Genomic DNA, 72,089 nt, shown 5'->3' with positions numbered 1-72,089 from the left:
GCTACAGTAAGCCAACTTTTTTTATTTTTTATCAAATAATATTTGTTTGCTTATGTAGAAGAAGACGAAAACAAAGAAGTAGACAAAGGTGGTGATGATGGGATGAGGATTGTTATGTTTTTACGCAACACTATAAAAGGTTTCTGTTATATCGGAGTATTAGAGAGGGATTTTAACTACCTATCAATGATTAAAAGAGGACAGTACTTCGTTGTTCCAAGCTTTGCCATTGTTAATAACAAATTTCAAAGACAAACTTTTGCATGTGTGAATATTTTTTTGAGCAATCCAGTATTTTTTCATGAGCAATGGTTTTTGTAAATTGTTTTTTTTTTTCAATCACATTCATTTTTAGTTATTTTGTAAGTTTAGTTTGAATATAACATATGTAACATCAAAAAATTGAGAAAATGAACTATTATTCAAGTTGTGAAATTTAAAAAAAAATAAATCGTTAGAAAACAATTTTACGAAAATAATCAAAAATAATCAATCAAGAAGCGAGATGCAGATTCGTTCTCGAGTAAGCAAATAATCCACGATCTACTGAACGAAGGATTTATCGCAGTTTAGATAATTAAATAAGTTTTAAACCAGCGCTAGCCATCTGCATCGAATTGTTGATAGTGTCATAGTTAACTTTTGTCATTGTTTAACTTCAACTCGATATTCCAAAAAAATTCTCATTTTAGATTAAATACCAACTTTTAATAATTCAAAATGCATTTGAAAGTGGCTAGCCACTACGGGCCAAACCTGTTTGCTTGAATACTAGCAAAGTCTCTTTGTTCATTTTATGGTAAATTTGTTTGCTATGCTATTACACGATGCGAAAAATATGAAACAAATCTAGTTTTTTTCACATTAGCTACATGGGTCGTTCCCAGGGCTCATGTTTAAGCCCCCTTCTTTACAACTTTTATGTAAATGACATCGAAGAATGTCTGGCAAATTCATGCACGATAAGACAACTTGCAGACGACAGTGTAATCTCTGTTACAGGAGCCAAAGCTGCCGATTTGCAAGGACCATTGCAAGATACTTTGGACAATTTGTCTGCTTGGGCTTTACAGCTAGGTATCGAATTCTCTCCGGAGAAGACTGAGATAGTAGTTTTTTCTAGGAAGCATGAACCTGCTCAGCTTCAAACACAATTAATGAGTAAAACGATTTCTCAGGTTTTGGTACACAAATATCTTGGTGTCTGGTTCGACTCTGAAGGCACCTGGGGTTGTCACGTGAGGTATCTGATGAAAAAATGTCAACAAAGAGTGAATTTTCTTCGTACAATAACCGGACAATGGTGGGGAGCCCACCCAGGAGACCTTATAAGGCTTTACCAAACAACGATACTGTCTGTTATTGAGTACGGGTGTTTCTGCTTCCGCTCCGCAGCAAACACACATTTGATCAAACTGGAGCGAATACAATATCGTTGTTTGCGTATCGCCTTAGGTTGCATGCAGTCGACCCATACGATGAGTTTGGAGGTTTTAGCTGGAGTACTACCATTGAAAAACCGCTTCTGGAGCCTGTCTTCTCGTATTCTAATCAAATGTGAGGTCTTGAACCGTCCCGTGATTGAAAATTTTGAAAGGTTAATCGAACTTCATTCTCAAACCCGTTTTATGACATTGTATTTCAATCACATGTCCCAAAATATTAACCCTTCTTCGAATATTCCAAATCGTGTCGACTTATCAAATACTTCTGATTCTACTGTGTTTTTCGATACATCCATGATAGAAGAAACTCGTGGAACCCCGGATCATTTACGCGTGCAGCAGATCCCTAAAAATTTTTCCAATAAATATCGAAACATCAACTGCGACAATATGTACTACACTGACGGATCACTTCTTGATGGGTCCACTGGCTTCGGTATTTTCAATAACAATTTAACCGTCTCCCATAAGCTCGATAATCCTGCTTCTGTTTACGTCGCAGAATTAGCTGCAATTCAGTACACCCTAGGGATTATCGAAAAAATGCCCACGGACCATTATTTCATCTTTACGGACAAACTCAGTTCCATTGAGGCTCTCCGATCGATGAAAAATGTTAAGCACTCTCCGTATTTCCTGGGGAAAATACGGGAACATCTGAGTGCTTTATCCGAAAAATCGTTTCAGATTACCTTAGCGTGGGTCCCTTCTCACTGCTCGATACCGGGCAATGAGAAAGCGGACTCTTTGGCTAAGGTGGGCGCAACAAACGGTGATATTTATGAAAGACCAATTGCCTTTAATGAATTTTTCGCACTTGTACGTCAGAATACGATCATCAGTTGGCAAAATTCTTGGACCAAGGGGGAACTGGGAAGGTGGTTACATTCCATAATCCCCAAGGTGTCGACGAACCCGTGGTTCAAGGGGTTGGATGTAAGCTTCCCTGCAGGCCGAAGGTAGGCAGCCGGCTGTTCCTGTTCGTGATGTCTTGGCGAGCCGTGACCTATCCTACATGTCCCTTATATACGTTTTCCTGAAATCCATCCACGCCCCAGTTTAATCCTATTCCCTTCCGCCTACATCCAACCAAACGACAAGAACACGTTAAGACGCCGGATCCGGAAACAGCAATCAGATCCGCACGATACTCTCAAGGCCCGATGGAAACAACCCAATATGCCAGTCCGTAATATCTTGGCCCAGCAGCGGAACAAATTTAATATGCTGCTGACCTATGGCAATGAAAACCATCAAACAGCAAACCTGTGCTTTTAATGCAAAATATTCTAGCTTTAAGTTAGATTTAGTTTCAGCTCGTAGTCGGCAGCGAGGATAAAAAATTTGCTTTTAGTTATTAAGATACATTAGAAAATAAGCTACCAGATATAATTGGCGCCGTTAAACATTGAATTGTATCTGTGCCGTGTCAAATAAACTATAGATGAAGAAAAAAAAAAATCTAGTCTTCATTCGCAGCATAATAATTCAACTGTCAATCGAAAACATAGTTACTGTGTTTTAGTGGTTTTGGTTCAATAACGGTAGTGTTCGATATTATATATTTTGTTTTAAGTGAGAATGGCTGATTTCGAAAAAGAAGATTCGCTGTTGGTTTGCGTTGAAAATGGTGAGAATCGGAAACGTCGTCGGATGCGCAGTGTGTGGGTGCGTGATTGGTTGAAACGACGAACAGACCGAGGATTCTACAATCAACTTCTTCGAGAGCTCGAGAATGAGGGGTCGTTGTTATACCAGAACTTTCTGTGCATGAACATAGACGATTTTCACACCCTTTTGGAATTGGTATATCTATTAATCAAAAAGCTGGATTTAAATATGTGAGAAGCTATTTCTTCCGGTGAAACGCTAGCTCTCACATTGCGCTCTGTTGTAACAGGTGATAGTTTCATGTCGTTACAATATCTCTTTCGTATCCCACAATCAACAATATTTCCCGAAGTTTGTGACGCAAAATACAAAGGTTTGAAGCCTGATTTTTTAAGGTAAAATTCTCGTAAACATCTTTTAGCTCAACAATTAACGATGTTATTTATGTCATAGTTTCCATGAACTGAAGAAAATTAGCTGAAAATTACAACAATAGATGAAGTTTTTCTCTTTGCATCGGCCTATAGATGGAAAGAACATCGTGATGAAAGCCCCAGCACATTAAGGAAGTGTTTATTATAGATATAAAGGTTAGAAATCATTCCAATACTTTATGAAAATCACAATATTGCTTGTTGCGCTCTCCACAACTAGGTACCTTATGATGCGAAGCAGCGAATCCCAATATTTTGTACATGAAGGGGAAGTTAATTTTCAATATGGTCGTATATAAATAAATTATTAAAATTTCGTGTAATAATTGTTTTGTTTATTAGATAAAATTTATAGAAGGAAAAACATGACTTGTTTATTTCTTAATATTTGTATTATTAATAATTAGTATTTAAAATACAAAAACGACAATAAAACTACCACTTATCTTCAAGTTGAACCGATGTCAAACAAAATTATGTCATTGGTGGAATGGTTTTTGGATTCAATGCAGTCCAATGAACAGCAGCAGTGAATTCGAAATTACAAAATAAACACACGAAGGTTTTTACGTTGCTATCACGGACACAAACCATAGACAATCCCGTAAATTACAGTCTCAAAAATTATTAATTAGTTTTTTTCTGTACATCAACACTATTTATCGTGAATAATTTCTCAAGCATATCATAAAATATCGCACAGGCTAGTCTGCGACGTGGAAAGCTGATTTGAAACATTGATACTCATTTGCTGTAGTTTGCTCATACCCAATTTCAGTATGACCAAAAAAAAAATCAACCAAATATTCGCTCAGTCGTAAATTTACTAGCAAAGAAAGACATTAGACGAAGCAAACCTTTGCTAATATTTTATTTAGCAAATACAACAGCAAATTGTTTTTCGCAAATAATATTTTGATATTACACGGACAAACAAATAATAACTGTCATTTTATGCAAATATTTGATTCGTGTAATAGACGCTTTAGACGTGACTTAACAAAATTTTCTCAATAGCCACCCTATCAATGCTTCGGTAGCATACGCCTCGCACGTCCTTTCCGGTTTTCTTTTGAAGTTGCTGCGCTGCTGAGACAGTGGGCACATATGTTTCACCATCGACCGACGGGAACGACAAACCGTATCTACATCACGCGCCACGCCACCACCATCGTCGTAGCTGCAGCTTGCACTGCCTGCAGCGAATGGTCACATGCCAGCCACAGCAGAATGAGGTAAGTTTATTTGCGCCAAACATGAATTGAGCACAAATTATAGTGGCACATTTTTCTTCCAGCGAAACTATAAATAAAGTGGTAGTTTTACGAATGCACGTTATGGGCAGCAAGGAAGAGCCGCGCGGATGGTTTCGCCAGCTGAACGGTATATTAGTGCGCAGCCAGGAAGGCTAGCAGTTCAAAGGAAAAGCTCTCTAACGAAATATCCAATTAATCCTGGAATTACATTTCAGATTTTGCCGAAGGAGCTAGTTAATTTGTCGATGCATGAGATTTTCTCGTTTTCTCGCCCGGCAAAGTGTCCGTTGTGCAAATATGTATTTAAGTGAACGAAACGTTACTGGGTGTGCAGAGAAATTCGTTGCATATTGTATATGGAACTGGAGTAATTAGATTTTAAATTTATTTCGCTGCTTGGTACAAAAGGTAATGCTTGCCCGTTGTCACGGATGGCTGATTACAGTGGTACATTCGCTTTCTTCCCTAATTGCGGCAGGTCTTCAAAGTGGACCAATGGTAAATTGTAGACTTATGGTACAAAAAAGTAATCTGCGCAGCAAACATTATCAAATTAGGACCGGAAATTCCAGATCAAAAATGACAGCGCTTCTGAAGGGATGAAAAAAGGAGAAAGTATTGCGAGCGAAAAAGCACAGCTAAACCGGGGAGAAAATAATTACGAGAGGCTTCTAATTATTCGAAATGAGTCGTTAATTCAATATTCTACAATTTTCTCGTCAGAAACCACCCATCAACATCGGAGCGGTTGATGCGAACGCACACAAAAACATATACATATATCTACCAGTTAGGAACAAAGAGGCCTTCGGTCTGAAGGGCGCTGGAAATGCAGCACCCGAAGTACTTTTACCTTCGTCGTACAGCTTAATTTTCGTTTAGTGTTACGATCTATCATTATTTTCTGTTTTCTCTTCATCAACGTTGATTAGGAAAATTAAAGACTTTACTACTACAGCAGTAGTGTTACTGTAAGACGAAACCATTGCAGGGAAATCTGACGAGGTAACAGCCACACACAGGAGATAATGAAGGCTCTCCCGCCGGCAGCTGCGAGAGGTGGGTCCGTACGTTGAGTGGGTGAAGATAATTGCGAATGTTCTCCTGGATGTGGTTAATTGGATCAATAAGAACTTGACGCAACAGGATGGGAGTTTTGGTTCAGTAGTGCTAGTGTATCATTTTTCAGAATGATTACGAACTAAGAGGAACACTGGTGCATGGTGAGTTAATTGTATTTGGGGGAAAGTTGTAGTAATATTAGACAAATTTGGTCAATTTGTTAACCTTCAAAAGAAACCTCTAGTGCCGAAAGTGGCAAGTTAAGGAACGAAAAGAATGAACTTCACTAGAATTCATGTAAGTCATAAGGACTATCATCTTTTCATTGTATTTCCAGAAAATTATTCCGAGCAAGTCCTTTGCATAGTCAACGCTCTAAAAAATTTTTGTTTGTCTTCAAATTTCACGAGAACGAGGTTATCATTTGATCGGGACAGTCAATTCAAAAACCGAAATACGTACGTACCTGTGTTCGAGTACGGCACATTCGGTTCGTTGTCCCATCCTATCGTTTCCGATTATCCTATCTGCCGACTAATGGACATGCAGCTCGAACCGGCACCGGTACCTGCTTGCAGATATGCAGAAAAAGTGTCCACAACGGTGAAACCTCTAAGCAGAGGAAGCTAAAAGCTAGCCGGTAGCCGGTGGTGCTCAAAGAAAGCCATTTTAATTAAACCCTTTTGATTGTCTCGTTCCCTCGACTGGATAACACTACTCGCACCATTTCACATCTCGTTACGGGGGTGGTAAAGATGAGACACTTCAATCACTGCTGCACTCTGTAGGAGGGTGGCACCTGCAGAGTCTCTGTTGCTTCTGCAAAAAAAGATCAATGAAACTTAAACCGAGTAAAACTAATTTTTAATTTTCATTATTCCCACTGACAATTGATGTTTCCTGTCACGCATATAGCAATTAGAATCCTTGCTTTTATTACCTTTTTCCTGTCCATTTGATCCGCCATGAAAACCAAGAACACCCTCAGACTGTGTCGGCTGCTGCTGTCCAATAAGGCAGGTGAGAAGCATCAGTAAATGTGTCAGCTCTAGTGCCACGGTCATTAAACGAACACAGGTCGGCTAGATCGGGTTAAGAGAGCAACATCAGATATGAATAAAGTGCAAAACGAGTGTCCGGTGCACGGCACATTGGCACAGGGTTTCATTTCAAATCCCAGGTGGCTGTCATCGTTGACAAGAATAACCTGGCTGCTTCAATAAGGGGCCGATCCAGAAAACGGTCCGTTCTTCGGCTATAGAACTATGACATAATCAAAGATTGATATGACTTTCGAGTGGCACTGATGATGGAGACCTTTCCTTTTACCCAGTAGATTGGGAATCCTTACGCATCGTTCGACATAGTGCGTGGCTTGACTACGGGGTGCGGGTGTGTGCTGGGTTTTTGGGGGTGAAATTGAAAGAAATCCTTCCAGGTACGGAGCGGTCGTGTCATATTAGATTATGAGATGAAGTCCAAGCTCAATGAGTGGGAGACAGGCTCTGTGGAGGGTTTGATCTCTAGCAGATTATGAAATTAGTTTGAATATATAGCGAGTGGGAAAACGTCTTTAATTTCATGATTTTAAATCATTTTGACGTCAAATAAAATGTTAAATGTTTTGTGTGGATTTCTAAAAGATATAATTCTGGTCTCGGCATCCAAATTATAAACAAATTTTGTTCTGGAATATTTGCTACGCATTTTCCAAAATAAATTAATTGTTTCGCATGTATCTAACGCTGATAAAGATTTTTTCGTTTTTTTTTTTATTTCAAGCAGTGAATGTGAAACTATTTGGGGTAATAAATAGTTAATCAGAAATTTTCTAAAAATATATTTAAGTAGGAAGGCCGAGTTATAAGTAATGTAGTGGCAAGCCCCACCTGATTTTAAATAGTTTATTTTATACAGCACGATACGACTTATGTTTAACTGAGCCAAGTACAATTAGAGTTCGGTTTTTCGGACTATGTTTTACGAAAATTTCTAATTAACTTTTTCCCCAGTTAGTACATTTTTCTATCGTCAACCCCATATTTGCTGCTTAAAACCAAAATAAAAACCGCTTGACTTGCATTATAGTCAACAAAAACCAGATAGATTTTTTCTTCACTAATACGTTGATTGTATATTTGAAGATAAAAATCAAATTTACTACAATTGCTGATATCTAGTCTGGAACTAAGAATCTGCTTTAAATAGTAAAGACCGTGAAATTTTTCAAATCGAGTTTAGGACAAGGTTCAACCTACGACAAAATCGTATAGAGTAGTGAGGGGCAAAAGTACGCACTTTATTATTTTTGCAGCCGAACTATTGCAAACAATCGTCATAAAATTCGGTTTTGTTTCCAAGCGGTACATAAATCTTTTGTTTTCAAAATGTAACGCCAGAATTTTTAGAATTTTGTTTGTAGCATGAGAATTTCACTTTTTAGAAAAAAATACTCAAATGCGAACTTTTACCCAGCATTCGGGGCAAAAGTACGCAGTTCACGGGGCAAAAGTTCGCACTGTATGAACAGTGTATTTATTACGCTATCCTTAATAAAGTTAATAGTTTTTCGCTCGTTTTGCACCGATTCTTTTTAGCTGCGTTAGAAAGGTGCCCCGAAACAATTTTCTTATTTCCGGCAACTCGGTTTTCTAAGGATATGTTCCGGATCTTAGAAACTTTATGAATATTTGAACAGAATCTTACAATTATTGGTTCAAAGGCCATAAAACTACCTGCACAGGCCGGGTTCTGGGTGTTTTGGTGACATGTCCCGAAAATGGACCTTTCGGAGTAGATTCCAAAGAGGGTTCTAGAGGCCAAACAAACAAATTAATAAAATTTACTTTCGGAACCGGGATGATGCACAGAGACCCGAAAACGACTCCAGATGCCTTATTAGATTCCAAAATAGCGACTTCCGGTTTCCGGAAAATCAACCTTTAATGGTTGAATACCACCGGAATCGAATTGATGCCCTGAGATCAGAAATCAACTTCCGACGCTTTTTTCAAATTAAATATGGTGACTTCCGGTTAGCGGTAAACAGTAAAAAATAACCGAATACCACCCCATATGAGTTATTTCGGACTGGGAATGATCTCAATAGACCTGAAAACGATCCCAGACGCCATCGTGAATTCCAATATGGTGACTTCCGGTTTTCGGAACATGTAATGTATTATTCGAGCAGTTGAGAAAGAAGATCTGTTAACAACTCAAACAGCCTTACAGACTAGCTATGCTAAAGAATGGACAGTACAAATCATATTGATATTACATAAATTGTGAAAGTGCATCATTTTACTCAGAATATCATAAATTTCAATTGAATCCAACACAAAAAATTAAATTTTTATTATTTCGCTAAATTCACGGTTTCGCCGAATTCACGGTTAACGGTCACGGTTTTTTTGACCGTGATAAAATCGAAAAAGCACTGTATTGGGGGGTACCCGATCAAAAGAGCATGACTGAAAAATTGCAAAATTCTATCATACAAATAACATTTTTTGATAGGATTTTCTATTTTTCCATATGTTTTGGACAACAAAATTGAATCTGAATGAGTTATTAACAAATGCTGAAATAAAGTTGTTCTGAAACAAGTCTCACAAATTTTTCGTCTCTATCAAAAGCTGTTGTTTCTAAGAATGGTTGATATTATCCTGCTCTATATGCTACCTTATTTTGTTAGAAAGCTGATACGTTAGAAACAAAGTTTGATATGGGTTTGATACTAGTAGAATATTGTTATATTTTCTGTTATTTCAACACCTAACGGAATCAAAATAAAAACACAACCTGAAAGTTTTTTCACATAACAAACTAACAGGTTCTATTAGATTTTTGTTTTGTCTTTCTGATTGCCATTTTGGGTTGTTTCCTAAAAACTGGCAGTCGAAATATGGGAATCCAAAATGAAGTCTGGGGTCATTCAATGGTTTTAAAGCATCACCCCGATTCCGAAAATACCCATATTACCTGGTGTTTGCCCACATTTTGTTGTTTTACAGAAACCGGAAGTCGCCTTTTACTATCCAAAATAATGTCCGGGGTCGTTAACAAGTCTCTGGACATCATCTCGATTGCGGAAATACACATATTAAGTGGTATTTTACTATCTTAGGTTGTTTTCTAGAAACCGGAATTCGCCATCTTGAAATTCCAAATGGCGCATCATAACGGTTGCGAAAATAAATATTGGATGGTATTAGACCTTGTTTTTTCATTGTTTCTACCCGATCAGAAGAGCATAACTAAAAAATTACAAAATTCTATCAACGTGAGTTACAAATAACATTATTTGGTACAATTTTGTATTTTTCCATATAATTTTGATAACAAAATTAAATCTGAATGAGTTATAATAACAAAACGTGAAAGGAAGTAGTTCTAAAACAAGTCTAACTAATTTTTAGTTTTTATCAAAACCTGTTGTTTCTAACAATGTTTGTTATTATATTGTTTCATATACTATCATATTTTGTTAGAAAGCTGATAAATTAGTAACAAATTTTGATATTTGTTTGATACTAGTAGAATCATTTCTGTTATTTTAACACCTAACGCAACCAAATTGAAAACACAGCCTGTAAAGTTTTTCCCGTAACAAACTAACAACTTCTGTTACATTTTTGTTTTTTCTTTCTGATCGGGTATGGCTTCTTGAAGCCCCAATCTACTCCGGAAGAACCATTTTGGAAGCATATCAACAAAACCATTAAAATGTTTGTAAGATTCTATAAAAAAAAATCATAAACCATAATATTCCTCAGTTTCGAAGCATATCCGCATATCACTAATTATTCTTCAGTAATTTTTGTATAAAAACATCACTTTTAAACACATTTTTTATGACGGTCAATGGCACTTAGTGCTTACTTTTACTCCACAATAAGTTTTCCAACTGATTTGAGTTTTATGACAAACATCAAAACATTTTCGACAAAACAAATTCACCCTACAAACCTCAATTAAACAAGAGTTTTTGGAGTCTGGTGTTTTCGAGCTTGTGTAGTTTTCGAATAGGTCAATCATGATTCCCAAAACTAAGAAAATTTGTTCGAAACAGCTCAAAAGTTTCCTGATAGCTTCGCACCATATAAACGGAATCTTATGTGTTTTCATGTGTGATTAACTGACTTTATGATATTGCAAATTCATACAATGTCGCCAGTTTATTTTGCTCGTATGTTTCGGAAAGGCCAATGCGTACTTTTACCCCGTGCGTACTTTTGCCTCTCACTACTCTACCTGTATGATGAAAAAAAAACGAGTAGTTGTCTTAAATATCTACGAAGGGGACTAACGCAAAACTAGACAGTGCGACGCATGTGATGGAATGAAGGAGTGTGAAGAAAGGGACGAACTGTGTTGCACACTGTTTTAAGGCGTACAGATGAACGCTTCTGTAGATACTTCTTGAGGTATATCTCCCCATTTAAAACCCGGTAATCAAGTACGGCGCACTATTTTTGCTACATGAGCAGAACTTTGAAATTTTCTGCTTCTTCACTTCCTCCGGAACATCAAATTTCCCACCGTTTTTTGCCATTCGTCACGATTTGGAGCCTCTTGCACTTCGTACATGTACAGTTCCTCCCGGTCCTTGGATCTTTGAACGAAAGACTTGGGCAGATTCAACGTTTTGGCCACATCCCCGTCTCCTGATCCCTAATCCTGATCACTAATAGAACACCCATACACCCATACTCTTCTTCCGTTCGACGTCATACGACTACTTCCACCCAAATTTTCAAGACAAAATACCCAATGGGTAATTGTCTGCAACCTTTTTCCTGTGATGCAATTTGATATCGAATACCCAAAAATTATTGAATTAATTAAATAGAAATGCAACCGGATACAATCAGAAAACGAGAATCATCCCGCGTTTTATGGAAACAGTAATCCTCAATGACCTGAAAATTACCAGACTTGCCACTGTTATAACAAAATCAATGGCATTTCGTGCGGATTGTCATTTTCCGGGATGCTCCTAACGTATGAGGAAAAAAATCCGAACATACTTTCAATTCCAAATTAAAATCTTGCGCAACTTATTTTTTTATACTTGTTTGTTTATTCAAGTAATGTATTAATTTATTTATTCATTCAACATCAACAGACTATATCTGGTCTTAATGATAACATTTTAAAATATTTAAAAAAATACTCCTAACACTAGAGCGAGATAGATGGTAGTCGAAACCGGAAGATATACAATTGAATACGCACTGAAGTCCAATGAGAGCTCCGTTTGCCCCATAATTTGAACCACGAAAAGGAATTCGTAGGAAAAGGTTATTCCGAATGACTCTGGAATTATCGTTTAGATTGATATTGCACAGTCGGTTCTCGCCATCAAGGTATCAGCTACAACCATAGCTCGTGAAAGATCACGTCTTACTTTCAAAGAGTCAAGGTCGATGAGCTGTGCGCGATTTTCATAACTGGGGACCTGGTTTGGATCGTTCCAAGGTAGATGTCGAAGAGCAAAACGTACAAATCTCCGTTGAATTGCTTCGATTCTGTTGGTACCATTAAGGTAATGAGGGTTCCACACTGCCAAGCAGTATTTTAGCGTCGAGCGAACTAATGAGCAATATAGACTTTTTAAGCAGTACACGTTCCTGAAATTCTTGGCCATTCTCATTATCGTTCCTAAATTTCGCGAGGCTTTGGTAATGATATAGCAGATATGCTCCTTAAAAGTGAGTTGACTGTCTATCAGCAGTCCTAAATCATTTACACATGATTCACGCTTAATCGGTACTGCCCCAAGGTGGTAGTCTAACATAACAGGTCGCTTTTTCCTGGTCAGCGAAATCACAGAACATTTTTGCGGATTTAGAGTCATCATATTGATGTCAGACCATTTAGCAAAATTTTCCAACTGATGTTTTAGATAGAGAGCATCCTCTGAGCACCTCACCTAGGCGTAAATTTTCATGTCGTCGGCAAAAAATATTCTGGGGCGACTTAAAATGTAGTTCACATCGTTGAAGTAGAGGATGAAGATTAAAGGTCCGAGGTGACTACCTTGTGCGATTCCGGAAGTAGCATGAAACTCCTGCGATCTGTTATCTCCAATCTTTACCATGATGTGGCAATCCGCAAGACTGAAGCCAGCGTAAAATGTTTCCGCAAAATCTCATTCGGTCGAGTTTTTCAATAGTAATGTTGTGGTTAATCTTGTCGAAGGCTGCTGACAAATCAGTGTATATAGCATCGGTTTGGTGCCCTTCAGACATATTTTTTTCTTTGTTTTTTGTTTCGAAACTTTTACCAATTATTTTGCAAAATCACACGATAAACTAAACATTTATAAAACTAACAGACATCAACTAGTCTTAGATCTCTTTACATGAGGACGTACGTGGCATCGGTTGTGATTCCGCAGTTGTTGTCCTTCATTGCCATCAAAGCATATCCATCATTTCCCCAATAGTTAGACCAGGAGTTTTTGATCAACCAGTAATCCTCCCTGTTGAACTTACCGTAACCTACCGCTAGTACTGCGTGATCCAGCTGTTCCAGTTTATTTTTGCATTCTGGGTCATAGTATACTCCGTTAGCATAATAACTGAAAGTCTTGTAACCAGCGTCGATTGCGATCGACAGCGGTCCATGTTTGAAGAGCGCAACTCATTAACAAACCTCATAGGAAAAACTCAGCTCCACGTCGCGTTGATTTCCTGACTCTCTGGGGTACTTGCTTTATAGCTTCCTGAATTTCGGATGTTTCATTTGTTTTGAGCTCCTTGATTTTCTATCAAACAATCGACGTTTTTTGCTCTGTAACCTTTATTGTAGACCATTCGCTTCAAATTTGCTCAGAAAGTTTCAATAGACTGCAGCTGTGGCACGTTTTGAGGATTACATTCTTTCGGAATAAACCCGATATTGCCTTGCCGCAAATCCGCTGAAGTTGCATTAGCATGGTGTCAAGTGGGACAATGCAAGGTCTGGCTAAAACACTACTTTGTCATTTTTATGGTACTTATATTCTAAATTCTGAACCCATTTCATGCAAATACTTATTCACCGTTTTTCAATCAATCTGATATTTATTGCCCAGCTCACGATATGATTTCGCCGACCGACCAGGCGTTTCCGCCCTCACTTTCGCTCGAACTTTGCTCTCTTGCAAAGTGTGTTTCCGTCCGGAATCAGATTTTCTTTTGAAGGTATTTCCAATCTCGAAGAGTTTGACAATAATGTATATAATTTTTTTTTATTTCCAAGATCTTTAAAATAGTGGAACACTTCACTTTTAGACTTTTCCTTATTTCGCTCACAAAAATTGCAAATCAATTTACGATGGTCTTCTTCCGACAACGCCTTTTTCTCAACAAAGCGTCACTTGACAGAATCGACTGGTCGTGTTACCAGTTATATAAAAATAGATCTTCATTTTGTGGAAAAGGATTTTTCGATTTGTGCAGCACTTCAAAATCGTAGACCAATTTAAAAGTTGTTCGGATTTTTTTCCTCACACGTTAGTTCTTTTATTATTTCTTCACACTGCAAGCTACCAAAAAACACCTATTACAAGCTAACACACGCCACCAGCACACGCACAACTAACTATTAGCCATGCCCAAACGGCTGGAGGCGAACGCGCCAGATCCGGACAGAATTACTAGCATGTACGGCCATTTCGAGCCGTGCTATAAACATGCCAGTATGACCACATATACGGGAGATCCAAACTCTAGCGCTGTGGAAGATCTTATGGTGCGACCGCTATGGAATGTTGCAATCGAATGAGCAAGTGTGGCTGCAAAAACCATGCGAACATAATGTTTGGAATCGCCGCCTGCTGCGCTGCGACATTCCGCAACTCTGCTTGCTGCTGAACAGGGCTGTTATTTGTACGCTCATTTCACTCAGTGTATTAATTTTCTGTCAAGACAAAACGAGAACGGTACCTACACATTTAAACAATCAACAGGCACATAGAGAAAGCACGAAAACGGAATAAGTATGAAAGATATCACCAAGTGAGAAATATTTCAAGAGAGCGAAAACGTGAACAACACTTTGTTCTGCTCTTTGTGATATATTGTGTGAGAATAAAGTGCTACAGTTTGAGCAATTTGTGTTGCGGGTGGGAAAGAACGACAGAAAAAAGAGACAAAGAAATTGATTTGTCCGAACTTTTCAGCCGAAAGAAGTGAATTTCGGAAGATGCTATTGAGAAGGGGAGGGAAATTGACTAATGTATAAGGACCATATACATTTTTCAGACTAATGCCGTGGAAAGAATCATGATCCTTTAGGACATATCACACACGTCTAGACATGTTTTTGTCCCGGTATCTTTGATTTCACTTTTGTCGACCAATGCAATGCAGATACTGGAGAAAAGGTGGCAAACAGTATTATAAAGCAAGGACGGTCAGATCTCACTATTGGTGAAGTTCTGACACCCATAAATTACGTAACGCAAAAAACCCAATTTTCGGAAAATATACGTAACGAAACGTAACACCAACACCAATCCCCCATAGAAATTACATAACGCTTTAGAAGAATTTACTAACTAAAAATGCTCCTTTTTGGAGAGTCTCTCAAGAGATATTTTGTTACGTAACGCTGATATTACCTCCCCACCTCCCTTCTGTATCAAATTGTACCAAAATGAACATAATACGAAGAAAATGGAACAATAGAGCTTTCTACGCCAGATTTCACCAATACAGGCTTAGTCTGTATCCTAATAAAATCGATTTGTTTTCAACCAAAAAATCAGCTGATATTCAAATTCGAAAAATATTGCACTTATGAATCCTAGTTCATTAGTGTTACCTGTTTTAACAAACTTTGTTTTAGTCGAAAACCAGATGAAATAAAACTTAAAATCGGCTTACAACTTGAATAAAAGCTCGGGACAGGAGGAATTTTTTTGTTATTACCAGCGTGTTGATTATTTGCAACCAAAATTAAACTTGTATTAGTGAAATCGACCACTGATACTAGCGCAGATAGGAAGGTCTATTACACCACATGATGTATTAATGTGAATAGAACATTGAAAAAAGTCGCGTTAAAGAATTAACGGGTGACAACTAAAAATCTGGATTTTTTTTGAGGCTTTTCTACTTTACAACAAACACGTTCAGGAATAAATGAAAATATGTATATGACAGCTCTATTTCTTCTCTTTGTGGTAGTATTTTTTGTTTTGTTTATGCATGCTCAGCTCGGTTTAAAATGGCATCCAAACATGGAGCATTCCGCAAGTGAATTGCACAGTTCGCTATGAACTGCAGAACAATTTTGGTAAAAAGTTCATGGTAAACCATTTTGAAAGCGAAAATCTTCCGTTTTTATTGTATCTGGTTTCCTACATACCTTAACTACAACTATAAAGCCACTAGTGCAAGACCGGCCAGAGTAGTGGACAGAAAAGGACTTTTTCCTTTTTGTCAAAATCATGGTTCAAGTCTACTGGTTTGACTATCAATCAAAATATATACCAGAACGAATGTGTGAACAACATTATGATTCCATTTCTTGCAAAACACCATACAGATGAAAAGTATGTATATATTAAGAGATGGATTCGAAAAGCGGACTTGAAGGCCGTACAACGCTCTTGTTTTGGCATTATCAGAAAACTTCGTCGGAAGGCCGCTAACGGACCTCAAATGTTCTCAAATGTTCAATATTTTTTGTGAGTTCACAATGAATGTATCTTCATGAGAAATAAATCAGTTTTTCCTTAAGTTCTTCCACCTTTTTTTGACAGCTGTATTGACAGCTGTAGAAAAAAATTCCAAATTTTTAGTTGTCACCCGTTACAAAAAAAAATCAAAAGAGTGAATAGAGAAAAGAGAACGCACACAAATAATATCGGGAGTAGCACCCACTGTTTAATGACCGATGTGTTGTGTACTGAGGTGAATTTCAGTGCCACTGATTGTCGATCCACTTTCCTGTAAATATTTTTCTTATATCAGTGATCGAATAGATAATGAAGACTAAATTTTTTTGAAGACCAAAATTGTATGAAAGTTAGCAATTTTATGCATGACTACTATACATACTCCCGGTGGGCAAATCGTTTGTATACTTTAGTATCGGCAGTGCTAGGAAAATTTTTGCGTTGCATCATTGCGAGCAATATAGTAGTGTTCGAAATTTGAATCGAAAACATACAATTAACTCATTTTCAAATTGCAAATCACGTCACGTTGCACTATTTCTAAGCAAAAACATGCACTGCACCATAAGTGTTCGTAATTTAATCAGTCCACTAGCAAGTATCCACTATTATTTGCCGAATCCACAGAATGTTTTTTCGCTAGGCTAGCAGATTTTCGAAATCATTAGCCTCTGAAAGCCTTGACAACTTTTTATCCCGCACGTGTGTAATAGACTTAACAAAAAACCAGCAGAAAGCACTAAATGCCAGGTAGGATTCGTGTTCTATGTTTTTGCGCCCGCCGTTTCCGCTTTTGAAGTTTAGAGCAATGTTTGGTACGGTTGACGTCTGCATTGAATGACGCAATGCAAACGTTCCACAGTCTAAGTACGCTAAAGTGCACTTCAAATCCCCTTGAGCAGATCTCAGCGTAGGGCTCTTGACTGGAAACAGTCACAAGCATGAAAAACCACTGTTACCGCTGCAGAATCCCGTTCTCATCACACGATTCCAGGATCACCAGATTCCACGTTGCCTCGCAGAGTCGATTCACACAAGCGGCAGCAGAAGTACTCTTGGTTCCGGTTTCTTGCCACACTTCATCATATTCCTTAAGGGATCAGTGCGGCGGGGACTGGCGGCACTAGGGGTGTGATGGTGAAATAATAATTTTGTGATTCCCTGCTCGCATGGAAGAAAACTGAGCCCCCAGTATGCTCCACATAAACTACCCCATCCCATACCATACCAACTGCTCACAGTTGGGCTCACGAAACGCAGCAAACGTCCAAACAACAGGAACACGAATACGGAATTGCTCTGCGGTTGCGAAGCTGTCCGACTCGATGAGTACGACGAGGACGGTGGCGGATGTTCCTGCGGGATTTTCGAGTGCAGGACGCAAAAGGCATGGCGCAGCAATCAGAGAACCGAGAGCAAAAAAAAACCTGCTCACGAAATGTGTTCTCCATGTTTATGACACGTTTAATGATTTGTAACTCCCATCGGTGACTTTTGACTCGTGCGCAATTTCGTACGCGTAATCCTGCCGCAACAGTACACATACAGCAAGCTGAAGCGGAAAACCGCTGCTTAGTTTTTTTCGTTGTGGTTCGTTGGTCTTTTTCGCCATTATTATTACTTCAGTACGACAATGATAATGGAACATTAATGAGTGAAAAGGAAAAATTAGCCTTCCTGCAGTTTTTCTGCAGTGAAAATTTTTATTTTAGGATGCATTCAAATTCAACCACGCTAAAAATATTTCATTGTTTTCTAAACTCGAGAATTGCATCTCACTTCCAATAAAATCGAATAAATCTTTGAGAAATTTATGACCCATCCCAGTTAGTCGGTGGATGGAATATCCAATTCTTCTAGTGCTGCTTCGAATCCACTGCGATGGTCATCAATTTTGTTACACTGACCAGTCCGGAGGACAAAAAAATGATCCCACGGCAGCTATCAACTCCACCGAGATGGAGCTGGTGAATCCGGCGCTAGGTGCATATGAACGATGCCGATTGTGTCCTGTGGCTCATTCCTTTATGCACAAGTTCGATAGGTACCGGGGAAACAAATGATTGTTGCTACAATATAACGATAGAGAATGAAGGTTTTTTTCACTAGCCCTCTCTCCTTGCACGGTCGATAAATTTCATTTTATCTATTGGCTAGCAAACCGGAAAACGAGCATCGAGAAGCATTATCAGTATGAATTAGAAGCACTTGGAACGGAAGAAATGAACCAATTGAGTGGAACAGTGAAAAGCGGACACATAAATCAGACGGCTGATCCTGCGTATTGCGTGCTGAAAGATAACCAGAGCCATGTGTTGAACATTTCGGTGTGCTTATTTGTATAGAGACGGCCTTAAATCGGTGGAGTCAGGAGGGTTTTTCTCAATCAAGTTGGACAAGTCGTAGGGTGACATCAGAGGCGAGTTATTAGTCAGTACTGTATCTAGTCGAGTATCGGTCAATTTTACCGGTTATCTAACGGATATTATGAATTCTATCATCGATGATCGTCTGAATGCCATTTACACCTGTTTTTTTTCATTTGAAAAAAGGTCTACTTTAATGTTTCTTATTAAAGGCATCTCTTTATTGGCATTTCCTAATAAATTTTTGTTATTGTAGAAATTGATTTATAAATAAGGAAAACATGCAATAAGCATTTTTCAGAATTTTTAATTTTTAATATCTTTTCATAATGTCGTTTTTCGAGAAAAAAATATTTGCTCAACAATAGCGAGCGTTATTCGGAATTACTAAATGCAGTTTTTTCCCACTGTCAACCACAAAACAAAAACGCTTCAAAGCGTACATTCAGTCGAACAGAAATAATTTCGTAGATTACAGACGGCCGTAGATCAAATGTACATAGACTTTCAACACCAAGTATATACTTGCCGCTTTATTCCCCAGAACGCGGAAGAGAATTTTTGCGGTCAAATTCTGCCGGCTTGAAAGAGCGTCTCCCAGCCCAGCAATAGATCATGGGCTGCACAAGTCGCTGTACACTCGGTTATGCTGCATAGTTGTAGTCGGTTTTGGTTTACGCTGCAGAGACATGCACAGTCACTGGCTAAACAATAGACTGCAGTGTCCGTGCTTTGGTATAAGAGGGTATTACTTCTACCAGTGCCATTTGCTAAGCAATGCTGCTGATGTTGGTTTGCGGTTTCAAATCCATGAAACTTTATATTTAATGTTTGCGGCTTACTCATATGACTTTTGCTATTTCTTCGAGGACCTCTGCGTTGGGGAATCCAATTGTGGGAAGAAATCCTTTTCGGGTGCCACAGCACGATTTAAGAGAAACAATGACTGTGGGGCAATGATCACCATTAGCAAAGCAAGGAGTGTAATTTAATTTGAATCTTTCGGATTACACAACCCCGATATAAACTCACAGTCATTGTTTCTGCTTCAATCGTAATCTAGTTCAAAGCGAAGACCAGATTCTTGCCAAGTTCCAACGCCTTCCAGGCGAGAAGGACAAAACTGTGGTTTTTGCTCTGCATGCTGTGTTGAATCGCTCGCCTTGCATAATATCAGGGATTGCTCAAGCTCCCGTTTTCCGGCTGTGGTAATCAAGTCAAATAAATATCATGGTTATTTATGTTTTTAATCAAATTTTCAAGCCTCCTGTTCTGTCCCTTGCTGCCATTGCTCATCCTACTGGCACTCGGGTTGGCCAGTATATATGCAGTGGAACCCAACATCTGAACCGACATGTTCCGGTCCAACACTTGAGTACTGAGAGCTTAGCAGCAAGTCTCGAAGAAAGAAGCCAAAAAACCAATTGGATTGAGTCCGACACAACGGCAAAACAACCGCACACAAATTAGTCCTGCCAGCCGGAAGCTGTGACCTGCTATTAATAGGAAGTGCGGTTTTGGCTCGGAGGCAAAATTGAATCTGTCTCCGGCCGAAAGTGATGGATTGTGTTTTTTCGAAAACTTGACGTCCAGTTCGATTTGTGGTTTCGGAAGGTTGTATGTTGTATGTTCAATTCAACTCGAATGAGTGTTAATAATCCACCTAACTTTTTCGATGATTTCCCATGCCAAACTGTGAAACAGCTTTTGGAAAATACATATAAAATGATCCCATCATTTAAAGTCCACTGTGGCTATGAACTTGAAGCTGTCATACTGTTTGTCACCAAGTTTTTGAAGTAGAATACTTCTCTCAGGAAGTTCGGCTACATAGGGATGTGAAATGAAAATCTAAAACCGAAAAAAGTGAAAAATATGTCCAATTTCAAATGCTAATAAATCGGTTAGTATTCGATGGATTTCCTTCGTTCTTGCAGGAAAAGATTGGAAAATCTTCTAAGATTCTTCCCAAAATAAGATAATTGTAATTTTATTATTCACACTATTGTACTATTGAAAATAGTCAAGCCTTGTCAAAACGAAAAATTCGAGCTCTGATTGGTCGTTATATGCTTGCTTCCCAAGCACGGTCGACAGGATCATATACCTTGCAATTGAAAACATGCTATTTGGCCTATATAAGAGCCTGTTTCAGCCGAAGCGGCTCATAATAGTTCTAGACAGCGACAACAGCAGTCGTCCTTCCTTAGCAGCAGCACTAGCTCTGTGGTTGGTCACCACGTCTCAGGAGCAGCGCGGTTTTTCTCAGCGTGTGTCGCCAGACAGCCATTATTCCCCCCGTGTTGGGGCAGCATGAAGATTGCCATCAGGAAATCCAATTTTGGAAATCAAAACGCCTTTTTGAAGGCAAATAAACAAGTCATTGAAAGTTAATAATTTTTGTCAACGCCAGCAAGTATTCTGTGTTGCATCCTAGCAATTTAAATTTGTCGCATCGTCTAATTTACTGACTGTGAAATAGCTTCCACAGTGCATGTTGTCCGTGTATCTTAATTCCCCCAATGTTAGGGCAGCTCAAAGGTTGTAATTAGCAACCGATTTTGAACAGCAAAATGCTTTTTTGAAGGCAAATAAAAAATAATTGAAGGTTAATAATTTTCTGGCATCAACACAAGCAGACATTCTGTGCGGGATGCAATCAAATTCTGTTGTAGTTGTCTAATTTTTACTTTATTTAGTAAACTCCCCACTGTGGGGCAGCGCAAACGCTGCGATCAGCATAACCGACATTGAATAATTAACTGCCCTGTTAGTACGCATTCACAAAAGCAGTTAGTACGACTATGCAGAGCTAATATGAAGTCGATTCAATCAATCAGCATAAACAGAATTTCGTCGTCTCCCAGCTGCCAAGTTGCAACATGATGCAACACGCAACAGCGAGCAAACGAAATCGCTTGATGTTACAAACCGCAATAAGATACGGGTTAAAACCGTTGCGTGTGTGAGAGCACCATCGGTGTTTATTCGCAGGATACACTATCTACTGTCTACTGAACGCAATAATCTGCTTACATGCGACATGGGGACGGGAACATTTTCTTCAACCAAGCTGCACAACACGACACAAAACATGTTATTTTGTTGCTTCAATGAGAGTGCTATCGGTCCGGCTCGACAGAATGTTCACAAGAAATCATTTTTGTGCATCCGTGCTACGAAACTGAGGAAAAACTTTAGAAACTGAAAAAAGAGGTGGAGCTTATCAAATGATCGCTCTGAACCAGAATGAAGTCACACATATTTTTCAAGTTATATCATTCTACCACGTACGAAAAATAATTCATTCCTATTTTCATCCCTATATAAGAGCCTGTTTTAGTCGAAGCCGCTCATAATAGTTCTGAACAGCGACGACAGCAGTCCTCCCTTAGCAGCAGCGGGAGCGAGCAGTGGGTACCATCGATAGCGGATAGCGGCCACAACTGTGGCATGGCTGCGAATAAGCGTAGCAGTTTCAGCGGATCTCACCATCGATAGCAGGGCCAGCAGATGCAGGTACAGCGGATACCAATGGCGGCCACAACTGTGGCATGGCTACGGATAGTAGGGGTATATCAGCATCGATTGTAGCAGCGTCAGATGATGCAACGACACTCCCTTCACTAAAATGCTGTTTCAGTGTGGTAGCGGGAAGCATTAGCAGCAGGCTTGCATGAAGTGAATACATCAGCCAGCAACTTTCTCTAAGGCCTCTGCCATAGTAGACGCGAAAAGCGGCGCGAACCGATTCGCTCGGCCGTAGGTTGATGTACAGCTCTACTGATGGCTGTACATTAACCTACAGCTGGGAAAGTTGTATCAGTTTGTTCAGAAGAATATTATTGTCGGTAATATTACAGAGATGCGATTGCGTAAATCCGATTTTGAATTAAACAATTGTTCTTTTGAGAACAAATATCACACTTATTTGAAGAGTTAATAGCTTTTGGTACCAATAGCAGTATAGTGACATCCTCAGCGGTAGATGCAGATGCAGCCGGTACTTCCCTGAGGCCGATGTAAAGGTAAATGGGAGCAGCACGGCGAAACAGTTCGGGTTATGCTTAGACGCGCGTCATTTTTCGTTGTTGATATTCCCCACATGGAACGACGCGCTTTCGTATGATAGCGGTGGTATTAACGGTAGATGCATTTGCCAACACTTCCTCCAGTAAAGCCGTTTCTAGTTTTCAATGTGAAAACCCCTTTCTCATTGTGTTGACCGTGCGCCTTAGTCCTCACTATCAATGATAAATTGAACAATTGTCCTTATGAGGACAACAAATGAATTAATGAAGATTTAATTTTGAATTAGAATATTTCTCTCGGGAAGTTCGGCTACATAGGGATGTAAAATGAAAATCTAAAACTGAAAAAAGTGAGAAAAATTTCAAATGCTAATAAATCGGTTAGTTTTCGATGGATTTCCTTCGTTTTTGCAGCAATCGATTAGAAAATCTTCTAAGATTCCTACCAAATTCATGAAATTGCAATTTTATCATTCGAACTATTGTACTATTGAAAACTCTTAAGCCTTGTCAAAACACAAAATTCGACCTCTGATTGGTCGTTATACCGCGCTTTCCCAAGCACGGTCGGCAGAGTTATGGACCTAGTAAATTGGGAATGCATCATTTGGCCTATATAAGAGCTTCATCAGATAATAAACAAACATTTCAACGGATATTAAATTAAACAACTGAAATTTGAAGAACACAAATGATTATTTGAAGAGTTAATATTTTCTCGTTTTGCGCTATAATCCAAAGTTAATTATCTTCATCTACATGCATACTCTGATTATTATTACGTGTTTGCGTCGCTTAGTGTTTGGCTACGGTCATGCAGAACGCAAATAACGGCGCGATGCGATTCGGCAAGACGAAATCTGTTGAAATGTATACCTCTACTTCGCCTTAAAAAGAGCTGTACATTTCACCACGGTATGGCGAATCGCATCGCGCCGGCATTCGCGTTTTGCATAACCGTAGCCTTTGTTCCGTTCCCGTTTTATGATGTCGTATTAAATGTGCATATTACAATTCGGCAGCACTTCAACTTCTCATTTGCACAAAATTTAAAAATATCCAATGAACTTCATTCAAAATATCAGACAAAAAGAAATTACAATACTGCCAATGAACGGTCAACGTTTATTTACTAGAAAAATGACTGACACGCAAGCAGCCAGGTTATCTTTCTTGTAAAAGTATTCTACTTCAACCTTGCGGTCGTGGCTTTGCATACAACCTTCTTGTGATTTTTTTTGTTGGAGGGGTCTGAAAAGATACAACCCACATTTGCCTACCGTTGTTATTCGTATATATTGAAAAGAGTCAAGAAGAAAGGCGTTGTGAAAAGAATCCTCTTTCGGTAAAACTCGCAGGAAAGCTACTTCCTGCTTATAACAAGCAACATCTATTCTGCAATGCTCGGTTTCCATTCGAATCCTTTACTTCCTGTTTCTCCTTCCGATCGGAGAAAAGAATACTAAACAATCCTGCAGGATCTGCGTCTTGTTCTACACGTTGTTCTCCAAACACTGGATTAACCCACAAGAGTAAGCGTATATGTGTGTGTATCTCAGACGTACATAAATACAATTTTCGATTTTTTTCTTCCATCGAAGGCGTCTCCTTATACTTCTCGTGCCCTCGGGGGGTGCATTGAAATGGGAAGAATCTTCTTTCAATTTTCAATGCAAACACAAAATTCGGTTTAATAGATTTTCGGCTGTCTCCGGGAACGTCTCAGGCGAAAGATAAATATGTCTCTCCGGTAGACAATAACACATGGGTTTCCGTTTTCCTCCACCGGTTCCGCGCCCGTGTCCGTCCCGTACTCGAACAAGAATGATGTCAGCACATAAACAGATGCATGAATTCTACCCCGAAGCAGCACAGCGGTGGCACAGCGAAACTCTGCATGCTGAAAATCTATCACCGGAGACGGCAGGAACAAGTGCAACCTCACTGACTGTGCTTGCCAGGAAATAGCACTTTTGGTAACCCCGGAGCTACCAAAACGAGTACATGCACTTACGATATTCTGTACGGTGCAGGCGAACCTCCGAAGCGTTTCTTTCTTCCCGCTGATATATCCCTCGTCGTTTGCATGTAAATGTAGATGGGAAAATCCGTGTATCGGTGGCTTCACACAGAAGACAAACATTCGATTGGATTTCGGTTAAGCATCGATTTCAGTTGATGTCACATCGTTTTGCGATGAGTTTCCTTTGGAGCTACGAAGAATGCATTACTTTGCCGGCAGAGTGGTTTTACGCTGCTGTTAATTTAATTAACTGTGAAATAATTGCTCCGAATGATTGCATTCGAATAACTTATAGGTCACAAGATGCGAACTGTTTGCTCGTCACAGCTTGTAGACTGATGATCTTATGATCAGAAATAACTTTAAATGGTTCTCTAAAAAATATAAACTAACCGAAGGTGGATTCGCTAGCTCATATTTTCAGGAATAATAATTGTGCTTGAATCGGAGCAATAGAGCTTACACTATGAAGTTTATGGTTAAAACTATTTTTGTTCAATTCTCTCAAAAATAAGTTGTTTTGAAAGTTCCAATTCGGTATTCAAATAGTAATTATTTGTTCTAGTATTGGAAAAAGAACTGCCAAACTTGGTTCGAACTAACATACTTGACTCATGGGTGTCGATTCAGGTCCAGTTTTGTGTGAAAAATTCGATGGGGCTCGAACATTTGGCCATGAATGTAATTGATAACTAAAGTTGATGGTATACTGATAGATTTAAAACTGTAAAATTTATCGGAATCCTAGGTATAATAAAAATTTAAAAACAGTAAGCAGAACACCTCAGAATACTGAATTCTGGAAAGCTTTATCAAGACGTTAATTTTTTCTTTATCAAGACATTCATTTTTTCATTAAACTAGATGAATCGGATATAAGCATCCGATAGAGATATAAAATCCCATAGTTCGAAGTGAAAATTTTTATCAGAATAAATTAGTAAAAACATACAAATGTACCATAGTTTCCATATCGGTGGAAGATGAGCTTTTAACCTAATTTCAAAAGATTTACTGACATCGCTAACAGAGCCAACTGTAGTTACCAGCTGGTACTCTATCAACCATCACGTTTGTACGGAATCAAAATGAATTTAACGATGTTCTTATTAACAATCATATGATACTTACAGGAGATCTATAATATAAGTCAACATATTCTTTTAATTAAGAGAACGTGATATCATGAAGTTTATGGAAAACAATATTTCTCTATTTAATATGCGCTTTAAAAATAAACTAACACACACACATACACAAACAGACACACACACACCCACATACACTCACCCGCACACCCACACACACACCCACACACACACCAACACACACACACACACACATACACCCACACACACACCGGATGAATTAGAGATGGAAAAAAGTAAAACCGGTACATGTGGGAAATTCTCATTATTGCCTATAAAGGATCAAAATTTCGCGTTTTTCATCATTCGGACAGGGACAATTGAAATATATTTTACGCCTTTTCATACAATACCACACCAAATACTGAACAAAGCTACACTCCTTACGAACTTGTTTTCTGCACCAAAAGCTATGCTTCCACAAGATTTACAACCAACTCACCACCAATATTTTCAAGAACTACGATGCAGGATGCAAAACACAAAAACAATTTGCTCCAACAGAATGAAAACAGACAGTATGCAACAGATCCCTTTCAATTTAAAAATTTGAGATATTGTATATCCTACCAATGAAAACAGAAAAAAATTAGATCCATTTCACAAAGGACCGTTATTGTAATCGAAATTGATCCACCATATCGTAAAATCGAGCACAGACATATATTAAAAAAATAAAGGTGCACAAAAATAAAATAATGGGAATTTCAAAAAAGAAATAAAATTTAAATTATCACAAAAATGTAAAGGAGTTTGGAGAAAACCTTACAAAGAATGAAAACATTTCATTACATCATTTTTTAAAAGGGGAAACGTGTAGTACAATAACACTCCACATAATTTAAGCGTCAATGGCATGAAACACCCATGGCACTCTTAAACCTTGAAAATTATTTGCACATGTCCAAAAACAAAGACCTTCCACAGCGCAAAAATCCTCACAGCATCATTTATGATACAATGAGTCAGTAATTTAACTCTTCCTTTACTGTTTCCACTCATAACAATTTTACCGATTAATAATCGGCTTGTGACAGCTGAGTCAAGAATGAGTAAAGTAGTTATGCGGACGAGCTACTCGTTAAAAATTCTGGCGGCTCGTTATCTGTAATATCAATATTGGTCGGGCGAGCAAGTCAAATTTAAAACCAGCACAGCCTTGGTGTGATGTCTTTGGTGAAGTTGTAGACAGTAATTTTGTCCAGAAAAAATATAAGATAAACATTTTTTCAAGAAAATATATCAAAAAATTTTATTATTATAAAATGAATATATTAGAAAACTCACTTCATGAAAATCTGACCTTTGTTTCTACAAAAACTACACAATGTTAGCTGAACATTGATATGTAGTTGTTGGAACCTAGAGAAGCAGAAAAATGTTTTTTGTCGAATTTTTTTCTGGAAGTTTCAAATCATTATCTAAAGCTCTGCAAAAGACGTCATACAATTTTTTCATAAGCCCTTTTCCAAAGTTTGTCGTGATTAAAAAAAACTGTGTGAAGTTTCAGCCAGATAAGAACGGTCCATTAAAATGGTTACCCTATACTGATTGGAATTGCACACCCAAAGACTTGGCAAACATCCTCGGCACATCTGCTCGCGATGTAATACCTTTTTAATTTCGAATAGAAAACATTTAGACTAGCGTATAATACATTCTCTGTTTTTGAAATTCGAGACTAAGACGCTACGGGAGAGATTCTGCATATGTGTAAATAAAAGGAACTGGAATGAACCAGGATGATGCACCATTACAAAGGCAGCGAGTGAAGTCTCACTACCACACGCGCTACGGCTTTTGGTTGTATATTATTCTGCAGAAACAAATGAAAGCACGTATCTGTCATTTCCTTTGCTACTTTTAGTTTTGTGGCTCTTTGTCTATTGCGTGGTCATTAAACGCAAAAAGTAACAGAAAGTTGCTCAACCGTAACAAAGTCTTCACAATTTGTTTTGAGGAAATGAAAAAAAAAATTTTTTTTTCAGTAGTGAATGAAACTTGAAACATTTTTTTACATTTTAATCAGGTAAAATTTATGTAATTTAAAAATTTCTAAAACTTGTCAATGAAGCATCGGTTAAGTTTTGGGATAGACTTTAGTAAAATGCTGAACATTATTAATTGATGGCCCCCATCGGAATTTGTACAGCCATTTTCAGTACATTTTTCAGTTTTTTACTGTTTCTCATCGATTTCGTTTGTTTTGACGTAGAGTTACGTCTTACGGCAACATAAACAGGGGACCAATTTCATTACAGGGATCCAATTTCAAAAACCAAAAACATCGAGAGCGTCACAAAAATTGTCCATTTTCAACCGTTTCAAGCTCAGTCAGTTTCCAACCGATTTTCGTCATTTTTGCAGTAATCGATTGGAAAATCAACCAAGCACCCGTCCAAATGCAGAAAGTTGTAATCTGATTGTTCGAACGATTGTACTATTGAAAATTGTCAAGCCTTGACGAAACGCAAATGTCGACCTCTGATTGGTCGCACAATGCTTCTTTCCCTAACAAGGTCGAAAGAATATACCTAGTTGACTAAGAATGCGCGCTTTGTGTTTTATGTATAATTCATTCCATGATTGTGCCGACACCACACGGACGTTGGTTGCTGATTGTGAATAAGAAAGAAAAGCCGGTTTTCAATTTCTGGCTGATCGCGCTGGGCGCGTTGATACTTAAGCACCTGATTATCTGGCGGCTGTTATGGAGTTTTCGTTAGCTGCAGAATTATTAGAAATCGCAGGCAATTCTACTAAAGGAAACGGGAGAACTAGAATCATCGGCGAATGGTTATCCGAAATGATGATAATTGAACAAACTTGCCAGTTTGTTACTGTTGTCAAATATAATAGCACCTGTTGGTGCTCCACAATTGTGTGATTGAAGTAGTTAAGATTTTTCATCATATGTTACAGACGGAAAACCGCAAATTTCAGCATTCACAAGACAAGAAAAATTCAACATTGCCTCAAGAATGTGTTGGTGGCCGGTTGTAATACATACTTGTGCTAGTGCTGGATGGCAGCAGAAAACAGAAATGCAGCACTTACGCTATTGCGTCTTAAAACAAAACAGTAATAGTTCGACATCACAGCAGAATTTCCATCTTCATACTCATGTCTGCCGTCGGCATTATCAAACATGCTTCCATGCGACACGGGGAAGGGAACATTTTTTCTTTCCAAGCCGCGCAACACGACACAATTCATGTTATTTCGTTGCCTTTATAAGAGTTTTATAGGTCCGGTTCGACAGAATGTCCACAAGAAATAATTTTTGTACATCCGTGCTACGAAACTGAGGAAAAACTTCAAAACTAAAAATAAAAGCGGAGCTTATCAAATGATCGCTTTGAGCCGGAATGAATGAGATGTATTTTTTCTCGAACGTTGTAGAATGGTATAACTGGAAATAATTTAGTCACACCTATTTTTCCAGTTATCCCATTCCATAACGTGCGAAAAATCTAAGTCAGAGCGGATATCGCGCGCTATCTGGACCATGAAGCATTTATGCCTTAATTGAATGAAATTTGCAACTGCTGCAACCAACCTGTTTCAAGGCTACTGAATGTATTTGGAAGAGCATAATGAATGGTTATTACTAAACTGCAACCTAGAATTACGTCTTACGGCAACATATATAGGGGTACAAATTGTAAAACCGAAAGCATCGAGAGCGTCACGAATGTTGCCCATTTTCAAAAGTTCTAAACTCAGCCAGTTTCCAACGGATTCCGTTTATTTTTAAAGCAAAAATAATATACGGAACATATACGGAAAAATATATCGCTTCACACCATTAAAATGATTAACCTTAATCGAGTGTATTTCCAAAGCTATTGCAAAAAATTATTGACATAAGACAGGCTGTCTTAATTCTTCGTTAACCTTGCGGTCGTTTCTTATGAACAACCTCTTCCACTTTTTTTGACGTAGGATTACTTCTAATCGCACTATATTGAGATATGTTCTGCGGAAACTAAAACCAAGGTGTAACGTTCTGCCCATAATTAAAAAAATGGCTAATATGCTATTTTTACCAAAATAGAGGAAACAGTTTCTCGTGATGGTACATACCCTAAACAAGGTCCCTACGGAAGCCGATTGTCAAAAAATGCATTTGGGAAGGCAGCAAATGTGAAACAATTTTGGCTAATATCCAAAATAATTGAGAAGATGGCTAATATCCAATATGTTTCAACCTGTGGCATGTTCACGAACCAGTGTATTATTACTGTACTGTGTTTCGTCTAACTTTCGAAAGTGTGTTGTAGCCTGGTGGTTGCTGGCGACAGGTAAGCGATCGTAAGGCCCTTGCATCAAATTTGACTTTTTCACGAAGAATATTTTATACTACAAGAATTTATTTGTTGCGCTGCGAAACCCAATGATCAAAACGTGTGACTGTTTCCTTCTGTCATAAAGTGGATTGTGGGATTATTATGAATTAATGATATTTTTGTTACATTGTTATATTGTTGCACGTAACAATTGTCTCGCCGTCCTTTTCATCCTCACTTGTGCTTCCATGTTGTTTTATTAAATTTAAAACCATTTTTATCACCAACAAGCACGATATAATTCACATCGTATGGATATTAGCCAAATTGCACACCGGTTTGTCAACTGACCTTTCGTTTATAATTGAAAAAACGGCTATTGCGTTGAAAATACGTGGCGGTTGGAATTTTCCTGCAGATTTCTCTGATTTAACTCAACGGCAAGGTTCCAGCATATATGAAGGGTGATATACTAAATAAAAAAGTTGTCATGAACAGTAAAAATATGTTGTACCGACAAAAAACTTTAAAATGCGTTTTTCTCGATTTGATGCCTATGGCATATTAGCCAATTATTGAATTATGGGCAGCGTTGGTATGAAGGATTTCAAACGGTATTACTGATGTAACCACAAGATGGATCACAATAACCGATTTGTCGTTGGATTGATAAAATGATGGACAATTTTGTGATTCTTCTGTTGTCATTAGGGGCCATCCACATTTCACGTGGACAGATTTTCCGTGGACAACTGCCTGTATACATTCTAAAATTTTTGTATGAACCGTGGACATTATACTGAACCAACCCCCCGTGAAGCTGTCCACGTGGAATGTTATACAGTTATCATTGTTATACAGTCAAAATTCCATAAAAGTTTCAAGGTCGAATTTTCACGAACAATGTACCAATCACATGCGAGCACGCCTGGCACAGACTTCATGAGCAGACACCAACTGCCTGCTGTGATGATCGATTCTCCCCGTCCCAATAGGTCAACTAATGTTTGCTTCCATAAGCCTAGGCTATTCTGATGACTTGAATGTGAAGCTTTTTCGGAAAGTTCGTAACCACCTCCACTATCAGACAGTTTTACGTTCTGCTGTTAGAATGTTATTAAAAATGATGTCTTGATGGAAAACATGCTGGTACAGGCAACAGCACTGCACCTAGCAAAGTATGAATATAGAGCTGGTGACATCCATGAGATTAATTATCAATTAGGTGGGGGTAGAGGTGAAACCCTCGAAAATTGTATCAATTTGCTCTGAAGAGTATAATCTCAACCAAAAAAAGGGAAAATAAAAAAATATGATGGAACATAATCGCTCGTTTTTGGCACGTGCGTGCAAAAATAGAACCGTACCAAATGTAAAACGAGCACAAATAAAACAGAGCCTCAAAAGAAAATATAAAACTATTGCAGTCCTACGTCAGCTATGCGGTCGTGTCCACTTTTTTTTAAAAGGGGGGCTTGTTAGTAGCCTAAGTATTTATGATAAATATTAGTAAATAATGAGTTTGTGTGGCCAATCACAAATGGTGACTTTTTAACACTAGTTGCAACGTTTGTTTGTTGCACTATATATTAAAGGGTTATTTAAGAAACAGCAAGTTTATAAAAGCCAAGTTCGTCTTTTTCTTGTAATACTACATCAAGTAGAAATGCAGTACAGTTAGATAGGTATTAATTTTTCTATTTTATTTGAATTTATGTCTTCCTGGCAATATTTCCCGATTTATTCTTGAAATTTGTCTTTACTTTATTTTTTTTCAGACAATCATCATTTCAGAAGCATTGAGAATACATAGCAATAAATTTTCAGATTTTTTGGTGGTTTTTCTCAAGGCATTTATTATTTAAATTAGTCGATAAACTCTAGCTGAAAAAAAAAACAAAATATCTCTGAGACCAAACCAAAGTTTTCACGTGAGTGATGTCTAGTCGGGCGTTTAACAAATTTTTCTTTAACATTTTGCTCCAAAAAGTACGGCCGTAGTGTGAATTGTTTAGTTTTCGATTTGGTGCGATATGTATAATAAACTAGTTCTTCGAAATTCGATCAGACTCAACTTAGAATTGAAAATGAAAAGGATGGAAATGATTCAACCCCAGCCCGCTAGCGACTACAAAAACAAACAATATGAAATTTTCCACTGCTTACCGTCAACCGGATCACGACGAAGATTATATTCCAAAGTGCAAAGTAATACCACACTTCGCCACAAGGCCTTTGACTTGCGGAGTACAGCTTTTCTAGTGAAAACTCGCGTTGCTATTCTTGTGTATACAAGAGACCCAGGCCTGGCTGCCATATGATTCGCTGTCTAGATTTGGGCCAGCAGCCAAAAGGGCGGATCTGATTTCGACCGTGATAGAAGAGACAATGAACAAATCTTCCCTTGCTGCCGGTTCGCTCTTGCTCGGTCTCCTTCTTTCTCTCTCCCTTTCTCTCTCTCTATTCAGCTTTGTAGCCTTCGGGGTTGTCCTTCGGAGGGCGCCTTTTGCCCAGCCACATTTACAAATCTGGTCTCATACCACTAGTTTTGGTAATAAATTGTCTTTTTATGTGAAAAGAAAATATCATCCTCCTTTTTTTATGCTCCGCACCCTCGGTCCGCTTTGCAATGCGACATTGAGATGAAACGAACTACCGCCAATCTTGGCCTAGCCTTGGCGGGCTGCCTTCCAATAACCCTTCCCTTTCCTTATTCACTGACGGCGAAAAATGTATTCTCTACAATTTGAGTAACTCGTTCGGAGATGGGCGCTCATAAGCATTCTACATCGGTTTGATATTTGCTAAATAATGAAAACTCACATTGTCTTTTTTTCTCTTTTCGAGGGATATAATATGTGCGCGTTCGATATTAAACGGTAAATGACCACGTCTGCAATTGGAACGAGCATGGAGGCGCCGAGTAGTTTTGCTTCGATGAAGACCTTTCCCTCTTGATTCTGTACGGCGCATAATGCCTCAGTAGGAGATTATGCTCAAACAATTTGCTAGCTTACAGGCTGAATTCGGGGGAAAGGGATTCCGATGTGATTTACATTTAAATTAGTTTATCTGCAGCATACAAACGAAACCTCGCTGGCGGATATTTACTATCGGACTTTGCTAGTGTCCCTAGACCCCTCGGAGACGGCGGTGACGACTTTGCTGAAGGGCAGACAGAACTGGATATTGATTACGTGTGCGGCGAGTTAGGAGGTCGAACCGTTGGTAGAGGGCGATGACGGGAACTAATCACTCTCCGCTCGACTTATTTTTTGGCGACGGTTGATTGAAATTAATTTCTAAGCCATTGGAGTGAAAATTTCATTCACCGCTACTGCTGCGGTATACCTAGTCAAGCCTTTCTTATTCTCGTTTATAATTAACACTAACTGCGAAAGAGCGACGATATCGACCGGCAGCCGCTCAGAGAAACGCTGCTGGCACTTTTCGATTCTCCGACTAGCGGTTTCATCGCAGTTTGAATCTTTGGAGTTAGTAATCGTTTGCTTTTGGTTAGGATGTCTACATTTTGTTGACCTTACCTTTCTGCTAAAATACCATCAATCTTAAGGTGTGAACATCGTGGAATAGATTTTTTTGGTTTAAGTTTTGGGTTGATAGGTTGAGGCACCCTACTGATCTGGTAACGAGCAATTTAAAGCTCAAACGAGGGTGAAATCGAACCGATCCAAGCGTACTGATATGGATGTCTCGGCTGAATTAATGATTTGCAGATCGACAGCGTATGGCGCTGATGTTGCTGCTGCTCACTTTACCACGAATGTGAGAAGTCATATTTGCAATTTATGACATGCTAACATAGTCAGCACCTCGAAGCACCGTTTGTGGGTTTAGCGCTTTCACTCAGTGACACATTAGGAGGGGTTTAGCTCTCCCACGTGAGAGGTAAGTTTACAAATTCAAACGAGTTCGCGTGAAATATTCTGGAAAGTAATGTATTAAACATTTCCATTTCAAAGTACCATCAACTACGGTGGTTTTTTGGGGGTGCAAGAAAATCCCTTGTGTTGTTGCTTCTGAAATAATATATTAAGTTTAAAATATTCGTTTGAACTACTAAACCAATTATTTCGCATTGTAGCCACTGAATAACCATCATCATCCCATTTACACTAAACCATTTCGGTAGTCAACTGTTTGAAGGCAGAAGAGCCGATCAAATTGTCATTCAATTTGTCTTCCCGTCTAGTCAACAAAGCAATATACAAGTCACTTAGATAGCGAAGAATGTTTGCAATAATCTAGAAAGTTTCCTGTCCAAAGTTCATCGCACGATTCGTTTCTTTCATTTCCAGAAGATAAGGCAATGGGTGGGAAAACAAATTCCAACTAAACAGTCGGACGGGAAACGTCGCCAGCCAAGCTTACGGCTCTGCTCTGTAGATGACGTGATAAGCTGAGGAAAAATTGCGCTACGCAGAAAGTGGTCCCGTCGCCAATGTCAGAAGAAAAAGTCAGCAAGCAATTTGCTCGCTGCGTGCATTCCTCGCTTCAACTATCATAAAACAATTTTGTATCATATCGTTAAAATGATAAGATCAGAAAAAGACATTCTCTCACAACCAAACACAAGTAAAGCTCGGTCGGGTTCAGAACATTTGGACCAGTCCAGGAAACCCTCTTCACTATCGCACCCCTCCACCCACTCCGTTTACTGCGACCCTTTAGTCCATTTCCCAGTCGCTTTCATTGCACAGGACAAACTGAGACGAGAACTGTGCCCTTTCCGCTTACGCTATGATTCTGTTTTATGGCATTTTTCCTTGCACGACTTCTCCCGCATGTTAGCTTGCGCTTCGACGAACGGCAATTTCTCCCAGATTAATCGTTTCATGACATTTTCTAATTAGAGACACAGGCATAAGAAAAAAGAAGAAGAAAAAAAGGTCAACCCATTTTGCACCAACCGGAAAAGGCGATCCAAAATAAGGCGACCCTTTTGCTCTGGTGTAAAGATAACTTTTTCTTTATTTCATTATTTTACCACTTTGGCATCGATCTTGAAGCAGACTGCAACGCCGGAATCCGAGTGCAGTTGAAATTCGATGTTGACTTTTACGTTCGAAATCGGTGACTCCACTGGAACCTCTCCGGCGGCCTCGATACGTTGTTCCTTTCTAAGCGGACATTGGGCGTTCGTAAGCTTTTTACATCCATCACGGTGTTCCTCCGGTAGTTCGTAGCCGATGACCAGCCCGCCGACGCGAGGAATCACTTTGGCGGTAAGCGATTTGGTGTCATGTGCTGCGGAAGAAACGGGGATGTTAAATGCAGGTTGGCTGGAAGACTGCAGCAGTAATTAGTGCGACGTTAATGGAGAATAATGAGCAAGTCGCTGCTGTTTGAAGTATAAGGTGGCGTAAAAGTTTATGTGCACTTTATGTCCTGTACGCTGTGCCACAGGAAGAATGTCTTCCTGCATTATCGGTTTGCGTTTCTCGATACCGTAGAAGGTATAAGAGATGTTTTTCGCAGTATTTACCCTCGGTGCATTTTATTTTATACTGAACGATCATTCATCAATAATCCAATAAAATTTATTTATTAAGGGGAAACATGAAAAATGGCAATCATACTAGTACTTAGCATATAGAACTATAAAAAGGTCTGTGGAGACTATAACCAAATGTTTCGCCTGACTAAGCCACAGCGGAAGGCTGTGTCCCTCTGGGAACAAAAATATACTTTTATTACGAGACTCGTGACGGAACATTAGGTATTTCGCGGGGTGTTGCGTCACAGGTCTCCAAAAGTTTTAGCCATGGACTTTTGAAGATTAGTTCAAGCCGTATAAATATAGACAAAGTTGAAAACTAAACGTCACACAGAGGAGTAACTCGAGTGAAAACCTGGCCAAAATTATTTTCGCTGCTATTTAGTAATATTTTGGGAAATATTTAAGTGAGAAGTGGAAGTACATAGCCTATGTGTCTTTATTAATGTTAGTGAGCAGATGAAGTAATACGCTCGTATAATTTTCTGTACGCAGAAAGGGAAGCGAAGCAAATCGAAGAATTTACCAGAAAAATGATGAAGCAAAATATCTTCATTTTGAATTTTCAATTTGATGCTCACAGATTATATGATGCCTCGTGGAACCTACGTAGGTTGGAAAAAGCATTTTGTACGGAGTGCTATTTACCCGGATTATTGATTCTGTGCATCAAGTTAATTTTGAGTTTACCCAAATTAGTTGAAATTCATTCACTAAACTAATCTCATTCAATTTTTGTTGAGCTGAAACTCTGTTTTAAGCATGAGACAGGGATTCATCAGGTATTTTTTCTTCATTTCCCATGTATGCGTGAACACTTACCGTCAAAATTTGTCATAAACAACATTTTTCAAACGGGTCGCAAATGTCAATCCGGACGTTACCGGATGAGATATTTGCAAGGATATGCTCGTGATGTTATGAACTTCCATTCCCCCGAAGATTATATGATCGAATGCCGCGATATTTTATAACTTACGTAAGAACCACTAATTTGGAAAACATCTTATGAGAAGCTATAATTTTTAATTTCGGAATTTCTATCAACCAGTTTATTAGCATTGAACATAAAGAACTGAGATGCTGCAAAATATTGATCACATGTCATTTTGTTGACGTCTGGCACAACTTGTGACTATAAATGATTCGATTCCCAAAAAAATGCTTATTTTGGCCAGCTTTTTGCTCTAGGTACTCCTCTATGCGTCACGTCGAACTCTGATTTTACTCAAGTCATTAAAGTGCCGCATTCAATGCTTGTTTGTTACTTAGATAGAATAGAAGCACAGGTTGTGGCCAAACCAAAGTTTTTGAATAATTAATTATAGAAACAGGTATATAACACGTTTTTAGTAAAACTTGTAACTCGATAAAATTATTGTTACCTATGACGATTATGGGAAAAAATAAAGAATAAGTATTAGAGATGGTCGGGTTTAACCCGTACCCGACCCCACGATCAGATGATATATATATATATATATATATATATATATATATATATATATATATATATATATATATATATATATATATATATATATATATGTATATATATATATATATATATATATATATATATATATATATATATATATATATATATATATATATATATATATATATATATATATATATATATATATATATATAAATATATATATATATATATATATATATATATATATATATATATATATATATATATATATATATATATATATATATTTATTATTGGAAACAATAATGCATCCACCACCACTAATCGACGACTCCTGTTCCGATTTGCGGTTGTTCATTACGATGACCTTCGTCCTATGGTGCGCTTACTCCAGTTTACTGGAGTGCATCTAACCCTGAACTACGCGTCACGATAACGCGGCTTTCAACTCGACCTCGCTGATTGACTCGCCGTAGACTTCTAGAGTTATGTCGTCTGCATAGCCCTAAATCACCGTCCTCGGTGGGAGCTTGAGTTTTAACAAACCGTCGACATGGAGTCTGCAATACTGGACCCAGGATGGAACCTTGCGGTACACCTACGGACCGTAGGCTACGGTAATTGGTACGTATTTCTACCCTCGTGTAATTTCATACAATCTTGTACAGTGGAACCGGCTCCAAAAGGTTCCGAAGCGCATATCCTAGAAAGTCCCAGGTAGTGTTGTCTGTGTGTTTTTCACGCGTAGCGTGTCGATTGGACTGTAGAGAATTCCTCTCCTTTTACACTGGATTGCTACCTCGGCCGTCTTGGTGACGAAGAGAATAGCATCCATCGTGTACTCACCTCTGCGGAAGCCGAACTGGTTGCTTGACAGAACAGTTTAACCCTCGATGAATCTCACAATTCAGTTGAGGAATACCATCTTAACCACCTTTCCCACTGTGTCTAGCAGACAGATTGGTCTATATGCCGATGGGTCACCAGGTTGTTTCCCGGCCTTCGGCAATAATACAAGTCTCTGTCGCTTCCACTTGTACGGAAAGCGGCAGTCGTCTAAGCACTTCTGTATGACCGCCCTGAACAATCCGTCGGGTTCCGATGCCTCACTCACCTCCAGGGAGTTTGCGATCTCAAAGAGTTCATCATCTGTTTATCTTGTTTATCTATCGGCACTCGCACTGACAGTGGCTTAGTGTGACCGGTTGTCACCCGGGGCGCAAAACTTAGGTGTCACCCGTTTCTCCTTCGGTTTCACTTGCAGCCAGCGTCCGGCTGGAGGATGTCCAGCTTTTTTTTGCTAAGGAATTAGAATTACGTTGTCCATTGATGTAAACTTTTGTAATATATCCCAGTCAATTGTTATACGTGTCCCCTTGCAAAATACAATGACCAATATTGTTGAGTGATCAGGTACCTGCACCGACACGCTCCCAGTCAAGTAAAATATGGTTTATGAAACCAATCACCTCCCAGGATTCAAAGACCAAATCTCTTTGGGCTGTAAACAGCCACTGCCAAGAAACCTTGATCTGCGTTTAAATAATGCACCACAACTGCACAGCAGATGTTCCGATGTCTCGCTTTCCATATTACAAAAGCGACTGATATCATCCTGAACCCTGCCAATGTTCTTTAAATGATATCTACTTGGACAGTGCCCCATTACTAGGCCGAAGTATGTACAAGAGCTCCTTTGTTGAGCTCTAGGAGCTTTTTAGATTGATTCTTGTTTGGTGTTATAAATCTTTAAGAATAGGTACACTTTTTGACATCCAACCAATTGGTTATCACCTTTTGTTCTTTCCAGCGTTAAAGCTCCATTTTCACTGCACAGTTTGATATACCACAGAGAAGTTCTGGGCCGATAAACTGTGAGTTAGATCCTTGTTTTTCAAGTTCGTCTGCTTTTTTTATTCCCACCAACGTCACAATGTCCTGGAACCCAATACAAATTTACTGAATTTGTCTAACAAAGCTGTCGCAATGTGAGAATACATTCCCAGACAATCTTGGATGTACATTTATAAGCATCAAGTGCTTTCAGCGCTACTTGACTGTCAGAGAAAAAAAAATATTTGCATTTTTGTATTTTCTAGTCAGACTTACATTCGCACATTCAAGGATTGCAAAAATCTCTGCTTGAAACACTGTTGGCCAGTGTCCCATTGTCACTGAAACATTAATTCCAGGGCCTAAGATTCCTGCACCAGTTTTTGTACCTATTCATGAGCCATCTGTGAAAAAAATCGTTGAACCAGGGCTTTACTTCCCTCAGACGATGGGAGCTTTATGATGGCTACCTGGGTTCAAGCAGGGCATTGCCGGAGGCGAATTGCTTCCGAGGCCACCACCACTCCACACTCTTTTCGAAGGAGTGTGCAATGTCGCATCCTTCGGTAATTTCATCCAGGTTTTCAAACTGGAGAGTCACCTCTGTGGTGAGCAAGTCCTAAGATCATTACGAGATTGACGAAAGGTTCGAACGTTCTCATCTAAATCTTTTAGCTGGGCGACACCTCTCATGGCCCTCAGGATCTCGAAGTATTTGGACCCGTTAGTCTTGAGCATCTCTTAAGACAATGTTAAAATCTTAAGACAATGTAGCTTAGCGAAAAGAAGGTCATGATTAATGGTGTTAAACGCGGCCTTAGTGTCGGTGTATATGGCATCAACCTGAACTCCACCGTCCATTGTGGCGATACAAAATTATGTAAATTCGCACAGGTTAGATATAATCCCTATTGGGAGTCAACTTTCGTTGAGATATAATCCCTATTGGGAGATGCTATTATAGTTTCGGCAAGAGCTGAACAGTATATCCTTGATGATAATTTCGATGCATATAATATTGGACACATCCATCTCTACCACGTCTCTTGGGACTAGACTGGCAACAATGTTCATTTCCTCCGTAATTTGCACCCGGTTTCCAAACACGCTAGCAAATTTCTGGGAGAAAAGATAACATTTGGTTTCAGTTGAAATGACTTAAACATGTCCCTACCGCATCGAGCTTGCAAAGCAATCCGCTTTACGTTTCGAATTATTTAGCTCCAAAAAAGTTCTGTATTTCGCCTAAGATCATCCTCTTTTCGTATATTGTTTTATATTTTGTATAAGAAACGATTGTACCCACGGTATATTCGACTCGCCTCGTCAAATTTGGGACTCACAAGGTATAACATCGACTACTTTGAGCATGGTACAGCAATCCATTAACAATTCCATTGTACATTATTGGATCGATTGGAGGTGAAAACTGAGGTGAAACGGGCGCATATGGCGAAGAACAAAGTGCTCATTCACCAAGCCAACGCTCCCGTTCAATCTGCTCGAGTTGTATGATAATTTGAAGGGATTGAGTTACAAGCCTGTTTTCCACCTTCCGAATTTGTCCGATTTAGCCCGAAGTGACTATTTCCTGCTTCCCTGTATAATAATGCAGCTCTCCGGTAATCGAATGAAGAGGTGGAGTTGTGAACAGTATGTGTGTGTGTAGTTGACTAGTTTGAAAGACTTAACGCGCAACACAAAAAAGTTTCACGGAGTTTCTTTTAAACACAAAATCACATAATCGCTCTGTCTCCGGCATTGTGTTTTATCCAACTGCTTAAACTACTAGTACGGAGGTACTGTTCCAGAATCTACAATCGTATCGTATTCCGCGTTATCGTATTCCGCGTATCGTATATACGTTTTGCACGTTGACTGTATAAGGGTCAACAAGAATATCGTTGAATTAAGTAAATGAGAAATTTGCGATTGAACATGCCGAACAGATTTTATCATAAGTTTCATGCAATGATACAACTCGGGAAATCGTTTGATAACACTGCACTGGTCGACAAAAGCCAAAAAAGTTGCCCTTATACTACAAGTCATACATTTCTAACTAAAATTCAATATGATTGACCCTCTAATGCCCAAGTTAATTTTCAGACGGATTTCGAAAAAATCACTATAAAACTTTATAAACATTTTTAGGCATTGATTAAAGCTTTTTGAAGGTTTAACTGAAGACCGTCTAAAGGCGGCACTGGGCGCTGGTGGGTTAAGTTCATCAATTATTTAACTATAATTCCAAAACTGTTCTAAAATTATTGCGGAGCAGTTTCCAGGAGATACCATAATATTTCTAAGGTAATTCTAGAATAAGCTTGAGATTGAGCTTGATGGCCGCACATTTCATTGCTTCTCCGTAATCTGAAGTTGCACAAAATTCCACCGTAACATGGCTAATTTGGGATTAATTTACCATCTTCAATGTACAACAAATCAGTAGCTGCTGCTTTGCATAGATCAATAACGGCGCCGGCTACGTTTCTACGGTTGGTTTAGGGAAGGGAAAAATGAAGTGCTACAGTCGTTGTTACCGTAGACCTAGTTTACCTCTGGATCTCTAACGACTGTTACGGAAAGTAAGATACTTTCGTCACCGTGGCAAGTGACGGATATTTTTATTTTTTAACATTCTTTTTTTTGAATTTTGGCGTGAGGGAATTGTTAAGGAAGGAAGCCTGAGAATAATCCCATGCGTAAAAGTCTCTCCGACACCGACCAGTCCACAAAGGTCGGAAAATTAGGATTTGCGGACAAAACTATTTTTTTGTGAAGAATTGTTGGTTTTCTACTATAGATGATTTTATCATGTGAAAAAAGTATTGTAATGACAATGGACTGTCTATAAACTACGTAAACTGGAGTAAATCTGATATATTTTCGAAAAACAAAAATAACTCGCCAATGGAAACAAATGAAAAATTATATTAATTGTACGTTTCCTCAATGTGTTGTGGGCCAAATTGCATATACAAAGAATTTCGTTGATAAATCACTAAAAAATTCAAAACTTGCAAAAAAATCAAAATTTTTCAATCATCTCTTTCTACAAAACCTTAAATTTTCCGCAAACTTTTCTCATAGATTTTTTTAGGGACACAAGTAGGGCTCTTGGCACACTATCAGGAACTGTGCTTACATTTGATGTTTTCGATGGTCAAAATTAAGAAAATTGAGAAAAGTTTCTGTGTGGTCTACGGCAGATTGTGTGGGGTTACAATCCATTATTTCTTCAGTTTGAGGAAACCTATATAATAAGTTTTCTATAGTATGCGAATATACCATAACAATTTTTCTGAAAGAGGTAACTTTGGAGGCGTTTTCAACATTAACTGTTTCATGTATCAAGATTTCGTTCAAAATAATGAAAATTTAGGTAAAAAACTACAAAATCATGCGCTAAAAACTTCCTGAATATGAAATTCGATTTTGCTTATTTTGGCCGCTCTCTATGGGGATCGTCTTACGTGCAAACTTATTTTATTAGGATTTGAGCTCATGACCATCACCTTGTTAAAGTTAATACTTAAGGCTGCGAGCTCCCTAATGTTTTTGAGGTGATTCTAGAATAATTTAAAGAACTTGTTGATCCAAAATCGGATTGAAACTAAGGGAGTGACAGGTATTTGAAATTGCACAAAACACAGCACAGGCACAGCTACATTCGAAATGCTGCCAAAAATCGAGATATCCGACTATCATGAAACTTGTTAAATTTTGGAAGTGTAAGAAATGCCTCCAATCACTGTTCAATAGAGTAAAAATATTATCAACAAACAAAATATAATATTTCTTTTCGTAATTCGAAATGTTTAATTCTCTTCTCAAAGCATCATAGAATTTAAAACAGTTGAGAATAAATAAGATGACTCAAAGAAAGATGAATACTTAAATGTTATTCTTTTAAATTAATAGTCAAATTTGGCATTTTGAACAAGGAAATACTTACGATTAATGAATTCCGCACTAAATTTCAAGGTTTCCCCATTGACAATCGTACAGGGAGCTTTGTGGCACCCCTCGATTTGAAGTTTGGTCGGAACAACCCCTTTTTTGCATTTCTGAACCTGCAGCTGGGCCCGCCCAGCCGAAATCAGAAAGCAAACCACAGCAACTAGCAGCAAGGTATTTCCACGCACCATACTGGAACTGTTCCACAAAGCTCAGGTCGAGAAATCGGGGCAGAGTTTGAAGCACGTCTTCACGGCGGAAGCACCTTTAACTGATCGAATCACGTAAACACTGATTCTGCCGCTGGCGTGCGAAGCTTCTTTTATCTGGTGAAGCGTGTGTGTCAGTTGTTTTCGTGGTTTTGTGCTCAAGTACGAGGAATTAGTGAAAGTTTTCTCGGCAAACAATGAACCAGTGGTCATATCAGTAGCAGCACAAATTAGCTGCTCTCCACAACGCGTGCTTCTTATCAGTTGCCACTTAATTTAGCGACCGCCCTGTAGTTTTCCGCCTTTCAAACACCGATCCACTTCGTAGGGGAGAATCGTGCCCGACAGCGCACAGTGTTACTTGCTGTTTCATGTTTGGTAATACCTAATTTTGGATTGATGTACCTTGAGAGGACATAATGTTTACTATTTTTCGGTTGCGTTTAACCTATTAAGCCCCACTGTGCGGCCACAAGTACGAAAAGAACTTGGTAAAGCAGTGCTGTTGCAAAACTTGTTTGTTTGTTTTTTTTTATCCTTGCCATAAACAACTTATTTTCGGAGCCACACCACGGTACACAAGTTTGGTTCCGTTCCGGTGGTGAAGCGGTGTGATGTATTTCCACCCAGCCGAATTCCACATCCGTTTTGGGTGGGTTATTGGTAGCAGCCAGCAATCCGTTCCAGGCGCGAGCTGTCTTTCGCGCTAATGAGTTTGTGGGTAAACACTTGACGGGCCTGGCCTCCTCGGATCGGGTGTTATTTACGTACGACGACACGCAGACGGTGTTGACGGCGGGCGACTTGAGGAAACAAGGAGGTTCAGGAGGAGATGGCTAAGGCTTTATTTTCATTGTGTCGACAGTCGTAAAATAAAAGTTTTAATATAAATCAGTTTTTTTTCACTGATTGTGGCTCCGTGAATAGTTCCGGGGATTTGCTTGTATATTGGAAGGAGGGCAACAAGTAGCAGAAGTGTTTATCATTTTGCTATAAGTTTTGTGTGCAGATAGACCAGGTATATGAAGTGCTGATTGCGTTGATTGTTCATCAATCACCTAAGGTGAACGAGTTGATAAGTGACTGAGCATCATCTTTATAGTGGTGTAGATGATAATAACTCGCTATGGTTTTCTATTATTATGGAAACACATCACTAGAATTAATATGTGAGTGTAAGCTATACTAAAATCAATCATTCTCTAATCAGCCTCAAATCTAGTGCATACTGACCTTACTCATTGTTTCCCAATTCTTTGAGCGATTACGTATTTTGGGGGTTCCCTGCGAATTTTGAGTCATTTGATTCATTCAGGTTATATTTTCAGAAGCTTCTATAATTTGCGATAAACAATGAGCAGGAAACTGTATTTCCGAATGGTTAGTACTCACACATCATGCTTTTCGTGAAAAAATGCTGAAGTGTATCATACATTAAGATGATACTCTGTTATGAAGTCTTGATTCATTCACAATTATTTATGGATCTCAGTACCGGATATATTTCACTGAAAAATAATTTATTTTACTATTCATTAGGTTCTTTAGAAGCAACGAGATCATATAAAGAGGAACTTTAAGATACTAGCAACGTTAAAAAACATCAAAGCTTCAATCCATTCTTGTTCCCCAACTTAGGCGTGTTGCCACGTAAGACGAATCCTTCGCAGTTATTAACGCCAACCGGATTAACTAGTAATTAATCAATGATGCTGAAGTTAATTGGCTGAAAAGCAAGGAAAAGCGCTCCGCCACTTGCACGTGAGCGCAAAGCGGGACAGCATGATTTATGTGCTCCTCGACTGGCGGGTGGCTGCTGTCGTTTTTCGCCTACTATCATATATGTTTAACGAGGCGAAGAGGTATTGGGCACTGACAAAGAAACTTCGCATCGTGTACGCCCAGCATCACTGCCGTTCGGGTAGGTACACGTACGGGCCAAGAAAGCTGTCGAGTGATTGGCGTTTCGGGGCGTGGGGCAGAGATTAGTACTAAGTACGTTAAATGATGCGTAAATCGCGCTACTGTTTCTGCGCCGAGAGACGAGTGTGAGATCGTTTATCATTTTTTCTCGAATGCCTAGCGGATACTTACGGAAATAAATGTGCGAGACAGTTTCATACGAGTAGGCAGAATCGATAAACTGTGGGTAAGGATTATGATGATCGATGGAGCCTTTTTTTCTGTGCGATGCTAAGAATGAGAGGATAAACCTTTTAGATGGCAGAAAAGAAATGTTCATGATATATATAAAGTTAGAAAACATTGTTTCAATTTTCCACGTGTAGGTTTATTGTCAATCACTGCCTCAAATCCGTTCGCTGTAGTTACACATTCCAAAATTATAACTGACAGCCAGCAACGGACGATTCGAAATTCGCTGTGCCATTCCAAATTAAACCAATCATCATGTTCGTTTCGTTCCGAAGTTAACCATGGCTGGTGCACTGGTTAGCTGCCAACAATAGAAGTTCCCCTTTCTGTTCAAAGGATTATGCCAATGAGAGCGCTTAGGCTATAAATCTTGACTCATTTTCAAATACTAAGCGTACCACACCAACCATTCTTCTCCCATGCCTTCTACTGCCATGGATAAATCACAACGGGATGCATCTGTTTAGTTTTAGGCCCAATGTGCTGTTTGCCGCGAGCAGCGAGCAGCGGAATGCCGATTTGACGGCATATCTTCGCTCCGTTGTCACGCCTGCCGCTGACGGGTTCCTATAGACACGTTGACAAGGGACTTAAAATTGTATTTTCATTTGCTGTTGGTTGTGTTATCGGTCCAGTCCGGCAATTGTGATGGCCCGTGGGTATTCCAGCCTGGGCTCCGATTTGATCTTCCCGACAACGACGCATTCGGACAGTCAGTTGCCATCAATAGGGGAATTTCGATGACAATACTGCTATGCTGCCAATTGCATCAGCGGTGGTTTTGTAATGGCACGCATCGCCTTTTGCTCTCTGCAATGTCTAACCGCTGCGAAGTTCGATGAAATGGTGTACACATTTGGAGTAGGAATGATTCAATCCAAGCTGGGTGCTAAATATGTTTTTGAATGAACCTGTAACAGTACTCAGAACGATACTGCTGTCGGCCTCGAGGTACGAATCTGGTCTGATGGCTTGAGAAGGTTGTGAAACCTACTTTATCCAACAGTTAGGACATGTCTAGCCATTTGACTTGTTTTTCAATTCTGGTTTGAAATAGTCAATATCAGCATTGGTTTTTATTATAGTTTGCTCTCACTGTAAACATTTTGTTGAATTTATTTTAAAATCATACTCCCAAAAGAAAAGGACAAGCTTTAGTTGCTTTCGAGTATATTTCTATGATATTCTGTGTATTATGACCACGTATTAAACACAAGAAAAACAGCAAATTAAATGTAACAGAATGAATGACAGCTACTCTCTCGAATGTTTTTCTGCAGGGGAAAACTGCATTTTATTGGTGCAACGTTCAGGTTCCTCTTTACTCATTATATAAAAAGAATCTCTCCCGTAGCGTCCCAGCCTCAAATGACTAATTAGAAGCGCAATAGTTTTGTTCGCTTACTCGCTTTACTGTTTACCACTTGGAAATAGGTTGCGTAACCATTATTTATTTCATTTTATTTAATTACTATTTATTTTTTATTTTTTCAACTTATATCATAGTCTCCATTCAGTAATTAATAAACTAATTATTCTGAGCTGAGAACCATTCTCAATTCGGCATAAAAATATTACGGAGCAACAGAGTTAACAACATAGATCATACGCAAAAAAAATTGAATGTAGTAACACACATTAATTACAACTAATCTTAGTCATGACTCCTAATGAGTCTGTTCTTGAATTGCTCTAGTAATGAAGAAAAAATGACCGAATGATATACATAATAAACGAGTAACAATCAAAATTGGAATTTTTTTGATGCATTTTTCTCAGTTCTGTTGAAAGTGGCATTGAAACAAGGAGCCTTGTGCAATTGCATTGTACAATTTTGACTGAACTGCACATAAAATTTTGCAAAAAGGTGACGGTTATTTTCCAGGGAGGTGGTGGAAGACCGTTCAGTGTAATGGAGGAAAAGGACTTCGTTTTTTTCGTTTGAATCATGGTTAAAGTCTAGTGATTTGGCCATCCATCAAGATCGAATGCTTGAAAAAAAAATTTATTCCGTTTCGACACATAACGATACCCAAGGAAGGTGTTTGGCCAGATAAAGCAAAGCAACATCACATTACGGCAAAAATACAAACATTCCTGAACAACCATTCGACCCCATTTGTACCCAGCATACGCAATCCAACGTTTCTGCCTCAATGTCGTCCAATCGAAGATTATTTTGGGATTTTAATTTCATTGGTGCACAAAAATTACTAGGGTAAACAGGTATAAAACGCCCCCCCTCCTAAGGAACATCGTCAATATTGTAGTAATGGTTATCAAAAACAACTAATCTTTTTGCCTTTCTCCTAGAAAGGTATAGCAATCACTGCAAAAACCAAAAGTATAAAAGTGCTCCAGAGGGTCGAATCTCGTATCTCAATCGACTCAGTTTGACGAGCTGAGCATTATCTGTATGTGTGTGTGTATGTGTGTGTGTAACGCTCTCCCAATATCACTCAATTTTCTCAGTGATGGCTGGACCGATTTCAATGAAATTAATTTCAAATGAAAGGTCTATTTGCCCCATAAGACCCTATTGAATTTTATTGCAATCGGATTTCTAGTTTAGAGGTTATGTATCATGATGTAAAAATCACGATACAACAATATCTCAGAAACTACACAACCGATTTGAACAAAATTGATTTCAAATGAACGGGCTACCTAAAAACTCTTAATTTTTGAATTTCATAAAGATTGGGCATGTGGTTCAAAAGTTATGGAAAAACGTGTTCTCGAGACTTTTTAATCTCATTAATGTTTCCCAGAGATGGCTGGACCGATTTTCATAAAATCGATGTCAAATGGAAGGTCTAGTTGCCCCATAAGACCCTATTGATTTTTTTTGCAATCGGACTTTTACTTTGCCTGTCATGTTTAAAAATGTGAAATACAGCTATGAAAAGTAAAATATTCACAAGACTACTTAAACTCACTCACTTTTCTCTGAGATGGCTGAACCGATTTCCACAAAATTAGTGTCAAATGAAAGGTCTAGCTGCCTCATAACACCCTATTGAATTTTGCTGTAATCGGACTGTAACTTCGTCTGTAATGTATCGAAATGTGAAAATCACGAAACTTCATTATCTTAGAAACTACACAGCCGATTTAAACAATATTGATATCAGTTGAATTGGGCTAGTTAAGGGTTAACTGATTAATTATGATTGAACACGTGGTTTCAATATTTGGCTGCCCTATACCTTCCCTTTTCATTTGATTATAATAATCGGACTTAAGCAACCGTTATGTATTAAATTGTTATTAAAGCAACGAAAGTCTATTATCTCAAAGATTACACGACTTATTTGAACATAACTAGTGTCATACAAACGAGTCATATCTCAAACTTACAAATAACAAACTTCATAACAATTTGATTTGTGGTTCGAAAGTTTTGGAAAGAAAAGAAATTCGAAGACTATTCAAAACTATACCTGCTTTATATGGCCTCAACATGATTTAAATGTGGTATCGTACTATTTGAACGTTCCCGGTATCGCTCGTGATTAAATTGTTCGAAATTAAGAGTCATTTCTTTTATTTCGCTATTTCTTAAGCACTAACATTACGTCAATTTTTAAATTTTATACTTCAATTACAACATCAATATTTTAGAACCCAAAGAGTAAATATACTTTTAGTGGATTTAAGCATTCATGTAAATTTATTTCTACAAATAATAAATTTGAATGAGAAAGGCTGAGTCTGACCGCTAGGTGGATTAATTTAGGTTTTGCAGTTAGATACACTATTTAGTTGGTAATGCACTGCTATCATTTCGTTCTGTAATAACTGTTACACAGAAACACCATAATTTTATCAAAAAACATGATTAAATCGCAAGCTTTCCAATCTACCGGGGCAAAACGCCCCAGATGCAGTATAATATGCCCCGTGCAATAGCTTCATATGCCTCAACTCAGCACGCGAAGTGAAACAACAATTGAAGTCTCAGAAGCAAACGTTAAAGCAATGAACAAATCAGCCCAGCTAGCGGTGCACAGTGGTCGGAAGCCGAAAAAAACCTCGATTTATCATGTCAATATTTTTGATGTTTTGCATTTTTTCGAAGATTTTCAAAGTGTAAATGACCTTTTCCCAAAGTTTCATGACAATCGGTTGAGATATCAATTTTTAATTGCACTTTGAATGTTGCTATATCAGGCAATTTCGATGATTTTCATGTTTGAAATCACAATTTTTAGTTCAACTTCAAACACCTGAAACTTCCTCAGTTTTGATCCGATTTTGATTCAACAAGTTTCATTTTGAAAGGAAATTTGTGTACTTTTTGTATAATTTTCAAGACTTTCCAAAAATATAACCAATTTCTCAATCGAGGTAAAACATATTGCAGGGAAGCTAAAAAATCATGTATCTCTAATTTCATTCCTACCGTACAATCTTGTGAAACAGTTAGGAACGATCGGATAACCAACATTCAAAGGGAAATTTATTGTACTTTTCAGATTTTTGGGTCCCGTTTTGCACATCGTTGCTCATAGGGAGATATTTTGAAAATAAAACTATAGAGACGTATGGTGGCCAGTTGTAAAATATTCAATTTCGTATATTCAAACAACATGATTGGCTGGGAAGTATACATGAAGTTTTTTCCAGAAGTTTCAAGTATTTTTATATAAACTTGTAAACCGCTTTCAGTACTGCAAGATGTATAAATAGAGAATGAGTTGAATTGATGAGAAAAAAACATATCGTCTTTTATATTTTCAATGACGTTGAAATTAACTATCTCATAATTTTCCTTAAAAGGCCTCTAACTTGTCGCAGAAAGATCTTGAGTTGGTCAAACGGCCTAAAAGCTAAGAAATTTTCAAAATAAGATAAATTGAATTATGATGATTCTTGCACCACCCTCATTCAGAAAAAAGTACCCTAAGAACCAAACAAAAAAATGCGATTCTAAAGTTTTTTCGATGAAGAACAAGTGTGGGAACCACCCTAATATTCATCTGAGCACCTTTATTTTTCCCGTCGCTTTCATTTCGCTCTTCTCATCGCTTTTAAGTTCCGACTACTCGACTTAATTAAGAGGTAAAATAAAACTACTTTTACTATAAAAAAAGTTAAATTTTACAGTAAATTGAACAATTAAGAGCAATGAGATGAATGTAGGTGTTGAGATGAATATAAGAGCAGATTTCCTATCAAAATTTTAAGCAAGATTGAAGCAAAAACAAAAACCTAATCATAAGAAAGGTCTAACGGCACTTTAGGTGCATAAATTGATATTTTCGACATTTTCTGACATCAGAAATGAGCTCACCACTCCAAAATTGCAATAATATGTAATTTCCAATCATTTAAAAAAGACTTTCAGGTTTTTTCCGACTTTTGTATAGAGACCTGCATATTGCCCGGAGCTGTAATTTGGCAGAAAGCATTGAATACTTGAGCAAATTATACAATTTTTATCGTTCCTTCACTAGATACAGCTGCTTAGAGGTTCATTTGAAATATATAAGTGAAAATACCAGATAATAAACTTTATACACTAGTGAAAAAACGTTACGGAAACGCTGCAAGAAATTAGATCTGAAGCAGCTCAAATCAAAATTGATTTTTGTTTATTTTTTGCTGCTAGTGACAATTATCAAACTTGCACAGAAGGTTGGTCCTATGACCCGCTACGGATTCCCAAAAGTCTCATATCTTATTTTTTGTGTGTTTCCGAATAAATGGACTGGGGCGTTTTATACATGCTTACCCTAGAGAGCAACGATCACCAAACAGTTGATTGGAAGATGATGGTCCCACCTCATACCCCTACATCGGTTTGAGCTGGTCGATTTATCTAAGAAAGATATTATTTAAAGACATACAATGTAACCAGTAGGCAAACAAATAACGGACTGGTTATAAATACAGACATAGTAACCCTTCAAAAGAATACCAATAATTTGAAAAAAAAAAAACGATTTTCCAATAACATCATTGATCCAAGGCTCATCCAAAACGTTTCCAACCCGAAAATTATCTGGATTTGGTTAGGAATCGAACCTAACATTTAGGAGCTTTAACTAATCAGAATTGGTTCTGTCGGATAACGATCCAAAACTACGAGAGAGATCCTATGATACTATAGTTCTCGATAACGAGCTTTACAGTCCACAGGCAAACCCAAGCCTTTTCAGTTTTTTGTCCCAAGCCTTTTCAGTTTTTTCTCCCAACCCTTTGTTCTATATCGTGAAAACAGATAAATATTAAAAATCTTGGTAAAGATATATATACTATTACAAACCAAAAAGCAACTTATCAACCCGATATGCCTTTTGTTTCAATTCCAGGGGTTTAACCCTGATGTACTCAGTATCCAGATTGTCTATGTCAGTCTACGCGCGCGTGGCTCAAACATGTGTAGTCAACTCATTTTTTTAACTCTACTATTTAATATTATTAGCTATATTCGAACAAAAATCCATCATCATAAATGAACATAATAACTTAGTAAATTTTGAAAAAAAAAAAAACTTAAATATTACAATCTTCTTTATTAATTCACAAAAAAATCGTTGGAATCTGTCTACAAAACAGATTTTATGTGTGAAATACAAAGCCTTTTAAACTCCGCCATTATTTGAATTGAAAAAGTTAATTCCTTTGTACAACAGAGAGTTCTGTGATCTACTAAATAAAAAGTGTGGTGTTCTAGCGTCTTCCGCGTTTCTAGTGTTGTACCTATGAAAATCACTTCCCCTATCAATTCGATCACACAAATATCGAGGCAGCATATTATTAAAATTTTTATAAAGGAACACCATTGTCAAAAAATATTCTCGTTGCTTCACAGAAAGCCATTGCAGCGCGTCCAGCATGAAACTCGAGGAAGTGTATCTATTAATAATATTAATCGCATTACTTTATTTTTTAACCGCTGTAGTCTCAATATTTGTGTATTATTTGCAAGGAATAAGATGGATGAGGAAAAGTCTATATGTGATGAAATGATTGACTTATACAACAAAATTTTACTACTAACAGTCAATTCATTTTTTAAACGGCACCGCACCGTATTTTTTAGCCATTTTTCTGATGACGTTGTCAATGTGAGACTTGAAAGTTAACTTGTCATCAATGATTACTCCAAGATATTTTAACTCATTCACGCGATCAATCGTCTCACCATTAATTGTAATATTTACGTCTGGTGTGGAGTTGGCCGAAGAAATAATCAAATATTTAGTTTTGCTAATGTTTAGCTTAAGTTGTTTAAAATTTAACCAATTCGCCAGATAATGTAAATCTTGGTTTAAAAGTGTTTCAACTTCATTTGGATTTTTAGCCGCAATGAACAGAACAGTGTCGTCGGCAAATAAATTTACATCACAAAACCGTAAAACTCGCTTCATGTCATTAATATAAATTATAAACAAAATGGGCCCTAAAACACTTCCTTGTGGTACACCCAATGTATTAGCAATGGAAACTGATTCAGAATCATAGAAACGAGTCTTCTGAGTTCTAGCACACAAATAGCTTTCAAACCATTTATATGCTGTCCCTACGATACCAAAGCGCTTTAATGTTTGCAACAATAAGGACCAAGAAATTGTTTCAAAAGCGCGTTTCAGATCCAGAAACACCGCAAAAATAGTTTCTTTAGCCTCGATTTTCTCTTTCCATTTTGCTAACACCAAATTCAATGCAGACTCACAAGAGTGTCCCTCTCGATAACCTGATTGTTCTGGGATCAGCAAATCATTACTGTTTAAATAATTCATTAGCTGGCCTTTAACAATTAGCTCCAAAATTTTCTCTAATGTGTGCAGTATATTAATGGGGCGGAATTCTTCGGCTTTATCCGTCCCGGTAATTTTGGGGATAGGAACCATAAGAGATTCCTTCCAAACTTCAGGCACGTGCCCTGTTTGTAAAGATTCGTTAACAAGGTCCAGCAGGTCGTGTCCAATTACATGAAAGCAATCTTGTATTACTTTTGCGTTGACATTGTCGGTACCAGCCGATCTCTTCAAAGAGAAACAAATATCTTTCAACTCTGCAAAAGTAATAGGATGAAAACCATCAAATCTACAGTTAGTATGGATCGCCTGTATTATCTCTTCAGGCTCATTGACCACATCAATACTTTGATTGATCGATTGAACACTTTCAACGAAATAACTGTTAAATTTATTTGCAATAACTCGCGCGGAGTTTTCCTCAATATCATTAAAAGTTATGGACTGTGAAAATGTATTATTACTTTTCATTAATTTTTTTAAAGTTTTCCATAACTCTTTACTGTTATTTTGATGTTGATCGATCTTCTGTTGTATATATGCACATCTAACCTTTTTCAAGGTGCGTGAATATATGTTTCGCGCCGCGGTGTACCTTCCAATCATGGTTATCATCACTTCTACATTTATCTCTTTTACGTTTTAGACGCAAAAGATCTAAAGAGTACCAGCTGTTCGAATTTTGTAACTCAACAAATTTTTCAGAAACTAGATTCTTGGTACAGTCTTCCAACGTATTGGTTAGAACAGCTGCTTTATGGTCATAATCTCCAGTTATTGGATGAAAATTCAAACTTCTTGAAACGAGCTGAGATATTGCTTGTTTCGAATAAATATTCCAGCACTTTATTTTTACTTTATCCTTTCGGTTTTGATCGTTTTCAATTGAAATACAAATTGTCTCATGGTCTGTTATTTTATAATCGGCCTCTGTGAAGGAATTAACATTATCAAAATTGGAGACACATGATAAATCAAGGTACGAGAGTGTCTGGAAATTCTTGTAAATTGAAAAACTGTTTGTCTGAGATTGAAAAAAACCGACTAATTGCTTTAATTGATTTGAGTTCGATCCACCAAGCCAATGAATATTAAAATCACCAGCAATTACGTTTAATTTATTCAAATCAACAAAATTTTCCCACCAGTTATCTAAAATTTCCAGAAAACGCTGGTCACTTGAGCTGGGGGAATGGTAGACTATTCCAAAATTTCCCATCGTCATGCCTCTCTGAACTGATATTCCCAAGATCCAATTGTTTTCAACAGATTCGTTTGATAGAATGTTGAACTTGACTGATTCCTGGGCGTAAATAGCAACCCCACCAGTATGTCTGGAATGTGAAAAGCAAAAAGCAACTTTATAACCCGGAATACTATATTGATCAAATGCATCAGCTTCCACTATGTGAGTTTCAGCCAGCTTCTAAACATTGGTCGTTTTTTTCCACAAGATGCCGCAAAGATTGAGATAAAGATAAACGCTTATTCAATGTCTTTTTTAACAACCTCAACATTATCCCCTACTGCACAGTCTGAAATTATCGAGCCATTCTTACCGTTTCTAAAGTTCCTGATTTTGTGGATTTTTGGATCTAAAGTTTTTTTCAAAAAACATCTAGTATCTTCACTAGATTGAGAAGTCTCGACCGGTTTGATCACAATGACCGGCCGAGCCTTACGGTTTTCCTTTTTCTGTAATTTATTTGATATACTCCCAGTCGAACCCGCTAAAACATTCGCGTATGCTGGTATACTTTCCGAAAAAAACTCGTCATCACGTACTAGTACCATCTTTTTACTGGGGTTAGAGTCCGATTCAGAGTGAACCGTTCTCTCATTTCGACTCCTTTTTCTGTTCATTGGACCATTATTTCTATCGCGATCGGTATTTAAGACTATTTGGTTTTTGAAATCATCCAGGTTCCTGGCAACACTGGTCTCAATGTTTACCAGACTCTCACGAAGAGAATCGCTGACAGATTTCAAAATAGTCTCGATCGCGTTTGAAACAGCAACATTTATCTGGGTTTCAATTTTGTTTTGATTATTTGTGAGCGACTGAGAGACAGATGATAAGGCATCTCTCATCTTTGTCAACTCACTCAAAACATCATCTTTCCCACCGTCATCACAGGCTGATAAACACGAAACACATTTAAACACAATATTATTATTATCATCAACGACTTTCGCTGCTATTTTCGTAAGGGGCGTGCAAACTCTGTGGAGCTGAATTGGCATTTACCGACGCAAACAACCGGATCGTCGCTAATGCGAATGATATTACCACATTTGCCACAATCCATCTCCCCGCTGCAAACAAGCCGAAGCTACTGCAGACCAATACGCTGGACTCGTCCAGCAGCAACGGAGGGTAAAGGCAAATGAACAATGAAAAAACACAACAATGAAATTTCAATCAGCAGCCGTAGCGTCTATATAACATAGATGCGTTGGTCGGCGCTGGTATAAAATAATTCCATAAAAAACAGAATAAATTAAAAGCACTCAAAGACACTTCTACTTATCCGTTGAGATAACCAATTATGCCGTCGGATCTTTAGCACTAGATGGTACAGTGGTACACTAGATGGTACAGTAGTGGTACACAAGCTACCATGCTCACCGTCATCACCCCGTAGAACCGACAAATACATTCGAAAAGTCGGCCTAAAGGTCGTATAACGCTTTTGTTTCGGCGTCATGAAAAAACTTCGACGGAAAGCCGATTACGGACCTTCCTTAAAAGTTCATTTTTTTGTCGATATAATTAATGTATTTTCATGAAAAAATAAATTGGTTTTTCTCTGAGTACATCTACTTTCTTCGACACCAGAAGATAAAAAATCCAAAGTTTTGATACAGCAAAGTTAAAATACAGCAAATCGCTTGAACTAGTTTATGTTTTCCACAGTCATTATGGAACACAGGACGAAGAATGTGTCTAGATATGAGAACATAGTACACAAAAATCAGAAAAAGAAACGGCCCTCAGTAACTTCCCTGTGGAATTAATGACTGATTGCAGATGCTATGAGATTAAGTAGAGCCAATCTTTACTGAAAATCTGCGGTTGGTTAGGTAAATATGCAGCCAAGTAACATAGTCAGAAGCACCCAGTTGTCAGAAGCACCAAGTCAAGTAACAGTATGTGTTTTTTTCTTGTATGGACTTGCTTACTGCGATTAGAATCGTTGATCTATGTGAGATAAACCCGGGTGTCTGCTGTAACCCGCACTTTTATTATTAACAATACCTCTATTCAGAAGTGACACGCTTATAATTTATCAGTGCTTGGGTGTATATTTTACCCTTTCTTCAACAAGCCTACTACTCTACTATACTGAGTTTAATTCTTTCTGCCAAATATCGCCAATTATGATCCCCTAAAGAAGCTTCGTTGGGTGTCCCTGTGGCCAGTTTTATTACAAGAGGAATTTATTACGTAAAGAGGAAGTTACATCATAGGATTATAGAGTTCAGTGTAGAGGAAGCCATGTTTACAGGGTGTTCAATTAGTCCGAATACACTTTAAGAATGTGTTAAAATAAGAAAATACCAGAATTTTTTTTCTTGAATCAAATTCAATTGAAGCAGTATTTATTGATTCATGATTCACGACAGTGAGACCGATGAAAGAATGAAAGTGAGACGGTGCGAATCACGTTTTTTCTTACATGGGGAACAAAATTAACACTGAAAACACATATGAAACGGTTTGCTTTGTATGCAATATGCCACCGGCCTATGAAAAAGGAGAAACGAAAAAGTGCGAGTCGATGACAGCCGTAGCCGATCAGCAGGCTATCAACAGCGCAAGCCAAGCCAATAGGACATCCTTAAAATGAGCAAACTAGGCTATGACGTCCGAACGATTTGTTACATGCGCAAAAATGAGCTGTTGTGTGCAACACAAGACAGTTTCGTTACCTTGTGTAAGCTGTAGCTGTATGTGAGCTCTCATGAATAGCTTATTCATAAGGCTAGAGTGAAAAAAGAAAAAAGTCGTCAGTATAGTGTCGCTCTCCAGTCTTTTTCCTATGTCTGTGCTGGTGACAACACGTCCAAATTTTTTATGTTTTCAAAATTGAGCCCTGCCAAAATCGAAACGTGCCAAAATAGAACGGGGTCTGTATTAGCTTCCACACCCCCTTTCCTACGTCTGAAAACGGCAGGATGTTTATGTGAAACAGGTAGGGAGGGAGTAAGCTGGTCAACGTCGGCGCCCACAGCTGATCATTTTGAACATTGTGCGGCTGTTGCATGGTAAAGAGTTGCATGGTATTATTATCATATAGGTCCTAATGAGCATTTTTCGCTGCTAACACAATGAAGTTTAGAGGGAAACGAATCTAAAAAGGGAAGAAAATAATATATGCGGAACTTCAAATACGTTTGGTTCCCATCATTTTGAACATTGTGCGGCTGTTGCATGGTAAAGAGTTACATGGTATTATTATCATATAGGTCCTAATGAGCATTTTTCGCTGCTAACACAATGAAGTTTAGAGAGAAACGAATCTAAAAAGGGAAGAAAATAATATATGCGGAACTTCAAATACGTTTGGTTCCCATAAAGCGATGAATGCTTTGGAAATGGCTTGCATACGCTTACTAGAAAATAAATGTTTGTATTTTTCGCTAACGTAGTTTCAAAAATTAGTTTCCTATAAATCATTCAAAGTCTTGCCCATCGCAAGCTATAACTTTGACACATTTCTCTGGCGGCACTCCAATACCGTGACAAAGCTTCAAAATCAAATTCTTCACATAAGCAGAACTGCTGATCAGCCAAGCCATGTGTCATCACATGGCACAAGTAGTAATCGCACGGTGCGATATCTGAGGAATATAGCGGGTGAGGTTGGACTTCTCATTTGAGCGTTTCTATGTAAGTTTCAACGATTTTGGCATTATGAGGCCGAGTGTTGTCATGTAGTTGAATTATTTTTTCGTGCCCCTGATCATATCGTGGCCCTTTTTTTGCGCAGTAATCTGTTTATTCGCGCATCAATTAAAGTCTGTACAATTGCCCTGTAATGTTAACATAACACTGACTTGGTCCCTCCAAATACACAGCATCACCTTCACAATATATAAGTTCGGCCAAGTTGACAACATTGACGCATGACCGGGCAGTCCCCATGACGTTTTCTTTTTGCTTGCTGGAATGAATCAATTTTTCATTTCATGCCACGATGCGATGAAGAAAATCCTTCCTTTTTACCATAGAAGCAGTTGTTTACAAGCAGAAAAGAACGTTCCTTGACTTTAAATCATAAGGAACCCAAGTTTCTTGTTTTTAAATCACTCCCAAAGCAACACCGAAAGGATCCTCATCGAGCAATTCGTCCTACTCAGTGTCCTTGATTTTGGGCCTTTGTTGTTGAGAATATTAAACGATAAGGTCTACCCGAATGCATAACCAATTACCTGTTTTCATGCCTGACGGATTGAACGGCTTCCGTCAATGTTCCAGGAAACCCAACCCATTGCTTTCCCATTTCTTCTCGGGTACCCCCAGGCAGCATATTAGAACCGCTTATCTTCATTCACCGATTACCTTTCCCCTTCATTCTAGCTCAATAGTGTCTTCGGAACGATTTTTTTTCTTGAATGTCCCGCATAATCGCAAGTTGTCAAAAATTATAAAAAGTTTACTGTGCTCAATTAAAAAAAATTACTTTTTTTGTTAAGAGATACAGGAATGGTTTATTAAGGAAAATTGTAGAAGATTCAAAAATAAGAAGCTTTGTTGAACAAATGAAAATCCTATCTTCATTCGGTACGAAGTTATAAAGTATATACTTATAGAGATTCAACAACTTACGACTGATAATTGCTTTAGTAAAATTGAGTATATCGGCTTTCCAGTCATCTGCTTATCAAAACGAAAATTTATTTTCTATTTCCGACGTTTCGATTTAATATAAAATCTTTTTCAAGGATTAGAAAGGATATCGTTTTTGACCGTTGATGCTCAAAACATAAAACTATTAGACAAAAAACGATATCCTTTCTAATCCTTGAAAAAGATTTTATATTAAATCGAAACGTCGGAAATAGAAAATAAATTTTCGTTTTGATAAGCAGATGACTGGAAAGCCGATATACTCAATTTTACTATATACTTATAATATATAATTGAAAAAACTAAGCTTAAATGTGCAATAACTTTGTGAGGAAAAGTCCTAGAGACGTGTGGTTTTCTACAAAAACGTGTGTTTTGTATGCTCAAACGCTTCTTTAAAACAAAGTTTTATTTGTAAAATGTAACTAACAAAAGTTGAATACAGAAAACTAACTTTTGAGTAATTATTATAAAAAATAGTAGGAGGGTGGTACCCAAGACACGACCGCATAGTTGACGTAGGACTACAATAATTTTATAATTTTATTTTGAAGCTATGTTTGATTTGAGCTCGTTTCACTTTTGTAGTTTGCATGATTTAATTTAACCAATTTAAGCTCAACATCTTCCAAAAGGAAGGTATTATTGTTCCGGTGGTAATATCAAGTATCTAGGTCGTCAACCCAAATTCATCAAGCGACTCCTCAAACGACTTGGAACTAAAACTAGTTCATTGGTAGCCATTTCTACTGTTAAGGTCGTCTTTGACTATTTAAAAAGTCAAAAAAGTCATGAAAAAAAAACCGTTCATTATTGGCATGGTTCGATTTTGGCAACAGAAAAAATTCTGAGGTGTTGCCAAAATCGAACGGGATCTGTATTTTGATTATTTCTTTGCAGCACTCTATCTTAGAAGAAAAAATATTCTCTTTAACATTCACAATGGTCCAGAAACCAAATTTAGGAGGAAATTTGGGTCTAGAGCTCTATAGTAATGTTTTAGAGAAAAACTTTTTTTTACAAAGTTCCTTAAAATAATTGGAGCTATAAAATTGTAAAACAAAGTTTTTTATCTACAAAAACAAAAAAAAAAATAAAAAAGTAAGATACTTGATTTTCCCCTAAATTTGGTTTCTGGACCATTGATGAATACCTTTCATTCTAATACAGCGAATTTTCTTTAATGCGCGAAAAGGCAACCTTCTATAAAATATTTAATTGAGTACGATTTAGTAGAAATTAAACTTCCTTCTATATCTATTTGTCTTGTTGAAGTTGGCTCACTCACCAACCACAAAGCGGCAAAGATGTCACATAAATTTTTTTCCTGCAGTTACAAGCTCGTGGAAAAAATATCGATAACGAATTACAGTTTTAGTAGAAAATGTATATTCACAGAAAATTTGAAAATGACATAGAATTTGATGAACATGTTAACATTCAATTCAGGTCAATTTAAACATTTTATCAGTATACAGAATCAATCAGAAAAAATTTGAAATAGTTTCAAGATACCAAAAAACAACGAAGATACCATATTTGAAAGTTATATGTCTGTTATCTTCGAAAATAAACTGGGCTAGAGTGATGCACAAAATTAGCCTCAGCATGTAATGTTTGCATAGCGTTGTTCAATTACAAGTAAGGTTATGGAAAGTAATATTTTCTTGCAAATGCTAATTCAAAAAAAATTCAATTGAAAAATACAAACACTAATGTCGGAACTCTAATACCAAGATGAAATGAATTTGGTTTTTCTCTAAACCGCCACCGCGGGATGCAACTAGTATTGTCATATTGGACTAAATTCATTTAGTTAGTAAAACATAATCATCAGTACAGCTCGTTCAACTACCTATTCAAAGATCTGCACGGAGCATTTTGGGTTTCTATTGTCTTTAGAATACCTTATATTCGGTTATTTAAATAAATCTAAAAAAAGCAGAGTGTAGAGTTCAAAAATAAACAACGCATTTTGTTGTCCCCGGCGGCGCAGCCTATTTTGCGGCACCCGAAAAATCATATTGAATTCTGATATTTGCTGCTAAACGAAACAAGAAGAAGAAGAAGACAATTCAGACGGCAATTCGATTGTGTTCCACGCCCCACTGTGCGTCAACAGCGGCAATGTAGTTTTCACTTGGCTTGACTGCACAAAAATGAATATCGAGTTTTCCTGCACTGATAGACGACGAGTAACCAGCGCTCTGTTCATACATTACTTGGTGCAGTACTTTTTTTTTCTTCACAGGTGCAGTACTGTTACCTGTGCCATCTTATTCTCCTTCAAGACATCAGTTTTATTAACATTAACATATTTGTTAACAGCAGAACGTAAAACTGTCTGATAGTGGAGGTGGTTACGAACTTTCTGAAAAAGCTTTACCTTCAAGACATCAATTTAGTCTAGGCTGATGGAAGTTAACATTAGTTGACCTATTGGGACGGGAAGATTCTGTCAAATTTTTTTTTGCCACTGCTATACAGGATATCAATGCAGGCAGTTGGTGTCTATTCATGAAGTCTGTGCTAGGCGTGCTCGCATATGATTGGTACATTGTTGGTGAAAATTTGACCTTGAAACTTTTATTCAATTTTCACTGTTTAACAATGAAGTGATAATGAAAATTGAAAAATCACAAAATTGTCCATCATTTTATCAATCCAACGACATATCGATTATTGTGGTCCATCATGTGGTTGCATCAGTATAACCGTTTGAAATCTTTCATCCCGTCGTTACATCTTGGTTTTAGTTTTCGCGGAATGTATCTCGATATAGTGCGGTTAGACGTAGTCCTACGTCAAAAAATTGTGTAACTCTGTACCCAATGAAGATAGGAATTTTGTTTGTTCAGCAAAGATTCATAATTTTACACAATTTTTGTTCAGCAAAGTTACATTATTTTAAAAATCATACCGGCAGCTCTAACGCTTTTGATTTCATTTCCGGCAATAAACATTGAGGGTTTCGAGCACTGTTGAACGGAGCTACAAACAGTAAACAACCACAAATACCATCGCTGAACCCGAAAAATAGCCGCAAACACCCAGGTTTACCAAGCAACTTCAAATTTTTATCATTCTTTCCTATCTTCCCCCTTTAAAAACAATTTTGTTGCACTCACCCTTCTACGCTGGTAAAGTCAATTTCCGCATGAAATTCATAGCATAGAACCCACCCCCATCCTCATTGTGATCCACTCGTGCGGCACTGCAAAAATCATTTTTCTTTCCTGTATCTCTATTTCTCCCTCTTTTTGCCTCCATTTCACGAACATTGTGTAGGAGGTGTTATTCACTTGGCACCGCATTGCTGCTGCTAGCAGTGATGCAGCAGCATGACGATGTTGTACCTTGTAGTCGCTTGTTGATCGAAGCAATTAGTCGTCAGTGGTTCTGCTGGTTTCGTCCTTCCTAGCGCATTATTTTGAGTGACGTAAATCAAGAGGGGAACGTGTTTGTTGTACTCACACTTCACTCCGTTCATTGGCGTTTCCTGCCATTCAGGGAGTTTTTCGTTGCGAGGGGGAACTGAAGGGGTACAACATATTATTAGGTAGAAGTGGATTTGGCCCTTTCAATACTGTCACAGCATTTAAACAGAGATACTGACAATGGTTTCGCTAGTAGAGCTTACAGATGCTGATAACATTCACGTTTCGATGCTTTAAAAATCGTCGAACGATAAGTAAACACCCGGAATGAAAAGGAGTATTATCACTCATTCTGTGTTTGCTCACAGCAAACAAATTTCAATTGATCGAAATCCTGCAGTCGCAACCAATTCAGTTTGAAGGGAAATGAATAAACAGCCATTGGAACATTGTGCTCTTATTTTGTTTGCGGAGTACACAACGTTATTTTATTATTTCAAACCAATCTCCCCGGGACACGCGTTAGAGGTGGAATGAAAAAAATAATTCTTCTGGTTTTTATTATTTTAACTTTATATCTGCAGTTGCACTACATATGCATTTTGCCGATACCCGGCACTGTGCTGTGCTAACAACAATATATCAACAGGCAAGCTGCGCAAAAGTGACTGAATTCTCGACGGTTTCTGCACAGAGCAGCATACAGCGACAATTCCTATCTCGCCTTAACACTAGAATCAAATCGTCCGCTTGGTTCTATTTGCACTGCTTCCTCCAACCAGCTGCCGGCAGATTCGCGTATGTAGCACAGTTCACTCTTTTCGTAACATTCTTATCAAAGCATCGAAATATGACAACAAAGATCGTCAAAATAAATGGAAAAAAGTCGACAGAGGTCTGTCCAGCCGAGGTTGGCGCACGAACGGCACAAGATCGCCGAAATTATGTTTGTACGATGACACAAAAATTGCGAATTTATGCTTATCATTTTGGCAAATCTGCCAGCAAACAAATTATGTCTGCATAATTTTATTAGTGTGCCCGGGCATCAACTCCCCCTTTCGCCGTACGTAACGCAGTGCTCGTCGTTGTTTCGTCCGCCGTGACTAGGGATGTGTGACAGAGCACGTAACCGAAACTGTACGCTGCTAGCAGACAGCCTGTCATGGAAAACAAAACTGAGACGCCGGGAAAACGAATGGCAAGCTCGCACCGGCAGAGAGCAAACGAAATTGTGTGTTATGTTTATGGGTTGGGACAATCATTTTATTTACATTGAATTGTATCATGAATGAAGTTTTAGCAGGAAAAAAACATCGTTTTGAGGATGCCGGCAAAACGTTTCTCTGCTACAAAAGCATCATAGGAGATAACAATCATTATTAAGAAGCGGGAAAATGTTCATATTGAAATTCATACGGCTCAAAAGCATAACTTCGAACAACAGTTATTATTTCGAAAATTATAAAAATAAAAATAAATTTTAAAGTTCGGTAACTGATTACACGCTATGAGACATTATTGAGTCAACATGTCGAATCCGACCATTGCTTATTTGGGATCAAAATTGTGGCAGCTATTAGTGCAGTGGCAGTTAAGGATATAACTGAGGACCAAGGTAAATTCGAACGTGATCTCCTCTTTGTTGTGCACAATGCTGAAGAGCATTTCCCAGAAAACCACCGTAGTTTAGCACCGCAATTCATGTTCTGTTGATACATACAATGTCTTCCATCAAGCGAGATGTTTTCCAGCATCCGCAGACCTGGTGTTCCTCTGGTGTACCGCATAAATTATTCATCACTAATGGAGCGAAACGGTATGGAATAAAGAAAACACTACACCACTAAGTTCTCGCTGTGAAGCTTGCTGCTTACCTGCTTTTCTCTTGTGATGGAAATGTCGTGGCCCGTAGCGCACAATTGACAAATAAAGAATAGTATAAAAATTTAAAATTATCTTGATACCAAGTTTGCACATTTGTAATTATAAATTAGCGTTGCATTATTTTTTTTTTTTTTTTAGAAATATTATCCTATAAAAACATAATTTTTCCCACTGTCCTATTGACGATATCCATTTCAAGAGCGAACTGGTGGAAATGGGTTGAGTAGAGAATTATAATGTAATAGTGCACAATGTTCAGCAGAAAAGCGAAGTAACATCGGCAGCTGTAGTATGCAAATACAATAAAAACGATGTACAAGTGTTTGCTTAGTTTGTTGAACAGTTGGAACAACTTTAATTGTTCCACCTGAAACTGATCGCATCCTGGCGACCCTGGACCAGTGACGCCCTATTGTATGGTTTTTATCCCTTTGAAGTTTGTCACAGTACACAAGAGGCAAGAGTATCTGTATTTACTTTTTTGTACTCTGGTCTGGTCATCATTATCTTTAGCTCAAACAATAGCAGTGTGCAAAATTACCATTTGGGAGGGATTTTATGCAAACTATTCATTTTAACCATAAAAATGAGAATTGAGCTTTATGCAATTGTTTCAGTAAACATGCATTATTCCAAACATGTCAAAAATCGTAGAAACTTCGTCGGTTGATTAGACAAAATAAGGTGTACACGCCGTTTGTCGTGATTAGATTTGATCAAATCAAATTTTGACTACTTATGGTAAAGTCTTGATAAACGCATATTTTGACCAATCAAGACTGAGAATAAGGCCAAATATTTGACAAAACTCTTAGTATCAGCAAAAATATCATATCGAGAAGACTGGGAACTCTGCTTGAAATTGAGCGACAGTTTTGGCAGCGCAGTCTTTCGAGTGAAAGTGGAACTGATGTATACTTGTGTGTGTGCTGGCGATGCGAATGCCAGCCGAACGCACAGGTTGGACCACCACATACGCCCAATCTGTCTTCGCAGCGATGCAAACTTCCACCTTTAATAGAGGGAGTGCGCTGTTTGATTTGACGCTTGTCATTTGTATGGGATCGATCCAGAGATGCCAGTCTTCATGATCAGTCTAAATTAAAATAAACAACCTTTCATCCCCACAGCCGACACTGAAATATGCATTGACTTACTAAACGATTTGCTGTTTTGGTTGTTTTGCTCACTCCAGTGCACGTATTAAAGCTAGCAACCACAAATTTCTTGTCTATCCGATCACTGTTGCAAGATGATGATTCCTACTTGAAAGTGAATGGACCAGCAACAAGCAGAGCTGCGGTGAGTTGCAGCGCAGCAGGCGGCGATTTCAAATATATTTTGTTTGAATCTACAGCTCAATAGCAATGATCTAGAGAAAAGCTTATTCCATAAAGTTGTTATATATGATGATGCGTTTATTTAACAAATATCTAAAATTAGGGGGACTTAAATTTTTGATGAAATCAAGTATCCAGGTATTCTACCTTTAAAAATAAAAAAAAAGTTCTACAATGCTGTAGCCCCGAAGCTATCTTTGAAAATAACCGATTTAAATTGAAAAAAATATCCTCTAATTCAGTTTATTTTTTTATTGTAAATTGGTGTTGATTGAAAAGTAGGAAAAGAACGCATAAATGAGCTAATACCTATATCAAATCAAACCATGGAATTAAACGACACCAAAGCATACGGCACAACAAAACACTTAAGACTCCTCTACTAAAGGAGCACAAAGCACAATCAACGATCAACATATTGAAAGAATCGTCAGCACAAAATGTGCCATCGAAAAATAGTCACAAGGCGATTCGGACTCAAGAAGCAGTACGCGCGCCAAAAAATGATTGCGTACGCACTAATTGCAGTGCCAACGCCAATGCGCCACATCGAACCATCATTCAACAGTAAACGCAAGTAAATATCACACGTAATCTGAGATGTGGCCCATTACATCCGACACTGAAGTAGCAGTGGAGAACAATATCTCCACAATGATACAATGGGATACGCAATAGACGGCGTATTCCTCATGGTGGCGATCATCATCGTCCTCATTTGGAAGTGGCGACGCAACGCCAGGAGGATCAAAGAATTGGAAGAAGCAGCAACAAAGCTGCAACGCAAACAAAATAATACAGTGGTATGATCAAACTCTGTAGCAATTATAATATATTTTCACTTTATGTTCAGCAATTCAAAGAGATGATGACATCCCACATATTACATAAATGTTCTGATTTTTATTATTTTGTAAATAAATCAGTTTCGCTTAGGGTTATTCATTTATTTTTGCCTTTCTCCTAGAAAGGTATAGCAATCACTGGAAAAACCAAAGGTATAGAAGTGCTTCAGAGGGTCGAATCTCATATATCAATCGACTTAGTTCGACGAGCTGAGCATTTTCTGTATGTGTGTGTGTATGTATGTAACGGTCTCCCAATCTCACTCGATTTTCTCAGAGATGGCTGGACCGATTTCCATGAAACTAATTGCAAATGAAAGGTCCAGTTGCCCCATAGAACCATATTGAATTTTATCGTAATCGGATTTTCAGTTTCGAGGTTATGTATCAAAATGTGAAAATCACAAAACTTCAATATCTCAGTAACTACACAACCGATTTGAGCAAAATGGGTATCAAAAGAACGGGCTTGTTTTTTGAACCATTTGAAAATTAACTTTTCAATGTTTGGATATGTAGTTCAAAAGTTACGCAAAGAAACGTGTTTCGAAGACTGTTTAATCTCACTCACTCACTCACAGATGGCTGGACCGATTTTTACAAAATTAGTGTCATATGGAAGGCCTAGTTGCCCCATAAGACCCTATTGAATTTTATTGTAATTGGACTTAAACTTTGTTCGTTATGTATAATAATGTGAAATCAGGCTATGAAGAGAAACAATATCCTGAGAATGCTTGAACTCACCCACTTTTCTCGAAGATGGCTGGACCGATTTTTACGAAATAAGTTGCAAATGAAAGGTCTAGTTGTCTCATAATACCCTACTAAATTTTATAATAATCGGACTCTAACGTTATCTTTTATGTAACGAAATGTAAAAATCACGAAACTTCATCATCTCAGAAACTACACAACCGATTGGAACAAAACAGGTATTAATTGAACATGCTGTCTTCAAAACCATCGATGATTTTTACAATGAATAAACATGTGGTTCAAAAGTTATAAATATAAACGTTTCCCGATGAGTTTATATCATTCACTAATTCTTGCTTTTCTTCAAGGAAGGTATAGCTATCACTGGCAAAACCGAAGGTATAAAAGTGCTCCAAACGGTCGAAAGGCATATATCACTCAACTCAACTTCATGAGCTGAGCATTATATGTATGTGTGTGTATGTGCAAATTTTCAACCTCACTCGATTTTCTCAGAGATGACTGGACCGATTTTAAAAAAAATTATTTTCAAATGAAAGGTCTAGTTGCCCCACAAAAACGTATTAAATAATATTGTAATCGGATTTTTAGTTTATATGTTATGTATCAAAATGTGGATATAACGAAAGTTCATTATCTCAGGATCTACAAAACCGACTTTAACAAAATTGGTTCTAAATTAGCGGACTACCTTAAAAAAAAACCTTAACATTCAAATTTTATAAAGATTGGACATGTGGTTTCGAAGTTATGAAAATAAATGTGTTCTGGAGACTATTTGATCTTACTCATATTTCTCAGAGATGGCTAAACCAATTTTTATAAAATCAGTATCATATGGAAGGCCTAGTTGCGCCATAAGACTCTATTGATTTTTGCCTTTTTCCTAGAAAGGTATAGCAATCGCTGCAAAAACCATAGGTATAAAAGTGCTCCAAAGGTCGAATGTCGTATATCAATCGACTTAGTTCGACGTGCTGAGCATTTTCTGTATGTGTGTGTGTGTATATATGTGTGTGTGTGTATGTATGTATGTAACGCTTTCCCAATCTCACTCAATCTGAAATGTAAAAATTTTGAAACTTCATTATCTCAGAAACTACACAATCGATTTGAACAAAATTGGTTTTAAATATACGGGCTACCTAAAAAACCCGTAAGTTTTGTATTTTATAAAGATTGGGCTTGTAGTTCAAAATCTATGGACAGAAGCGTGTTCTGGAGACTATTGAATCTCACTTATGTTTCTCAGAGATGGCTGGACCGATTTTCATAAAATCAGTGTCATATGGAAGTTCCAGTTTCACCATGATACCCTATTATTTTTTTCTGCAATCGAAGTACCTTGCCTGTTGTGTTCAAAAAGTTAAATCTAGCTAAGAAAAGAAAAAAAATATTTCGAAGACTACTCAAACTCACTCACTTTTCTCAGAGAGTCCAATTTATATATGAGTACAGTGACGTTTCGATTATTCCACGATCAAACAAAATTTAGCGTCATATATTTGAAACATATTTATTTAATATTGTTCGCATGTGTTAATGTATGTTCATATATGTTTGAAATTTATGTTTGCAATGTTCGGTATGGTTCCACTGCTACCAATGATTTGTTATTTTAGAGTGATAAATAAATCCAGTAAATATAATCAAAGGTATTTTTTCTGAAATGAAGTGTGTCGTGTAAATCTATTTTAACAAAGAATAAGTACGAATGAGAAAGGCTTGGTCTGACCGCTAGGTGGATTAATTCAGGTTTATGTATTTGAAAGCATGAAAATTATCTCTTGGTCTCAACTTGAAGGGCACTTTTGACTATACTGCCGCTGCCAGCATAGTTGTCCCATATAGTACACAAACCTTATGCACACTGGGACAATTATGCATGAAACGGTAGTATGTATATGTAATTTTATTAAATACATTTTATTTTACATTTGAGTAGATTTAATTTAAAAATATGACAAAAATAATAATTGGAAGATCGAGAATCCATCGCCTGGTTCAAAAGCTATGAATTTTTATAAACAATATATATCAAATAAATAAAACTATTTCCAGTGGTCACCTTATTTTGGAGCTGGTCGCCCTGATAACTTAGCAAAAAATACTAGTTTGGAAATTTTTGACCATGATCAGCCCCTGTAAATTCGGGCGTCATTGAATCATTTTAGGTGACAGTTTCCAACAAAGTCCCATGCATCCCGCACTGGGCTTCAATTCGCGATAGGTCGATTTCATCGTCTGCTGCGTAGTGGAAATTATGAGCGTTGGTGATAGAGTACCTACCGATCTGGCGACCGTAATAGAGTATTTTCCCGCTATTTTTTGCAATTGACGGCTACAGATAATTATTACTGATAACGAGAATCATCACTCGTCATCAGTAGGTAATTTGCAATCCGCAATGACGAGGAATTGAATTAGCAGTTATCCGGCGTAGGAAGGTGTTGTGCCAAAACATCCAAGCTATTCTGCTCTCGAAGAAAATTTTAGAAGTCATAATTCGATGGATTCCCAGTTTCTTTAAAACTGAAACCAATCATACTTTTAAGGACGACCACAAATGTTAAATTCAGGAAGTAAAAATTAGTTTATGGGTGATCATAACGGAAAATTTTATTCGGAATTTTATTTTTAAAAACTCATAACTTTCGTAATTGATCGATTTTCGTTAATTGTAGATCGCATTAAAGGTAATTATGTTGGATTTAAAAAAAAATACCGAGAAATTAAATGGTTGTGTTTTTGAAGACAAAAAAAATTATATTAGTATAGTTGTTGTCATTTTATTAAATTAATTTTTTTCAAATATATATATATATATATATATATATATATATATATATATATATATATATATATATATATATATATATATATATATATATATATATATATATATATATATATATATATATATATATATATATATATATATATATATATATATATATATATATATATATATATATACATATATATATATATATATATATATATATATATATATATATATATATATATATATATATATATATACATATATATATATATATATATATATATATATATATATATATATATATATATATATATATATATATATATTTTTTTTTTTTTTAAAGTTTCCCTATACACATACATTGTTTAATGTGCCCTTCAAATTTTTATGTTTACCCCAGAAAGAACGACAAGCCTTTAAAAAAAGGCATAATTTTGAGAAAAATTGAGACATTCACGAAGCCAGCATTTAATTTGTTTGTCTTGAAAAACCCTAGTGTCGTTTAAAGCTTATTTCGATGTGAAAATTATAATAAAAAAGTAGGAGGGTGGTATTCAAGACACGACCGCATGACGTTGACTACCGTATTCTTGCAAAAAAAAAAATATTCCATTGAAGCAAATAGTAGAGGGAATTGCAACGCTTCTTTTACAAAACTTCTGTAACAAAATTTCGAGGCTCCAAAAGGTACCAGTTTCCGATTATTCTCGTCCAGAATTCCAGCCATTTTAGTATTTTGCAGTAGCCATTTATTACTAACAGTCACCAGCATAACGGGTGAAACCGGCACGAGATGACCGGTACTATTTTGTCTTTCCTCCTTTCAGCTGCTAACACCTAGCGCTGTCGTTAAATTAACATCATCATAACATGCATTTTTGCAAGGTTTTTTTTTCCGCTAGCAACAGCAATTGTAAAACATAAAATTCAACTAACCGCTTCTATTAAAAAACTGCGAGGCACCAAAAGGTGCCAGTTGCCGATTTCTTGTTTACTGGTTTCCGTCCAGAATTCCAGCCATTTTAGTACTTTGCAGTAGCCACCAGTATCACAGGTCAAACCGGCACGAGATGACCGGTACTATTTTGTTTTTCCTCATTTCAGCTGCTAACACCGAGCGTCCGTATGTATCCGGTACGGTTTAATAATGAAACTGATGGGGTGAAATGTTCGAACGATACGTTTTATACCAAGGCTTCGTCAGATAAATAGAAAGAGGGATGGGCTACATAGATGATGGAATGGTAGAGACAAATGTTTCTTGAAAGCTGCGCCGGCCGCTGTCATAATATTAACACCAACACAAACATGCATTTTTGCAAGGTTTTTTCCGCTAGCAGCAGCATTTGGTAAAACAGAAAATTCAATTTGCCGCTTCTGTAACAAAATTTAGAGGCACCAAAAGGTGCCAGTTGCCGATTACATTGTTGTTTTCTGGTTTATCTACTAAGAGCCACCAGCATAACGGGTGAAACCGGCACGAGATGACCGGTACTATTTTGTCTTTCCTCCTTTCAGCTGCTAACACCTAGCGCTGTCGTGAAATTAACATCATCATAAACATGCATTTTTGCAAGGTTTTTTTTCCGCTAGCAACAGCAATTGTAAAACATAAAATTCAACTAACCGCTTCTATTATAAAACTGCGAGGCACCAAAAGGTGCCAGTTGCCGATTTCTTGTTTACTGGTTTCCGTCCAGAATTCCAGCCAATTTAGTACTTTGCAGTAGCCACCAGCATCACAGGTCAAACCGGCACGAGATGACCGGTACTATTTTGTTTTTCCTCCTTTTAGCTGCTAACACCGAGCGTCCGTATGTATCCGGTACGGTTTAATAATGAAACTGATGGGGTGAAATGTTCGAACGATACGTTTTATACCAAGGCTTCGTCAGATAAATAGAAAGAGGGATGGGCTACATAGATGATGGAATGGTAGAGACAAATGTTTCTTGAAAGCTGCGCCGGCCGCTGTCATAATATTAACACCAACACAAACATGCATTTTTGCAAGGTTTTTTCCGCTAGCAGCAGCATTTGGTAAAACAGAAAATTCA

General features: G+C 37.7%; 1 protein-coding gene across 1 annotated transcript; it reads right to left on the bottom strand.

Moving 5' to 3' along the window:
• Positions 1–35,301: 35,301 nt before the first annotated feature.
• On the bottom strand, positions 35,302–43,445 carry LOC129732320 (uncharacterized). Its single transcript, XM_055693126.1, has 2 exons — positions 43,091–43,445; positions 35,302–35,608 (listed from the first exon to the last, which is right to left on the bottom strand). The coding sequence occupies exons 1-2, from the start codon at positions 43,281–43,283 to the stop codon at positions 35,340–35,342; spliced, it is 462 nt and encodes a 153-aa protein (XP_055549101.1). The 5' UTR covers positions 43,284–43,445; the 3' UTR covers positions 35,302–35,339.
• Between the last annotated feature and the right edge of the window lie 28,644 nt (positions 43,446–72,089).

The sequence above is a fragment of the Wyeomyia smithii genome, chromosome 3 (genome assembly GCF_029784165.1).
Source record: "Wyeomyia smithii strain HCP4-BCI-WySm-NY-G18 chromosome 3, ASM2978416v1, whole genome shotgun sequence".
In the NCBI taxonomy this organism is placed as follows: Eukaryota; Metazoa; Arthropoda; class Insecta; order Diptera; family Culicidae; genus Wyeomyia; species Wyeomyia smithii.
Note: the sequence above shows the minus strand (reverse complement) of the source record. Positions and strands in the feature narration are given on the sequence as shown.

What these genes read in the sequence shown, in the direction of transcription:
- LOC129732320 (XM_055693126.1), bottom strand. Translation starts at nt 43,283, where the DNA reads ATGGTGCGTGGAAATACCTTGCTGCTAGTTGCTGTGGTTTGCTTTCTG. An exon ending in TAGTGCGGAATTCATTAATC is followed by an intron (nt 35,609 to 43,090) that starts GTAAGTATTTCC and finishes TTTCTTCCGCAG; the next exon opens with CACATGACACCAAATCGCTT.